Source organism: Sorex fumeus, unplaced genomic scaffold, assembly GCF_029834395.1.
Source record: "Sorex fumeus unplaced genomic scaffold, SorFum_2.1 ptg000050l, whole genome shotgun sequence".
Taxonomy (NCBI): Eukaryota; Metazoa; Chordata; class Mammalia; order Eulipotyphla; family Soricidae; genus Sorex; species Sorex fumeus.
Window position 1 is genome coordinate 6265014 of NW_026606107.1, and position 72089 is coordinate 6337102.

The window sequence follows — 72089 nt, forward strand, 5'->3', positions numbered from 1 at the left end:
TCCAGGGTTCATGGGATATTCAACAATATTTATCACATGTTGGGTCACAAAACATATCTCCATAAAATAAAGATAATAGAAATTGTATCAACTATATTTTCAGGTTGGGACTCCGCGCCAGGCTGTGGGGTGAGTGAGAGCCCTCCCTACCCCAAGGGACCCAGCCCCGGCAGCCAACATCCACTGCCCAACCACCACCACACTCCAGGCCACTTACCACATGCTCAGGCCGAGCCTCACGCAAGAATGAAGTCCCACGGAACCCAGGTAGTGTGGAACTTTGTGACCTTGTACTCTGGACTCAATGGGACCTGGAACAGAGATCCTCTGCTGCTTTCCCCAGTCTACAGTGACTCAGAGATCACACCCAGAAGGCACAACCTGCCGGCACCAGATAATCTCATCATTGGCCACCCTCCATAACTCACAGATGCTCCTCTCAGGCGGGAGTATAAAAGGAGGCTCCCAGAACCATGCCACCAGACTTAGCGCCATGCTGTGGGGCTGGTGAGAGCCTTCCCCAGCCCAAGGGACCCAGCTTGGCAGCCAACCTCCACTGCCCAACCACCGCCATGCTTGACGCCGCTTTCCAGACACATTATAAGACACATCCTACCCATTTATGCCTCTCGGAGAGCCCGATAAGCTACAAGACTCTCCCGCCCACACGGGCAGAGCCTGGCAACCTCCCCGTGCTGTGGTGTATTCGATATGCCAAATACAGTAACAACAATAGGTCTCATTCCCCTGACCCTGAAAAAGACTCCAATCTTTGGAAAAGACGAGTAAGAAGAGGCTGCTAAAATCTCAGGGCTGGGAGGAATAGAGACATTACTGGCACCCACTCGAGTAATTCAACAATCAATGGGATGGCAGTGGTACAGTGACACAGTGATATTTTCAGATTATGTTGTTTAAAATAGAATAATATTCTAGTGTATGTATTTACTACAGTTTATTGCAAAAGCAGCAAAATAATCACAGATAGAAATAAGGAAAACTCACAAACACTTGGAAATTAAATGGTATTATTATGTAACACCAGTGGGTCAAAGAAAATAATCAGATGAGAAATTAAAAGATTCCTGGAAACAAAAGAGAATGATGATGCTAATTACCTTAATATATTATACACAAAAGTAGTTAACAAGAAAATTTGGCCTCACCATCATAAAACCTCCACAGCCACACAACAGGAAGTCCAGGTACCCTATCCTGCTATTCTGCATTTTAGACTCCACTCCTATGCCAGATATTGGACTGAGCTCACATAACTATAACCTCTAACTCATATACCTGCACTATGTGGTTAGTCTTGGCCTCTTTCCACCCAAAAACCCCCACAGCCACATGCTCGGAAGCCTAGGGAACCAACTCTGCCACACTGAAATATAGGACTAAGCCCTAGTCCAGGAACTAGCTCAAGTTCACTAACCTAAACCCCAAATCATGCTTACACTCACTTTTATATTGGGAGCAGGTAGAAAATGTCATTCCTATTTAAGAGACCACATAACACTGCACTGTAGCACTGTCCTCCTATTGTTCATTGATTTGCTCAAGCGGGCCCCAGTAACGTCTCCATTGTGAGACTTGTTGTTACTATTTTTGGCATATCGAATATGCCACGGGTAGCTTGCCAGATTCATACAAACTAAATACTGCCTTAAATTTAAGTCACTAACTAGCTAACATTTTTTAGGATACATATTCAAATAAAACAGCATGGTAAGAAAAATAACCAGAAGAGAAGATATAATATTGATGCCCATCTTGTATAAACAGCTGAACAGATCAGTTCTCAAGTAATGGAGAATACAAACCTCAACCATTAACACCCAAAAAATTTGAAGAACAACAGGGAACCTAAGGGACACAGTTTTAGTCACAGATATAGATAAAAACATAGGCAAGTCCCCAAGTCCATAAAAATTCTTTAGCCTCGTTGATGGAGACCTAAAATCATCACTCATTGCACTGGCAACAGAAAATAAGTAACACTGTAGCACTGCCATCCCATTGTTCATCGATTTCCTCAAGAGGGCACCAGTAACGTCTCCATTGTGAGACTTGTTACTGTTTTTGGCATTTTGAATACATCATGCATAGCTTACCAGGATTTTCCATGTGGGCGGAATATTCTCGGTAGCTTGCCAGGCTTTCCGAGAGTGGTGGAGGAATCGAATACGGGTGGGCCACATGCAAGGCAAACACCCTACCTGCTATGCTATCCTTCTGGCCCAATTAAGTAACTGCTGGTTAACAAAATTAAGGAAACACTAGATGTGAAATTTCAACAACTCGAAGAAGAAATTTTTCAGAGGATTATAGACTCCATAAAATTGGAAATGAAGGAGCTAAAAAACACACTAGATATCCATAGCAACAAAACAGTATAGATGAACTTGAAAGAAAAATACAGGTCATCAGATAAGGAAGTTGAAAAGTAAAAGAGAAACAACAGAATGGAAGTGATTAGAAAATTGGGAAACAAAAGATAAACAAAAGAATGGAAGAAGATGGAGGATATTTAATGAACAACTACAGGAATAATAATCTCCATAGTATAGGCATGAGAGAAGGTGAGGAAAAAGGGAAAGGGGAAGAATTAGTGGTGGGAGAGATAGTAGCTGAGAACTTCCCCACTCTCTGCAGAAAAGCAGCAGCAACAATGCAAGCGGTCAAAATAGCATCAAATAAAACAGTGTCCAAAGAACAACAACAACAACAACAACAACAACAAAAAAAAAAACCCAACCACACACATTGTAATCAAAATGAAAAAAAAAATAGAGACGAACTTTTTAAAGATGCAAGAAAGAAAAACCTTCAATATATGGGGGAAATGTAAAAATCAAAAAATATCTCCTAAATGAAATGGTATAGGTGAAAAATAAGTTTAATGACATATTGAAATTACTGAATGAAACTTTATTTATTTTTTATTTTTTATTTTTATGTCACACCCGGCAATGCACAGGGGTTATTCCTGGCTCGTGCACTCAGGAATTACTCCTGGTGGTGCTCAGGGAACCATATAGGATTCTGGGAATCGAACCCGGGTCAGCCGCATGCAAGGCAAACACCCTACCCACTGTGCTATCACTCCAGCCCCCTGAGTTAACCTTTAAACCTAGAGTCCACTACCCAAGATAGCTCTTCATTTATATGGGAGGGAGTTATAAAGATATTCTCAGACAAACAATATCTGATATTTGTGATAACCAAAATAGGCGTTAATGAATTAGTGAAAGGGCACTCAAATAAACCAAATAACCAACTGTAGAAGCAACACCCCTACACAGTAAAATGGCAACACAGCCCTTTATATCAATAATATCCCTGAATGTCAATGGAATAATCTCTCCCATAGCACAGCGGTAGGGCGTTTGCTTTGCAAGCAGCCAACACGGCCGACCCGAGTTCGATTCCTCCGCCCCTCTCGGAGAGCCCGGCAAGCTACCAAGAGTATCTTGCCCGCACGGCAGAGCCTGGCAAGCTCCCCCTGATGTATTCGATTTGCCAAACACAGTAACAACAAAGTCTCCAATGGAGACGTTACTGGGCCCGCTCGAGCAAATCGACGAACAATGGGAGGGCCTTTACCTTTACCTTTTAGAAGGTACACAAGGGAGGATTGGATCAGGAAACAAAATCCAGCCATTTTCAGCTTATGCGAAACACATCTAAAATCACAGGATAGACAAACTCTCAGAGTAAAAGGATATGACAAAATTATACAAGTAAATGGAAAACAAAAAGAAGATCTAGTACAGTTATATTTATATCAGACCAAATTTCATTCAAGCTAAGGAAAGTAGAGAGAGGTATGGACATTATTTACTGATCAAGGTAGGAATAGATCAAGAACTACTAACTAATCAACACAAACACAGTAAATATCAGGATAGTAAAGTTTATAAGGCTTTTGTGCACAAATCTAGAGAAACACATGAATGGAAACATAGTAATATAGGGAGACTTCATCATTCCACTATCACGACTGGATAGATCCACTAGACAGGATATAAATAAAGACACAAGAGCCATAAATGAGGAACCAAAAGAGCTGAGACTAAAGAATTTATTCAGGATCTTCCATCCTCAAAAAAAAAAATGAATACAGATACTACTCTAGTGCACATGGAACATTCTCCAGGATAAATCACACATTTTAGGACATAAGTCTAACTTATATAAATTCATAAATATAATAATCACACCAAGTATCTATCAGACCACAATGCCACAGGGTTAGAAATTAACCATTGAAAGAAGATGGGGAGAAACTAACAATGGGAGACTGAATGACATACTACTAAGTAACAGCTAAATCATGCTAAAAACAATAAACCAAACAGGAAAATGGTAAGCAAAAATTCAATACATAAAATTCCGTTGCATTCCTATATCCAATAATGAATCAGATAAGAAAGAGATTAACTAACCTATCCCATTTAAAATAGTCCAATACATCAATTTCCTAGGAACCAACTTAGCCAAAAAGCTGAGAGACCTATACAACAAAAACTTCAAAACACCGAAGAAATCAATTGAACATGTTAGGCAAAGGAAAAATACTCCATGGTCATGAATTGGAATAATCAATACTTTCAAAGTTACCGTTATACCTATGCTACTCCATAGACTAACTCCAATCCCAACCCAAATTCAGACATTCTTTAAGGCCTTAGAACAGTCAGTTATAAAGTTTGTGTGGAAACACAAGAGATCCAGAATATCCAAAACCACACTGAAAAGCAGGAAACTGGAGTTATCTCACTATCTATCATAAATCTCTACTATAAAATATAGTACATAAAAGCAATAGAATGGCATGGTATTGGAACAAAGAACGATTCTCTTATCAATGGGTCAGAATAGAATCTCCAAAAATAAATCCTTATATCTATGGTCAGCTAATTTTTGACAAAGGATTTGATATCATGAAATGAATAAATACAACTTCTTAAACTGATGGTGTTGGGCTAATTGTATAACCACATGCAAGAAATTAAATCTGGGTCTATACATCACACCTTACACAAAAATCAACACAAAGTTTATAAAAACCTTGAGATCAGATGTGAATCTAAAAATTTCATTGAAACCCAAGCACAAAAATTTGTAAGTCTACAACTGTAATTCATGATGTCTCACTAATAAAAATAAAAATAAATAAATAAATTAAATAAAAAAAAATAAAGTGCCCTCTAGATGGTTAAAAAAAGAGTTCATTGAGGAAAATATAGGCAGAAAGCTCCAAAAGTTTTCAATGATACTATGCCATTGGCAAAGGCTACAGAATAAAAGCTAATCAAATTAACCATATCAAACTAAAAAGTTTCTGTATGGCATAAAGAAACAGGGGCTAAACCTAAATGACAGCTGACTAACTTAACTAAAATATTTGTATTCAGAATCAGATAGAGTACATATCCAAGATATATAAAGTACTCAGAAAGATCAACCAAAAAATCTAAATAAACCATTAAAAATGGGGAGAACCACTGGCCAAGCAAGTGAAAACAGAGACAAACAATTGGGACTATCTTAAACTAAGAAGGTTCCGCACCTCAAAAGAAACAGTGACCAAAATAAAAAGATAGTCTACAGAAAGGGAAAGGATATTCACCCAATACCCATCTGATAAGGGGTTGATATCAAGAATATACAAGGCACTGCTTGAACTCCACCAGAAAAAAAATCGAACCTCATAAAAAATGGGGTGATGAAAATGAACAGAAACTTTCTTAAAGAAGAAAGACTCAGAAAGAAAGGGATAGACATAGAAAGATTGCATTCATCTGGGGAACATAAAGTAACAAAATAGGAAACTAACACCCAAGTATGGCAGAGATTAGTACGAGGAATTTCATTCAATGACCCGGAGGACAACCACACATGTTAGGGGAAGGGGGAGCTCAGAAAGAGAAGGGAACACCAAATAAAGGGTGTTGGGAGGATCCGCCCATGATGGGAGAGCATGCTGAGGGTAGACTGTCGACCAAGCATGATTGCCACTCAATGCCTCTTTTGCTGACCATGGCACTCAAAAGGAGAGAGAGGGAAATGCCCTGCCACAGAGGCAGGGTGGGATAGGGGCTGGGGGGGGGAGGGGATGCTGGGATCCGAGGTGGTGGGAAATGCGCACTGGTGGAGGGATGGGTGTTTGATCATTGTATAATCGAAACCCAAGCACAAAAATGTGTAAGTCTACAACTGTACCTCATGGTGCCTCACTATTAAAAAATAAATTAATTAATTAATTAAAAAAAATAAATAAAGTGATTAAAAAAATTAGAAATTGTGCTCCCATTTGACCCAGCAATACCACTCCTGGGAATATATCCCAGAGAGGCAAAAATGTATAGTCGAAGTGACATCTGCACTTGTTTGTTCATTGCAGCACTCTTTACAATAGCCAGAAACTGGAAGAAACCTGAATGCCCAAGAACAGATGACTGGTTAAAGAAACTTTGGTACATCTAGACAATGGAATACTATGTAGCTGTTAGAAAAGATGAAGTCATGAAATTTACATACAAGTGGTACAACATGGAAAGTATCATGCTAAGCGAAATGAGTCAGAAAGAGAGGGATAGACATAGAAAGATTGCATTCATCTGGGGGACATAAAGTAACAAAATATGAGATTAATACCCAAGAATAGCTGAGATCACCACCAGGAGGATTACTCCATAGCTTAGTGGCCAGTCGGGCATTCTAGAGGAAAGGGCAGCTCAGATAGAGAAGGGAACACCAATTAAAGGGTGTTCGGAGGATCCTCCCAGGAGGGGAGATGCATGTCAAAAGTGGACTATGGACTGAACATGTTTGCCACTCAATGCCTCTTTTGCAGACCACAACACCCAAAAGGAGAGAGAGAACACAGGGGATTGCCCTGCGTCAGAGGCAGGGGGGGATGGGGGGATGGGGGTGGGCGGGATATTATCCATGGTGGTGGAAAATGGGCACTGGTGGAGGGATGGGTATCTGATCATTGTATAATCAAACCCAAGCACAAAAAATTGTAAATCTACAACTGTACCTCATGGTGTTTCACTAATAAAAAAAAATTTAAAAAAAAAAAAAGAAGAAATCCGAATGGCTAAAAGACACATGAGAAAATTATCTACATCACTAATCATCAGGGAGATGCAGATCAAAACAACAATGAGATATCTCACACCACAGAGACTGGCCCACATCCAAAAGAACAAGCAACCAGTGTTGGTGCGGATCTGGGGAGAAAGGGACTCTCCTTCACTGCTGGTGGGAATGCCAACTGGTTCAGCCCTTTAGGAAAACAGTATGGACGATTCTCAAAAAATTAGAAATTGAGCTCCCATTTGACCCAGCAATACCATTCCTGGGAATATATCATGGAGAGGCAAAAAAGTATGGTTGAAATAACATGCACCTGTATGTTCATTGCTGCACTGTTTACAATAGCCAAAATCTGGAAAAAAAACAACTGCCCAAAAATAGATGACTGGTTAAAGAAACTTTGGTACATCTATACTATGGAATACTATGCAGGTGTTAGAAAAGATGAAGTCATGAAATTTGCATGTAAGTGGATCAACATGGAAAATATGTTAAGTGAAATGAGTCAGAAAGAGAGGGACAAAATAAAAAAAAAAAAGAAAGAGAGGGACAGGCATAGAATGCACTCATCTGCGGAATATAAAGTTACAGAATGTAAGGGTAACATTCAAGAGTTGCAAAGATAAGGACCAGGAGGTCTGCTCCAGGGCTTGATTACCAGCCTCGTATGCTGGGGGAAAAGGCAGATCAGTTAGAAAAGGCAACACCAAGTAAAGGGTGTTTGGAAGATTCACTAGAGATGGGAGATACATGCTGAAAGTAGATTATAGACCGAACACAATGGCCACTCAATAACTCTATTGCAAACATTAACACCCAAAAGGAGAGAGAGAGAGAGAGAGAGAGAGAGAGAGAGAGAGAGAGAGAGAGCTCAAAGGGAATGCCCTGCCACATAGGCTGGTGTGGGGAGTGGGGGTGGTGGGAGGGATATTGGGATCATTCGTGGTGGAGAGTGGGCACTGGTGGAGGGATGGTTACCCTATCATTATATAACTGAAACACAAGCATGAAAGTTTGTAAGTCTACAACTGTACGTCATGGTGTATCATTAATAAAAATTTTTAAATAATTTTAAAAATGGGGAGAGGAAATGACAGACACTTCTCTGAGGAAGACCAAGTGATGGTCAATAGGCGCATGAAAAAATGCTCATCATCACTTATTTGGAAAATAAAAATCAATATGACAATTCGACTATCATCTTAGACTGTGAGAATGGCACACATCAAAAATACAGGGAACAGGGCCTGGAGCAATAGCACAGCGGGTAGGATGTTTGCCTTTCTCGTGGCAGACCCGCATTCAATTCCCAGCATCCCATATGGTCCCCTGAGCACCGCCAGGAGTAATTCCTGAGTGCATGAAACATGAGTAACCCCTGTGCATTGCCAGGTGTGACCCAAAAAGAAAAAAATAAAACAAAAATACAGTGAACAACCTGTATTAGTTTTGATGTGATGAAAAAGGAATTCTTAATCACTGATAGTGGGAATGTTGTCTTGTGAAACTCCTATGATGCATTCTCTGTAAACACAGAATTTAGCTCCAACGTGACTCAGTCATTCCAGTCTTAGGAATACTGAGGACAGAATAATTGTCACTCAAATATACATTATGCACCCCATTATTCATTGGAACACTCAGCACATAGCTAATATTTAAAATCAGCTTTGTTGTCCAAGAACAGATAAGTGGGTCATGAAGACATGTGTACATATACACAATGGAATACTACATAGTTGTAAAGAATGATGAAATCATAAAATTTGTGTAAAAATGTATGGAACTGGAAGATATCATGTTAAATAAAGTAAGCCAAAAGAAGAAGAATAAACAGGGTTATATCACTTTTTTGTGGCGTTTAGAATATCTGGGTGAAAAATTGCCATGTTTAAAATGGGGGGTAGGAGTCTGGCCAAATCAAATGTGGCTCTAGAATAGAGGGAGAAGAAAGAAAGAAAGAAAGAAAGAAAGAAAGAAAGAAAGAAAGAAAGAAAGAAAGAAAGAAAGGAAGGAAGGAAGGAAGGAAGAAAGAAAGAAAGAGAGAGTTGGGAAGGGGGAGAAGAAACAGATAACAAGCTAAAGAGGGCAAAGGTCAAGAGTAGTTACAGTAGTGGCAGTACGGATTGATAGAGCTAAATATCCAAACGACAGAATCAACAACACTGAAATCAAAATAGCCAAACTAAAACAACCAAGATTCAAAAGGTGCCTATCAAAAGGGCAGGTTAGAGGAGTGATATGGGAATAAACCTGGGAACATTGTTGGAGGGAAGTTGATGCTGGTGTCGAGATCTGTGCTTAAACGTTGTATGTCTAAAACTCAACTGAATAACTTTGCATATAACAGTGCTTTAATAAATTTTTTAAAAATTATCAAAAATATACTGATAATGTGGATGATATTTGAATCTTTAAAACTTTAAACAGCTAATAAAAGTGTGATGAAAAATGTAAGTATTTAAACAAATTCATACCCCAAAACATATCAATACTTGCATTCTTGTCATTTAAATACAAATTTTTAAATTACATTTCTAATGAAACCTTACTGAGGCATGTTTAACTTTAACCTAAATAAAAATATTAAATCAAAAAAACAAAACACAATTCTTTTACCTAATTAGAAGCTTATTTGCTGTTGAATGAAGCAGTAAGGGACTGCCGTAGACCTTAGTTGTTAGCAACTTAGAAAGACAGCTTCTGCAAATCAGTTTGCTATAAATCTTTATCAGAAGCAGAATAACTTAAGTGAATTTTCCCTTGAAAATATTGATCTGTAACTAGAATAATTATCTAATATTTGAAAAGCACACATACTTGACTGCAGCCACATTCTGCTGGAATTAAATATATAGTGACAAAATATTATTGTTAAAAATTTCTAAACAAAACACTGTAAAATCCTTTAGCTACAAATTTCACACTAGTACCCCATTGATTTAATAATTATTAAAGCCACTGACCAGTCATAAATGTGTGGCTTCCTTGTACTCAACAAATGAATTGACTTCCAAAGACAGCGTAGAAGAATCAGCAGAAACTATATAGATGTGGGAGAATAGAAAAGAGAGAAATCAAACACATACAAAAGAAAATTTCAAACCATTTTTTTCAGATTAAGATGTTATCAACAAATAAAAATCCATGTGCAATAATATTGATCAATTACTGTCACTGTCACTCTCACTGTCCTCCCATTGTTCTCCGATTTGCTCAAGCAGGCCAAGTAACATTGTGAAACTTGTTGTTACTGTGTTTGACATATCGAACATATTATGGGTAGCTTGCCAGGCTTTGCCGTTCAGGCTAGATACTCTGGTAACTTGCCAGGCTCTCTGAGAGGGGCAGAGGATTTGAACTCGGGTCGACCAGGTGGGCAGCATGAAATGCAAACACCCTACTCGCTGTGCTATCACTCCAGCCCATTAATCAATATTTTTTCTAATTTTGTAAATGTTAATATATATTTTCCTTTACAAGGACTATCCTACAGGCAAGCAACTATATGTAGAGCACAGTAGACTTGTATTAAATACCCTCTTTTTCCAGGGCTTTATCCTGTTTTTCTTTCCAAAATAATACATTTAGGTTATCTCTAAACAATAGTATAACAAATCTCATTTAAAATTTTAATTACTGGGGGCTGGAGTGACATCACAGCAGATAGGGTGTTTGCCTTGAACGTGGCAGACCTGGGTTCGATCCCCGGCATCCTATATGGTCCCCCAAGCACCGCCAGGAGGAATTCCTGAGTGCAAAGCCAGGAGTAACCCCTGAGCATCGCTGGGTGTGACCCATAAAAAGCCAAAAAAATTTTATTAATTTATTGAGATAAAGGAATTTACAGGAGTGTGAATGCTTGTTTGTTTTAGAGGTACAATAACACCATATAACCAGAGTACCAATAACACTCAGTACAGTCTGTATTGGGCTGGAGTGATAGCACAGCAGGTAGGGTCCACTCGAGCAAATTGATGAACAATGGGAAGACAGTGACAGTGAGAGTGACAGTCTGTATTACCTTTTGTTTCTTCTCCCACACCTTGTTCCATTGTTAGAATCCATATATTTCTTATCCATTGCATATTATTTATTCCTTGATTTGTTTTTTATAAACATATCTATCATTTTCTTCACTATCTAATAATTTTTTTCTTTATGAACTATTTCACTTAAAATAAAGTCCTTTAGTCCTATCCATAGTATATGAAAAGCAAGATTTCCCTTTTTACTACAACTTAATATTCCATTGTTAAGTGTGCCACATCATTATCCACTCATCTGGCATTAAGCAATTGAATTATTTCCAGATTCTTCTACCATAAATAGTGCTGCAATTAAAATTAGATCAATATATGATTTTGAACTTGTGCTGTACATCATGTATTTGCTATATTATTTGATATGTCTGTTCATATCTTCTCTATTCTCTCCAGCTTTTGAAAGGTTTGTTTCTTATTTTTAAAACTTTTCCAGTTTATGTAAATGGGCTTAATACATGTTAAATATAGCTTTGTCAGATATATGTGAGTAAAAATAATTGACTTTTTTCTGTGGAATACTTCTTATTTGTTATAGTGATAGTTCCATTAGCATTGCGAAATGTTACTAGCTTGATATAATGCAATTATTTTAGCTTCTGCTTTTATTCTGGTAAATGGAGTTGAATAAATAAAACAGATATTAGAATGCTGGTAATCTTTTGTTCATGATATAACATAAAAATTCAATTTCAATTATTTGTATATAAGGAACTAGGTTTGCTAGTATCCTCTGCTGTTTTTTCGGGGGGTGCTATTGTCTCAGAATTTTTAAAGATTTTTATTTTATTAAAGAACTGTGGCTTGCAAAGCTGTTGATTGCTGGGATTTAGGCACACAATATTTCAACACCAATACCACCACCAGGGACCACTTCCCTCCCACAGGGCTCCCATGTGCCCTGCCACCTTCGACAAGCACATTTAAAAGTTCTGTGGTTGTAGTTGAGATCTCATGATCTCAGTGATACTGAATCTTTGCTTTGGATTTACAGCTATACCACCAAGGGAGCCACATTTTTCTACACTAGACGAATTTTCATAATTGTCAAAGAGATAGTTCATTAAAATGGTTAATGAGTTGTTTAAATGAGGAAATTAAACTAATACAATAGATAAAGTATGTTATATTGACTTTAAAAGTACCCATTATAGTAATGAGCCACCTTTTTTTTCTAAATAATATTTACATTTATTTATTTATTTATTTATTTTAATTTTTATTAGTGAAACACCATGAGGTACAGTTGTAGACTTACAAGTTTTTGTGCTTGGGTTTCAGTTATACAATGATCCAGTACCCATCCCTCCACCAGTGCCCATTCTCCACCACCAATGATCCCAGTATCCCTCCCCTCCCCTCCCCCTCAGCCCATCCCACCTCTGTGCAGGGCATTCCCTTTTGTTCTCTCTCTCATTTTGGGTGTAGTATCTTCTCTTTAAAGGATTTTGATTCTTCCATTTTATTTTATTGTAATCTAGATATAAACACATTATAAGAATATGTGAAGAATTATCTATGATCTACAAGTATATTCCATTGATCTATATCTACATTTTATTTTAACTCCACACTCTTTTGAAATCTATAGCCAGTTTTCTCCCGTGATCTGCGCGGGACGGGCACGGAGGCCCAGCTCTGGGCAATAAAGCTGAATGGCTCCTATTCCAACCAGCCCGCCCCCAAGTGCCTGGGACCCTCTCTGGGCATGCGCAGCTAGCTCCATCTCCTAGAAAGCCGGTTATCTCCCCTGATCTGCGCGGGACGGGCACGGAGGCCCAGCTCTGGGGAACAAAGCTGAACGTCTCCTCATTCCAACAAGGAGACGTTCCCAACTCCTCGCTCAGTGCCAGAGACTCTTTCCAGAGCCGCAGCCGCTAATGCGGCCGCAAAATATTTTCCCACTACATATGCCATAGGAACCATAAGCTACCTTCTTAGATGGAAAATTCTCTAGTTTAGCTCAGCCACTAGAAACACAGTAGCCAATAACTGATAAGACTGTCTTAACTCACACTGCATATCAAGCAGAATAGTAACAGTGAACATGAAGGACTAAACCACACTTGTCACAATAGTAAAGCAACGCAAAAGCCCACCAAACTTTATTATTGAAGAGTCTAGCAAAGATGACACTAACAGTACTGTAGTGTTAGACAACCTCTCTGACAAGGAATTCAGAAGGGAGCCACTTAGGATGCTTAGGGAACTAAAAGAAACAACGGAAAGCAATGCCAATAAAAGACAAGAATATTTGAAGGCAGAAATGAGAAAAATGCAATCGGAAATGTCAAACCTGAAAAACCTGGTAAGCGAATTGAAAAACTCAGTGCAAGGCCTCAACAGCAGAGTAACAGCTGCTGAGAACAGAATCAGTGAGCTTGAAGATGAAGTTCAGAGACTCTCCAGGAAAGAGTAGAAAATGGAAAAAGAGACTCACAATTCGGGAACAGATGGCAAGAGAAGATCGTGATGAAGCCAAGAGGGGTAACATAAGAATTATTGGAGTCCCAGAGGTACAGGAAGAAAACCTTGATGAAGAAGAAACTGTGAAAGACATCATTGCTACAACGTTTCCAGAGCTGAATAAAACTTGTGACCACATTCAGGAGGCCCGAAGGGTACCAGCTAGAAGAAATCTGAATAAAAATACCCCAAGACACATTCTGATCAAAATGACCAAAACCTTAGACAGAGACAAAATTCTGAAAGCAGCAAGATCGAAGAAAGAAATCTCTTACAAAGGAGCATCCTTAAAATTCACAGCTGATTTTTCTGATGAAACGCTCATGGCCTGAAAACAGTGGTGGGACATAGTGAAAAAACTCAATGAAATAAATGCCTCCACAAAAATTCTTTACCCAGCGAGACTCTCATTCATAATAGAAGGAACAACACACAGTTTCACAGACAAACAACAGCTCAGGAACTTCATAGACTCAAAACCATGGTTATAAGAACAACTAAATGGGCTACTTTAAGGCAAGAAAGGCCCCTCAAATACACCAAATTTCAACAGAATAATGGGACAAAATCCCATAACAATAATCTCTCTCAATGTCAATGGGCTAAACGCACCAATTAAAAGACATAGAGTGGCAGGATGGATTAGAAAATTGAACCCAACATTCTGCTGCCTGCAAGAAACACATCTCAATAGTCAAAGCAAACACAGACTCAGAGTCAAAGGCTGGAAAACAATCCTACAGGCAAACAGCTCCCATAAAAAGCTGGGGTAGCCATCCTAATATCAGACACATCGATTTCAGAGTGAGGAAGTTCATAAGAGACAGTGAAGGCCATTTCTTATGGATCAAAGGATCTGTACAAAAGGAAGAACTTACAATAATAAATGTATATGCACCTAATGAGAGACCAGCAAAGTACTTAAAACAACTACACATAGATTTGGAAAAAGACATCAATAGCAACACATACTAGTGGGAGACTTCAACACTGCTTTGTCACCTCTTGATAGATCAACCAGACTCAAGCTTAGCAAGGACATACTTCATCTGAGGGAAACAATGGAAGAAAGGGACTTAGTAGATATATACAGGACACTTCATCCACAAAAAGCTGAATACACATTCTTCTCAAGCGTACATGGAACATTCTCCAAGATAGACCACATGCTGAGCCACAAAACATGCCTCCATAAAATTAAGAAGATAGAGATTGTATCAACAATCTTCTCAGACCATAATGCGCTGAAATTAGAAGTAAATCACACACAAAAACAGAAAACTAAATCAAGCACCTGGAAATTAAACAGTGCGCTATTGAACTACGAGTGAATTAGACAGGAAATCAAAGAGGAAATCAAAAGATTCCTAAAAACGATTGAAAATGAGAACACGAGTTACCAAAACTTATGGGACACAGCAAAAGCTATGTTAAGAGGAAAGTTTATAGCTCTACAAGCATTCCTCAGGGAAGAAGAGCGAGCACACATAAGTAACCTAACCTCACAGCTTAAGAGCTTGGAGAAGGACTAAAAATAGGAGCACAACCCGAATAGGAGGAAGGAAATAATAAAACTCAGAGCAGAGATTAACGAGATGGAAACCCAAAAAACAATTCGAAAGATCAATGAAACCAAGAGCTGGTTCTTCGAGAAAATTAACAAGATCGATAAGCCTCTAGCAAAACTCACAAAGAAAAGGAGAGAGAAAACCCTAATAAACCGAATCAGAAATGAAAAGGGGGTCATTACAACAGAAACTACAGAAATTCAAAGGATCCTCAGGGAATATTTTGAGAAGCTTTATGCCACGGAACATCAAAACCTCGAGGAAATGGATAAATTCCTAGACTCCTACAGACTCCCAAGGCTGAACCAAGAAGACCTGGAATACCTGAACAGACCTATCACCATCAAGGAAATTGAAATGGTAATAAAAAAGTCTTCCCAAGCACAAAAGTCCTGGCCCGAATGGATTCACTAGTGAATTCTTCCAAATCTTTAAAGAGGACTTACTCCTAATCCTCTTTAAGCATTTCCACGAAATTGAAATATCAAAAACACTTCCAAATAGTTTCTACGAAGCGAATATCACACTGATACCAAAAGCAGACAGAGATACCACAAAGAAAGAGAGTTACAGACCGATATCCCTGATGAACACAGATGCAAAGATCCTCAACAAACTACTAGCAAATAGAATCCAACTACTCATCAAAAAGATCATACACCATGACCAAGTAGGATTCATCCCAGGGATGCAAGGATGGTTTAACATTCGGAAATCAATAAACATAATCCATCATATCAACAAAAGAAAAGATAAAAAGCATATGATTATATCAATAGATGCAGAGAAAGCATTTGACAAGATCCAGCACCACTTTATGATGAAAACCCTAGCCAAAATGGGTATAGAGGGGACCTTCCTCAACATAAATAAAGCCATCTACCACAAACCTACAGCAAGCATCATCCTCAATGTGGAAAAACTGAGAGCCTTCCCTCTAAGATCAGGGACGAGACAAGGATGCCCACTATCCACTGCTGTTCAATATAGTACTGGAAGTACTTGCAATAGCGATTAGTCAAAAAAAAAGATATTAAGGGCATTCAGGTAGGAAAGGAAGAAATCAAACTCTCACTATTCACAGACGATATGTTACTATACTTAGAGAACCCAATAACCTCCACCAAAAAACTTCTAGAAACAATAGACTCGTATAGTAAAGTTGCAGGCTATAAAATCAATACCCAAAAGTCCATGGCTTTCCTATATGAAAACAGTGAGAGAGAAGAAAGCAACATAAAAAAAAACAATCCCGTTCACAATTGTGCCCCAGAAAATCAAGTACCTAGGAATCAGCTGAACTAAGGAAGTAAAGGACCTGTACAAAGAAAACTACAAAACGCTACTTCAGGAAATGAGAGAGGACATGAGGAAATGGAAAGATAACCCTGCTCATGGGTCGGAAGACTTAACATTGTCAAAATGGCAATATTACCGAAAGCATTGTATACATTCAATGCAATCCCTATAAGGATACCCATGACATTCTTCAAAGAAATGGAGCAAACACTCCTGAAATTTATATGGAACAATAAGCCCCCACGAATAGCTAAAGCAGTTCTTGGGAAAAAGAAAATGGGAGGAATCAACCTCCCGAACTTCAAACTGTACTACAAAGCAGTAATAATTAAAACAGCATGGTACTGGAACAAAGGCAGAACTGCAGACCAATGGAACAGGGTTGAATGCACTGACATCTCCGCTCAATCATATGATCATCTAATCTTTGATAAAGGTGCAAGTAATGTGAAGTGGAGTACGGAAAGTCTCTTTAACAAATTGTGCTGGCATCACTGGACGGCTACATGCAAAAAAATGGGCTCAGAACTCTGCCTAACACCATGTACAAAAGTAAGATCAAAATGGATTAAAGACCTCAACATCAGACCAGAAACCATAAGGTACATTGAAGACAAAGTAGGGAAAACCCACCATGACATTGAAGCTAATGGTATCTTCAAAGATGCTATGCCACTGGCCGAGCAAGTGAAAACAGAGATAGATAAATGGGACTATCTTAAATTAAGAATCTTCTGCACCTCCAAAGAAACAGTGACCAAAATACAAAGACAGTCTACGGAATGGGAAAGGATATTCGCCGAATACACATCTGACAAGGGGTTGATATCCAGGATATACAAAATACTGGTTAAACTCCACAAGAAGAAAACATCCAACCCCATCCAAAAATGGGGCAATGAAATTAGCAGAAACTTTCTCAAAGAAGAAATCCGAATGGCAAAAAAGCACATGAGAAAATGCTCTACATCATTAATCATCAGGGAGATTCAGATCAAAACCACAATGCGATACCATCTCACCCCTCAGAGACTGGCCCACATTCAAAAGAACAAAAGCAACCGATGCTGGCACGGATGTGGCGAGAAAGGGACACTCCTTCACTGTTGGTGGGAATGTCGACTGGTTCAGCCCTTCTGGAAAACAGTATGGACGATTCTCAAAAAATTAGAAATTGAGCTCCCATTTGACCCAGCATAGCATTATCACTCCTGGGAATATATCCCAGAGAGGCAAAAATGTATAGTCGATGTGACATCTGCACTTGTTTGTTCATTGCAGCACTCTTTACAATAGCCAGAAACTGGAAGAAACCTGAATGCCCAAGAACAGATGACTGGTTAAAGAAACTTTGGTACATCTACACAATGGAGTACTGTGTAGCTGTTAGAAAAGATGAAGTCATGAAATTTACATACAAGTGGTACAACATGGAAAGTATCATGCTAATCGAAATGAGTCAGAAAGAGAGGGATAGACATAGAATGATTGCAATCATCTGGGGTCATAAAGTAACAAAATATGAGATTAATACCCAAGAATAGCTGAGATCACCACCAGGAGGATTACTCCATAGCTTAGTGGCCAGCCAGGCATTCTAGGGGAAAGGGCAGCTCAGATAGAGAAGGGAGCACCAAATAAAGGGTGTTTGGAGGATCCTCCCAGGAGGGGAGATGCATGTCGAAAGTAGACTATGGACTGAACATGTTTACCACTCAATGCCTCTTTTGCAGACCACAACACTCAAAAGGAGAGAGAGAACACAGGGGATTGCCCTGTGTCAGAGGCAGGGGGGATGGGGGGATGGGGGTGGGGGGGGATATTATCCATGGTGGTGGAAAATGGGCACTGGTGGATGGATGGGTATCTGATCATTGTATAATTGAAACCCAAGCACAAAAATTGTAAATCCACAACTGTATCTCATGGTGTTTCTCTAATAAATATAAAATAAAATTTAAAAAAATTTTAAAAATTTTAAAAAATTGCTTGTAAAGGCAGATGAAATCTTCTGCGTCAAATACAGTGGTGAGATAGATATAGTCAAAAAAAGTCAATTAAATGAAAGCATCACCAAGAATACTTTGCCCAAACAGACTCTCATCCAGATATTAAAAAACAATACAGAACTTCTCAGATAAACAGAAACTCAGGAATTTCTTAGACTCAAAAGCATTGTTACAAGAAAAACGAAATAGGCAACTTTAAGATAAGACAAGTCCCACAACTACCCCAAAGGCCTACATAATGATGGCACAAATCTCCATCACAATAATCTCTCTCAATGTTAATGGACTAAATGCACCAATCAAAAGGCATAGATAAGAAAACCGAATCCAGCACTCTGTTGTCTGCAGAAAACACATCTGAACAATCAAAGCAAGCAGAAGCTCAACTTCAAATATTGGAAAACAATTCACCAGAAAATAAACCTCCTCAAAAGCTAAAGTGGCCATACAAGTATGGCACCACCAAGATTTCAGGCTGAAGAAGAACGTTATAATAGCAAAAGTCATTTCATAATGATCAAGGGACCTATACATCATGAAGGACTCACACGCCTAAATGTATAGGAAGGACAAGCAAAATACTTAAAACAACTGCTAAGAGACAAATAATTGATAGCAACACAATTCTAGTTGGATATTTTAACACCTCCTATCAATTCTAGATGGTTAAACCAGATTAAAGCTCAGTAAAGAAACACTTTATTCAAGGGAATAAATGAAAGAAAAGGGTTTTAAAAGATATATATATATATATATATATATATATATATATTACTTTTCATCTTTCAAAAGATAAATGCTGGATATGAATTCTTCTCCAGTGCACATGGAACATTCTCTAAGGCAGACCACATGCTCGACCACAAAATATACCTTCATAAAATTAAGAGAATAGAAATAATATCAACTATCTTTTCAGATCACAATGTATTTACAAATACAAGATATCACACACAGAGCTGGAGAATCAAAGAAAACACCTGGAAATTAAACAGCTCGCTACTGAACAATTAGTGGCTTAGACGGGAAATCAAAGAATTCCTAAAAACAAATGAGAATGAGAGCATCAGCTACCAGAACTTATGGGACACAGAAAAAGCAGTATTAAGAGGAAAGTCTATAGCTTTGCAAGAATGTATCAAAATGGTAGAAAGGGCTCACATAAATACCTTAATCTCACAGTTTAAGAACTTGGAATATAACCAACAACAGGAACATGACCAGGAAGGAGGAAGTAAATAATAATACTTGGAGCAGAAATTAAAGAGCTAAAATCCCCCCCCAAAAAATCCAAAAGATCAACAAAACCAAGAGCTTGTTCTTTGAGAAATCAACAATATCAATAAACCACTAGGAATATTCAAAAGTAAACAGAGGGAGAATCCTAATAAACTGAATCAGAAATGCAAAATAGAAAAGCACAACCTAACCCACAAAAATCCATAGGATAACCAGAGATTACTTTGAGAATCTTTATGTCACAAAACAAGAGAACCTTGACAGGTAAACTCATGAATTGCTATATACTACCAAGGCTGAACCAAGAAGATTTGGACTATATGAACAGACCTATCACCTTGGGGAAATTGCAATGGTAAAGGGACATATTCTAAAAAACAAAAGCCCAGGCACAGATGAATTCACTAATGAATACTTTCAAATCTTTAAAGAGGACCTACTGCCAAACGTTTTCAAGCTTTTCCATGAAATTAAAGAAACTGAAACACTCCTATACAATTTCTAAGAGACAAATACCACCATGATACCCATAGCAGATGGAGACACTACAAAAGAGGAAAAGTACAGACTGATAACCCTGATGAACACTGATGTAAAGATCCTAAAGAAATACTAGAAAATACAATCCAAAAAGTTATCAAAGAAGATAATATGCATTGACAAAGTGTAATTTATTCCAGGGATGCAAAGTGGTTTAACATTCACAAGTCAATCGACATAATGCGCCACATCAATAAAACAAAAGATAAGAACCACTTGATCAGTTCAATAGATATATAAAGAGAATTTGACAAATTTGACAAAACGTAGAGAGGGAATTTGACCCATTCATGATAAAAACTCAAAAAAAAGGAGTTGAAAGTACTTTCCTCAAAATAGTCAAAGCCATCTACCACAAAAAGATCTTGTTCACAATCATGCTTCAGAAAATCAAGTACCTCAGAATGTGGGGTCGGGGATGATTAGAGGGAAACTGGGGCTACTGGTGCTGGGAAATGTACACTGGTGGATAGATGGATGTTGAAACACTGTATGGTTGAAACCTAATAATGAACAGCTTTGTCAGGGTTTATCTCACAGTGATTCATTAAAAAATAATAAAGATAAAAATTTAAAAATAAGAACAAATAAGATACAGTACTTTCGAATTACCAGTACTGGATCTTATTTAAAGAATCTATACAAAAATGAACTACAAAACCCTGCTTCAAGAAATAAAGATGGAAGGGATATGGTACAACCAGCAGGTCAATCTTTACCTGTGAGGCGAGTGCATCAGTACCCTGATGGTGCCTTCAGACTTCTAGATACCCCAAAATTCCTGCTGTGCCTTTGACCAGACCCCAACAACTTGAGGCCAAGTTTACCAAGAAAGTAAACGGACAAAAGTTAGGTATGTGGGAGACACACCCACAAACCATCTCTGGCTCAGCTATATAATTGGAGGCAAGACCTCTCTGGTTCCTGATAAAGCTGCTTGACGCCCATGATTCCAGAGACTCAGAAACAAATCTTAGAACACAGCAGCTTTGGGAAGAAATGCGTCCAGTCCCCGTAGTAGGTTACCGGCGCTGGGCCACCACAGGAGGAAAAGGGTGCTGTCCCTCCACCTAGTCCCTCTTGGCAGCTTGGTGGTTGCCATCCTCCAGAGGCCATTGGGCAGTGAGATTTCCACCTGCAGTGATGAGACACACCGGACCACAGGAGATGGGAGTGGAGTCAGTTCTTTCCTCCCCGCCCCAACGAGACCATGAGTTGCCGCCCATGAACGACCTCTCTGGCTCCTGATCAAGCTACTTAACGGCCATTATCCCAGAGACTCAGAAACAAATCTTGGAACCCAGCGGCTTTTTGCAGAAATGCGTCCAGTCCCCTTAGTAGGTTACTGGTGCTGAGCCACCCCTGGTGTGAATAGGTTTCGTGCTTCCACCTGTTCCCCCTGGCGGCTCAGTGGCCGCCATCCTCCAGAGGCCATTGGACAGTCAGGTTTGGGCCCACCAGTGATGAGACATGCTGGGCCTTATGGGATGGGGGTCGAGCCAACCTTTCCTCCCCGCCCCAACAAGACCCCAAGTTGCCGCCCACAAACGGCCTGTCTGGCTCCTGATCAAGTTGCTTAACAGCCATGTTCCCAGAGACTCAAGAACAAATCTCAGAACCCAGCAGGTTTTAGCAGAAATCCCTCCAGATTTAATTGTTGAAATTTCAGAATTCCAAAATGTTGTGGCCACTACTGCAGCCATGTGACATCATGTGTTGTTCGTGATCCACAATGGAAAACAGATTGTCTATGGTTGCCTTTTCAGCAGATCTGAGTCTTGGGGGTTGGGTTAAAGTCCCAAATAATAGTGGTGGTCTGGTGTCAAAATATTGAAAGTATTCAAAGTTGGGAGAGAGTAATATGGAGATCTTCTATCCCACAGGTAGGGAAGGGTTTGATATCAGGGGTATATGGGGGTTTTGGTGGTGGAAAATGGGCACTGATGAAGGGACAGATGTTTCATCATTGTATGACCAAGACTTAAACCTGAAAGCTTTGTAACTGCTCTCACGGTGATTCAATAAATAAATGTATAAAATGGGGGAAAAAAAGCAAGGTGGAGTTCATGCTCAATTCAATCAGCCTAATCAATGATAAAAAAGAAATAAAGATGGACATGAAGGAAATGAAGAACATCCCCTGCTCATTAATCAGGAGTAGTAATATTGTGAAAATGGTAATGCTCCTCAATTTTATTACAGATTTAATGAGGTTCCTATAAGAATACCCATGATATTGTACAAAAAATAGATCAAAATCTCCTGAAATTCATATGGAACAAACATAACCTCGAATAGCTAAAGAATCTTTGGGGAAAGAAGATGCAAGTATTACTTTCCCCAACTTCAAACTCTACTACAAAGCAGTATTAATCAGAAAAATATGGTATTGGAATAAAAACAGACCCTCAGATAATTGAAATAAGAGTTGAATATAAGGACACTTACACTAAGATATATTATTTCCTTTGATAAAGGAGCAAGAATGTGAAGTGGAGCAAGGAAGTCTCTTCAACAAGTGATGCTGGGAAAATTGGTTAAGAAAAAAATGAGAAACCAGGCCTCACTCTAAAGCCAGGCACAAAAGTGAAATCAAAATGGATTAAAGACCCCAGTAACAGACCTAAAATCTTAGATACATGAGGAAAATGTGGGCAGAACTATCCATGACATTGAAGCTAAAGGAATCTTCAATGATGAAAATCTACTGACCAAGAAAGTGGAAGTAAACATAAACAAATGGAACTATATTAAACTGAGAACATTCTGTACCTCAAAAGAAATGATGATCAGTATACAAAGACATTCCACAGATTGGAAAAGCTATTTACTTGATAACCATCTAATAAATAATTAATATCCAAGATGTATAAGGCATTGTTAGAACTTAAAAAAATATTTTTTCCAATCTCATTAAAAGATGGAGAGATTCAATGAACAGAAACTTCCTCAAAGAAGAAATACAAATTATCCAAAAGGCAAATTTAAAAAAAATGTTTACATAGCTCATAATCAGGGAGATGAATATCAAAACAACAAAGAGATATCATCTCATACCACAGAGATTGGCACACATCAAAAAAAAAAAAAACAACCAATGCTGAAGTGAATATGGGGAGGTAAGGACTCTTCCCTATTGGTGGGAATGCTGAGTGGCTCAGTATTTCTGGAAAACAAGATGGGCATTTCTTAAAAAGCTTAAGACTGAGCTTCCATAAGACCCAGAAATGCCATTTCTGTGTATATAACCCAGGGGCTCAAAAGCACACAGCAGAATTGCTATCTTAACTTTTATGTTCATTGATACACTATTCTTAGTAGCTCGAATATGAAAACAACCTGAATGCCTGAGAACAGAAAACTGGTTAATGAAATTATGGTATATCTACAATGAAATGCTACTGATAGGAAAATAAAGTTATGAAATTCACTTATAAATGAATGGACATGGAGAGTATTATGTAGAGCGAAATGAGTCACAAGGAGAGGAATATACATAGAATGATTGGACTCATTTGTGGGATGTAATAAACACAATTTGAGACTAATACCCAAAGCAGTAAAAAAAAAAGGGCCAGGAGGACTGGTCTACGGTGGAAAGACTGGCTTAAGTGCTGGCGAGAAGGCAATTAGGATAGAGAAGTGACCACTATGACAAAGATAGTTGGAAATGATTACTCTAGATAAGAACTACGTGCTGAAAGTAGGTAAAGGAGAAAGCATGATAACCTCTCATATCTTTATTTCAAACTATAATGCCCAAAAGGAGAGAGAGAGAGAGAGAGAGAGAGAGAGAAGGAAAATGCCTGTCATAGACCAGGCTGAGGAGAGGGTGGCAGGAGGGAAACTGGGGACACTGGTGTTGGGAAATGTGTACTAGTGTAGGGATAGGCATTGGATCACTGTGTGACTGACACCCGACCATAAACGGCTTTGTAACACTGTATCTCACAGTGATTCAATTAAAAATAAAGAAAAATATAATTTAATAATAAAACTCGTTAGACATAAGGTTATTAAAAGAAGGAATTACTTTTTCTCTTCCAAATTGTTGCTTGCGTAAAGAAATACAGCAAATTTGGATGTCAAGTTTGTAGGCTTCCTTGCTATTGTTTTTGAATAGAATACGTAGTTATTTTACATGTCTTTAAATTAAAAATGGTGATATACAAGACTATTCACATAGTTGAGTTTTAGACATACAATATTGCAGCAAATATCCCACTAACAGTTTTAACTTCCCGTCAACAATGTTCCCAAATTCCCTTCCATATTCCCCAGCCCCTTCAGCCAGACCTCTTGGCAAGCTCCTTTCTAAGTCTAGTTATTTCTAAGTTTCTAAGTTTGGGTCTCTAAATTTCACTATTGTTGACCATGGTTTAGATATCTACTCAGGGGAATTCATTACAAATGTGGTCTTAAAAAACGATAGAGCTATGCTAATTTTTTAGTTAATATACTTATTTTATTTTGGGGAGAAAGGGTTTGTTTCACACCCAGCATTGCACCTGACTTGCACTCAGATATCAACCCTGGTAGGTTTGGGAGGAATATATTGAGTGTCAGAGATTGAACCTGGGGTGGTGGAATATTGTACTGTTTCTCCAGACCTTGTTTTGGTTTGTCTTTACGTGTTTTTTTTTTCCCCGATAGACTTTGGACGTTCTAAGCATATGTCCCGTTATCTGCAAACAGTGATCTTTCTACTTTTACAATTTTAATACTATGTCTTGGCAGAGAGGATCCATAACTAGTGTCTTGTCTTACGGGAAACATTCAAACTTTTTTTCAGCTGAGTATCATGATAACCTTTTGTTTTATGTGGCATTTACTATACTGAGGAGATTATTACCTAAATCATTTGTTGAGAGTTGTCAAAATAGATCACAAATCTTGTAAAAATCTTACTCTTCATCTCTAATATGGCCATATGAATTTACTAACACATTTATTAATAAGACATATCACATGAATTAAATATATTTCATATGTTGAACCATATTTGCAACCCTGTAACAAAGCCAAGTTACTAATGGATTAGGACCCTGCTAATTAATTGTTGAATATGGCTTATGTTCTGTTGAGTATTTTTGCTGTATATTTATCAAGGATATTCATCTAAAAATGTAATTTTTGCAACAGTTCTATTTGTTTTTAGCGTTAAGATAATGATGACTTCAAAATTACTTTGGGTAATTAATTATTCTGTAATATTCTGTGTAGGTTTAATATGAGAGATAAAAGTCTTTTAATGTCTGGTAGAGCTTGCTAAAGTTTACAAAAATTCAACTGGGCCTGGGTATTTTTTGGGGGGAAATGTTTTATAAAAAATATTCTTCCTCTTCCTGTTCGCCCCCCCAACGATGTACCCGATCTTCTTCCTCCCCCAGGTCAGTCAGTACTCAAACCAAGGACTTGGTTTTCTCTGCATACACGCCCCAGGGGTCCTCTAGATCACAGGGTCCCTCTAGGACCCTGGGACACTCAACATCACTGAGGCTCTTCCCGTTCACCCCCAACGCTGTGCCTGGTCTTCCTCCTCCCACAGGAGAATCAGTACTCGAACCTGGGATTTGCTTTTCTGCGTGTATGCTCCCCAGACTTCCTCTAGGACACTTGGATGCTCACCATCCCTGAACCTCTTCCTGTTCGCTCCAACGCTGTGCCTAGTCTTCTACCTCAGGTCAGTCAGTATTTGAACTCGGGACTTGGCTTTCTCTGCAAACATGCCACAAAGCGTCCTCTAGGAATCCTGGGATGCTAAGAATCACTAAGCCTCTTCCTGTTCACCCCCAACGCTGTAATCAATCTACCTTCTCCCCCAGGTAAGTCAGTACTTGAACCTGCGACTTGGCTTTCTCCACGAACACACCACAAGCGTCCTCTAGGACCCTAGGAAGCTCACCATCCATGAGCCTCTTCTTGTTCGCACCCAACTCTGTGCTGGTCTTCTTCCTCCCCCACGTTGTACCCCTCTAAACACACCAGGGACTCTTAGGGGGCGTGGCCTCTTCAGAAGTTGGCGAGGCCTCAGAAGAAGTGGGCATGACCTAATTTTGGGCCACCACAGTAGTTTACCCATACCCAGCAATCTCGTATAACATATCAGTCTCCACCCATCCACAGAAAAATTAAGAAACAACGCAAATCCCCACTATGAAGGGAGGATGATAAAAAAGAGTCCAAAAGCATCAGTAGGTGCTAGTCACCTCTGAGAAAAAATTCAGTAATGAAGATGTTCAATGAACTCAATGAAACAGTCAGACAGATATCCAGTAACATGAGAGAAACAATCAAGAAATTACGGGAAGAAATGAGAGCAGAAATTGGAAAGATATGAACAGAAATGTCACGAATCAAAGATTCCGTTGATTAAATAAAAAATTCAGTCTGTGCCCTCAATAGTAGAATGGCCACAGCTGAAGACAGAATCAGTGAGCTGGAAGATCAGCTGCACCAAGCCAATGGATAACAACAAACAACGCCAAGACACCTCAAAATGGCTCTAGAGCAAATCAGAGTCCTAGAAGATGATTCCAAGAGGAAGGACATTAGAATCATCGGACTACAAGAAGGCCAGGGGAAAAAATCCCAAGGAAAAAGCCACGGTTAAACAAATCATTGCTGAAAAATTCCCAGAGCTGAACAATGCAGCCATTCAGATTCAAGGAGCCCTAAGAGGATCAGCTAAAAGAGACCCTAACAAAAACACTCTAAGACATACCATAGTTAGAATGATCAATGCCACCGATAGAGACACAATACTGCAGTAGCAAGGTCAAAAACTGAATCACATACAAAAACTAAATCACAAACAAATCACATACACATAAAATCCTTAGATTCACAGCAGACCTATCAGAGGAAACCCTAAGCCTGAAAGCAATGCTGGGATATAGTGAAAAAAACTCACTGAAATGAACACTTCACCAAGAATACTCTATTCAGCAAAACTCTCACTCAAACTCGAAGGAATGGTACACTATTTTGAGGATAAACAGCAGCTCAGGAACTTCATAGACTCAAAACCAAAACTAAAAGAAGGGCTAAGAGGATACTATAGGACAAGACAAACCCTACAAGCACAACAGACCGATACACAAAGATGACACAAAACCCAGTAACAGTAATCTCTCTCAATGTCAATGGTCTAAATTTACAATTAAGAGACACAAAGTGGCAAAATGGATTCACAAACAGAACTCAACATACTGCTGCCTACAAGAAACTCATCTGAACAGTCAGAGCAAACACAGACTCACATATATAGGATGAAAAAAAATCCTGCAAGCAAACAGCTCCCTCATAAAAGCTGGGGTGGCCATACTAGTATCCGACAACATATATTTCAGGTTAAAAAGATTAGAAGGGACAGTGAAGGCCATTTTCTATTCATCAAGGGATACATACAACAGGAAGAAATCACACTCTTAAATATATATGCTCCTAATGAGGGAACAGCTAAATATTTAAAACAACAGCTAACAGATTTTAAGAGGACATTGCTAGTAGCAAAATAGTAGCCGGAGACTTCAACACTGCCTTATCACCTCTGTAGAGATCAAGAGGAACAAAACTCAGGAAGGAAACATGGGCTCTGAAGGAAGAAATAGAAGAGAGAGGGGTTATAGACCTATACAGGGCTTTACACCCCCAAAAGAAAGAATACATTTTCTCCAGTGTACACGGATTATTTTCCAAAATAGACTATGTGCTAGGCCTAGAAACATACTTCAATAGAATCAGGAAGATAGGAATAGTATCAACAATATTTTCAGACCACGATGCACTGATGATAGAAGTGAATCACACATAGACACGGAGAACCAAATCAAACACCTGGACATTAAACCACTAAATGCTGAACAATGAGTGGGTTCAGAAGGAAGTCAAGGATGAAATCCAACGGTACCTCGAAATAAATGAGAATGAAGACACAAGCTTCCAGAACGTATGGGATTTAGCCAAAGCTGTGTTAAGGGGGAAATTTATAACTATGCAAGCATTTCTCATGTAGGAACAAAGAAACCACATAAACAACTTGACTTCATAGCTCAAGATCTTAGAAAAGGATCAAAAAAGGAGCCCAAATTAGGCCGAAGGAAAGGGATCATAAATCTAAGAGCAGAAACCAACAACACGGAAACCAAAAAACAATCCGAAAGATCAATGAAACCAAGAGCTGGTTCTTTGAGAAAATAAATAAGATAGATAAATCACTAGCAATACTCACAAAGAAAGAGAGAGAGAGAACCCCAATAAACCGAATCAGAAATAAGAAGGGGGATATCACAACGGAAACCAAAGAAATGCAAAAGATGATTAGAGACTACTTTAAAAGACTGTATTGCACAAAACAAGAGAACCTAGAAGAAATGGATAAATTCCTGGATTCCTATAATCTCCCAAGGCTGAATAAAAAAGATCTAGAGTACATGAATAGCCCTATTAACATCATGAAATTGAAAGTGTAATCAAAAATCTTCCCAAAAACAACAGCCCAGGTCCAGATGGATTAACTAGCAAACTTTTCTAAACATTGAAAGAGGAACATCTGACAGTTCTTCTCAAGCTTTTCCAGGAAATTAAGGAAAGAGAAACTCTACCAAACATTTTCTATGAAACCCATATCTCTCTAAGCCCCAAAGGAAACAAAGACACCAGAAGAAAAGAAAACTACAGGCTGATATTCCTGATGAACACGGATGCGAAGATACTCAACAAAATGGTAGCAATAGAATTCAACTACTCATAAAAATATCATACACCGTGAACAAGTGGGATTAATTTCAGGGATGCGAGGATGGTTTAGCATTTGGAAATCAATCAACAAAATCTATCATTTCAACAAAAGAAAGATAAAAAGCATGTGATCATATCATAGATGCAGAGAAAATATTTGACAAGATCCAGCACCCGTTTATGATGAAAACCCTCACCAAAATGGGTATAGAAGGGACTTTCCTCAATACAGTTAAAGCCACCTACCACAACCCTACAGCAAACAACACTCTCAATGTGGAAAATCTGATAGCCTTCCCTCTAAGATCAGGGACAAGAGAAGGATGGCCACTCTTCACTGCTGTTCAATACAGTACTAAAAGTATTTGCAATAGTGTTTGTCAAGAAAAAGATATCAAGGGCATTCATGTAGAAAAGGCAGAAGTCAAGCTCTATCTATTCACAGTTGATACTATACTATAGTTAGAGAAACCTAAAACTTCTACCAAGAAACTCTTAGAAACAATAGACTTGTATAGTAAATTTGCAGACTGTAAAATCAATACCCAAAAGTCCATGGCTTTTCTATACGCAAATAGTGAGAGAGAAGAAAGTGATATGAAAAAAACCATCCAGTTCACAATTTTGCCCCAGAATATCAAGTAGCTTGGAATTAGCTTAACTAAGAAAGTAAAAGACCTGTACAAAGAAAACTACAAAATGCTACTTCAGGGAAAAAAAAACAGGACACGAGGAAATGGAACGATATCCCTTGCTCATGGATCAGAAGAACAAATATTGTAAAAATGGCAATACTCCACAAAGAATTGTACAAATTCGATGTGATCCCTATAACAATACCCATGACATTATTCAAAGAAATGGAGAAAACACTCCTGAAATTTATATGTAACAATTAGCCCCCCAAATAGCTAAAGCAGTTTTTGGGGAAAAAAGAAAATGAGAGGAATCAACATCCCTAACATCACACCCTACTACAAAGCAGTAATAATTAAAACAGCATGGTAGTGGAACAAAGGAAGAGCAGCAGAATAATAGAACAGGGTTGAACACACAGATATCTCCACCGAAACATATGATAAACTAATCTTAGATAAGGGAGCAAGAAATGTGGAGTGGTTCAAGAAAAGCCTCTTTAACAAATTGTGCTGGCAAAAATGGATAGCTGCATGCAAAAATTGGGCTCAGATCTCTGCCTAAAACCATGGATCAATGTAAGATCAAAATAGATTAAAGACCGCAAAATCAGACCGGAATCTATAACGTACAATGAAGACAAGTTTGGCAAAACCCTCCATGACATTGAAGTGAATAGTACCCTCAAAGATGTCACGCCACGGGCTAAGAAAGTGAAAACAGAGATAGAAAAATAGGAATCTCTTAAACTAAGAAACTTCTGCACCTCAGAACAAACAGTGACCAAAAAACAAAGACAGTCTACAGAATGGGAAAGGATATTCACCAAATACTCATCCAACAAGGGGTTGATATCAAGGATAGTCAAAGTATTGTTTGAACTCCACAAGAAGAAAATACCCAACCTAATCAAAAAACGTGCCTATGAAATGAATAGAAACTTTTTCAAAGAAAAAAATCTGAATGGCAAAAAAGCAAATGAGAAAATGCTCTACATCATTAATCATCGGGAGATCAAATCAAAACGACAATGAGATATCATCTCCACCACAGAGACTGGTCCACATCAAAAAGAACAAAAGCAACCACTATTGTCACCGATGTGGTGAGAAAGGGACCCTCTTTCACTGCTGGTGGGAATGCCGACTGGTTTAGCCCATTTGGAAAACAGTATGGACAATTCTCAAAATGTTAGAAATTGAGCTCCCATTTAATCCAGCAATACCACTCCAAACAGGCAAAAAGTACAGTCGAAATGACATCTGCACTCCTATGTTCATTGCTGCAATGTTCAGAATAGCCAAAATCTGGTAAAAACCCAAGTGCCTGAGAACAGATGACTGGTTAAAGAAACTTTGGTACATCTACAAAATGGAGTTCTCTGCAGCTGTTAGAAAAGATGAAGTCATGAAATTTACATAAAAGTTGTAGTATCACTTCATCACTTGATACCCCGTTACTCATCGATTTGCTCCAGTGACGTCTCCATTCATCTCTGTCACGTGCTAGTGTAGCCCAATGGCATCTGCTTGTTCTAGGAACATGAAGAGCCTCAAACCGATCATTCAGGGTCTTGACGAAGAAGTCTGAGCATCTCGTAGGTGGGCATCCACGTGATCTTTTGATGCCCGTGGAATCCAGTTGGTAATGGCTCTAGTCCAGCGGTCATCTCTAAATCTCATTACGTGTCCAGCCCATCTGATTTTCGATGCCTTGGCAAAGGAGACAGCATCCCTGTTTCTTGAGTGTTGACTGAGGTCAGAACTCCGGTTCCTATCTCTCATTTGAGTGAAGCATGATACTCCAAGCATAGCTATTTCGATTCCTCTTTGAGAGACCCGAACAGCATTCTCATCCTGTTTTCGTTGGGTCCAGGTCTCTGAGGCATATGTTAATGCAGGAAGAACAGTGGAATCAAAGAGATGTGCTCGGAGCTGGAATTTCTTCATCCTCTTAGTTATTTCTTTGACGGTCTTGAAGGCATTCCAAGCTGCGCTCTTTCTCCTGCACAACTCAGGTTCCAGGTCATTCATCATGTTGACTTCTCGACCTAGGTATATATAACTGTTGCATTTGAAGATGGTGGTTTTGTTGAGAGTAAATGGAACGTCAGGAACAAGACTGTTTGTCATGAACATTGTCTTTGTGAGATTCAGTTGTAATCCGAACTTTCCACACTCACGGTCAAAGTCGGTCAGCATTTGTGCTGCTTGGCTGATGTTTGGTGTTATTAGAACAATGTCATCAGCAAAGTGGAGGTGGTGTAGTTGCCGACCATCTATCTTCACTCCCATTGCTTCCCATTCCAGTCATTGCATGATGTTCTCGAGGGTGGCACTGAAGAGTTTCGGTGAAATAGTATCATCCTGCTGAACCCCTCTCTTGACATGGATGATCACTTCTTTGTAGAATGGTGAGATCCTGGTAGTAAATTCGTAATAGAGCTCACGGAGGATCCTGATGCATTGAGTTTGAACACCCTGTTTGGCTAGGGCTTCGATGACCGCTTCCGTCTCAACAGAATGAAAGGCTTTCTTTAAATCAATGAACGTTAGACAGAGCGGCATCTTGAACTCCTGAGAAACCTCAATGAGCTTGGTTTTTGTGTGTATATGGTGGATGGTGCTGAATCCTTTTCGGAACCCGGCTTGCTCACCTGGTTGTCCTTCACCTAGTGTTCTGCCAATCCTATTCAGGATGACTCGAGTGAACCACTTGTTGATGACAGACAATAGGCAGATTGGGCGATAGTTGCCAATGTCATGGATGTCTCCCTTCTTGTATAATAGTACTGCTGGTTTTCCACTGGGATGGAAACTTGCATTCAAACAGTTAGCGTATGAAGAGCCGAGCCAGTCTAGTATATGGGAAAGTTGTAGTATATGGAAAGTATTATGCTAAGTGAATGAGTCTTAAAGAGAGGGACAGACGTAGAAAGACTGCATTAATCTGGGGAATATAAAGTAACAAAATATTAGACTAACACCCACAAATAGCCGAGATATGTACCAGGAGGTTCACTCCACTGCTTTAAGGACAGCCACACATGCTAGGGGAAAAGGTAGCTCAGATAGAGAAGGGAGCACCAAGTAAAGGGTGTTGAGAGGATAGTCCCAGGATGAGAGATGCATGCTGAAAGTGGACTATAGACCAAACATGATTGCCACTCAATGCCTCTTTTGCAAACCACAGAACTCAAAAGGAGAGAGAGAACAAAAGGGAATGCCCTTCCACAGAGGCAGGGTGGTTCGGGGGGGATGGGGGTGGGTGGGATGGATACTGGGATATGTGGTGGCAGAAAATGGGCGCTGGTGGAGGGATGGGTACGTGATCATTGTATAATTGAATCCCAAGCACAAAAGTTTGTAAGTCTACAACAGTACCTCATCGTGTTTCACTAATAAAATTTTTAAAAAATAAAATTAAATAAATAAAATAAAATTTATATAAATATTTTCCCCCATTTCTCTCCTTGTAATTGGCACTGTAGCACTGTAGCACTGTCCTCCCATTGCTCATTGATTTGCTCGAGCGGGCACTAGTATTGTCTCCATTGTGAGACTTGTTATTGTTTTTGGCATATAGAATACATCATGGGGAGCTTTCCAGTCTCTGTCGTTCAGGTGGGATACTCTGGGTAGCTTGCCGGGCTCTTCTAGACGGACAGAGGAATTGAACCCGGGTTGGCCTTGTGCAAGGCAAACGCCCTACCCGCTGTGCTATTGCTCCATTCAAATTTATACTGTTTACTTCTGTTCAATCTTGCTAGATTATAATGTTATAACAATGTGTACACTGATATATTATGTTTTCTGTTTTATTTAACTTAGATTGTTTTAGAAGTCTCATCATCATTTTATATTTTTGGGATCTAAATTGTTAATTCACTGCCATTTCTTATACTATCTTTTTCTTCTTTTATCTTTCTGAATCTGTTTTAAGGATTTTATCAGTGTTTGTTTCCTTTGTTTTTTTTTTGCTTTGTCCTTGTGCTTTTATTTTTTAAATATATATTACTTATATATATTTATTTATATTTAACAACGGCCAGGATCCAGAGATTATCACATTCAGCTCCCGGGAGAGAACAAGGCAGAGTCTCCTACCCTGTGCTTGACTGTCCTAACCAGGGCCCAACAGCTGAAGACCTCCGGGCCCCAGCCAAGGCCATGCTGGGACCACTCTCCACACACTTGGAGGAGCCTCACGCATAAAAGAACTGGCAGAGGAACCCAGGTGTGTGGGACCCGGGGCTGAGATCTCCAAGCCTGCATGGTTTGGGGCTGGACCTGCCAGTAGCTAGACAGTTACACCCACCAACTGCCGTCCAACCCCAACAACGGCAAGGATCCAGAGATTATCACACTCAGCTCCCGGAAGCACGCGGCCGCATTTGCAGCTGCGCGACATCTTATCATCTCATTCCTACTTTGGACAAACTGGCAGGCTACTGAATGTAACCTGCCCACACGGCAGAGTCTGGCAAACTCCCCATGGCGTACCCAATATGCCAAATACCAGTAACAATGAAGGGTCTCATTCTCCTAACTCTGAAAGAGTCTTGAACATGGCACTTTTTTAAAAAAAAAATCTCAGGGCTAGGACGAAGGAGACGTTACTGGGGCCTGCTCGAATAACAGGATGGTTGTGATTGTGATTGATTGATATTACTTAAACACCATAAGGTACAGTTGTAGACTTACAAATGTTAATGCTTGGATTTTAGTTATATAATGATCGATTACCCATCCCTCCAACAGTGCCCACTCTCCATCAGCCATGATCCAAGCATCCCTCCCAACCCCATCCCTCCCAATCCCACGCTGCTTCTGTGGCAGGGCATTCCCCTTTGTTTTCTCTCTCAGTTTGGGTGCTGTGGTTTATAAAAGAGGCATTGAGTGGCAATCATGTTCGGTCTATATCCACTTTCAGCATGTATCTCCCATCCTGGGAGGATTCTCCCAAGACCCTTGGTTTCCTTGATCTTTTGGATTGGTTTTGTGTTTCCATGTCATTGATTTTTGCTCTAAGTTTTATGATCTCTTTCCTTCTGCCTGGTTGGGCTCCTTTTGTTGATTCTTTTATAATATCTCGAATTGTGAAGTCAAGTTGTTTATGTGGGCCCTTTCTTCCTTCCTGAGAAATGCTTGCAGAGCTATAATTTTTCCCCTTAAAACGGCTTTAGCTGAATCCCATAGGTTCTGGTAACTTGTGTCTTAATTCTCATTTATTTCAAGGTATCTTTTGATTTCCTCCTTGACTTCCTTCCTGACCCACTCATTGTTCAACATTGAGTGGTTTAATGTCCAGGTGTTTGATTTGGTTCTCCATGTCTGTGTGTGATTCACTTCTATCTTCAGTGCATCGGGAACTGAAAAGATTGTTTACACTATTTCTATTATCCTGATTCTATTAAAGTATGTTTTGTGGCCTAGCACATTGTCTATTTTGGAAAATGTTCCATGTGCACTGGATCAGAATGTGTATTCTTTCTTTTTGGGGTATAAAGCCCTTTATAGGTCTATAAGCCCTCTCTCTTCTATTTCTTCTATAAAGCCAATGTTTCCTTACTGAGTTTTGTTCTTTTTGATCTATCTAGAGGTGATATGGTGATGTTGATGTCTCCATCTACTATTTTGTTGTTAGCAATGTCCTCCTTAAAATCTGCTAGCAGTTATTTTAAATAATTAGCTGTTCCCTCATTAGGTGCATATACATTTAAGAGTGTGATTTCTTCCTGTTGTACATATCCCTTGATAAATAGAAAATGGCTTGTGCTGCCCCTTCTAATCTTCTTCAACCTGAAATTTATGTTGTTGGATACTAGTATGGCCATCCCAGCTTTCTTGAAGGAGCTGTTCGCTTGCAGGAATATTTTCTATCCTTTAACTTTGAGTCTGTGTTTGCTTTTACTGTTCAGGTGAGTTTCTTCTGGCAGTAGAATGTTGGGTTCTGTCTCTGAAATCATTTTGCCCCCTGTGTTTCTTATATGATAAATTTAGACTATTGACATTGAGAGAAATTGTTCTTATGGGGTTTTGTGTCATATAAGGGTTGCTCCTTTGTATGTGATTTCTTTCTTTGACCTTGCTGCTTGCAGTATTGTGTATCTATCAGTGGCACTGATCATTCTATCTATGATATGTCTTGGAGTGTTTTTGTTAGGGTCTCTTTTAGCTGATACCGTTCAGGCTCCTTTAACTGAATGGCTGCATTTTCCAGCTCTGGGAATTTTTCAGCAATGATTTGTTTAACCGTGGCTTTTTCCTTGGGATTTTTTCCCCTGACCTTCTTGTAGTCCAATGATTCTAATGTTGTTCTTCTTGGAATCATCTCCTAGAACTCCGATTCACTCTAGAGCTATTTTGAGGTCCTTTGCCACTGTTTGCTGTTGCCTGTTGGCTTGGTGCAGCTGATCTTCCAGCTCACTGATTCTGTCTTCAGCTGTGGCCATTCTACTATTGAGGGTATAGACTGAGTTTTTTATTTCATCTACGGATTCCTTGATTTGTGACATTTCTAGGTGTAGTATTCCAACTTCTCTCATTTCTTCCCGTAATTTTGCAATTTTTTCTTTCATGTCCTCCTTCAATTTACTGGATATCTGTTTGTTTCATTGACTTCATTGAACATCTTTATTACTTCGTATCTGAATTCTTTCTCAGAGAGGTCCCTTAGGTGAGTAGCACTTACTGATGTTCTAGATTCTTTTCATTGTCCTCCCCATGTAGTGGAGATTTGTGTTGTTTCTTCATGTTGGTGTGGAGTTATGGAGACTGAGATGTTACTTAAGATTGCTGGGTATGAATATATTACTTTCAGCTTTGTGAGCATCCGCTTGCCAAAAATTAAGCCACGCCCACTTCTACAGAAGCCACGCCCACTTCTGAAGAGGCCATGCCCCCTACGGGTGCCTGATGTGTGTGGGGTGTAACAATCTGTGGAAGGAAGAGGACAAGCACAGTGTTGGGGACAAAAAGGAAAAGGCTCAGGGATGGTGTGCGTCTCAGGGTCCTAGAGGACGCCTGGGGCGCATACGTGGAGAAAGCCAAGTCCCGGGTTCGAATTCTGATGGATTATCTGACCTAGGGGAGGAAGAGGACCGACACAGTGTTGGGGACGAACAGAAGGAAGCTCAGGGATGGTGGGCATCCGAGGGTCCTAGTGGACGCCTGGGAAACGTATGTGGTGAAAGCCAAGTCCCAGGTTCAAATCCTGACTGACTAACTGACCTGTGGGAAGAAGAGGACTGGCACAACATTAGGGACAAATAGGAACAGGCTCAGGGATGGTGGACGTCCCAGGGTCCTAGAGGACGCCTGTGGTGCATACGTGGAGAAAGCTAAGTCCTGGGTTTGAATCCTGACAGATTAACTGACCTGTGGGAGAAAGAGGACCAGAGTTGGGGATGAACCTATCATCATTTCTTTATCCTTTCAAACTTCCAGTTTTTGTGTACATTGATTATAGCTATATAGCTATATTTTTTCTCATTCCTTTTCTTCACAGTGATGGGATTTAAGTTGTTTTATTTGTTGTTCTTGCTGTTGATCTTGTGTTGTTTTTGTTGTTCGTGGTGATGGTCCTTTGGGGGCCTCAGTGGCAATGCTCAGGTACTACTCCTGGATACAAACTCATGAATCACTCCATTGGTGCGTTGGGGACAATATGGAATAACAGGGCCTGAGCCCAAGTATGCCACGACCTAGACAAGCACCTTACCCCCTGTACTACTTCCCATATACTTAATTTTATCTATTGTTCATTCTTTTACTATTTGTATATTTTGTTTAAGCCATATATATATATATATATATATATATTCTTTTGTGCCCCCCATGATCTGATATCATCTATCTTTTTTCTTTTTTTTTTTTTTGCTTATTGGGTCACACCCAGCGATGCACAGGGGTTACACCTGGCTCTTAACTCGGAAATTCCTCCTGACAGTGCTCGGGGGACTATAAGGGATGCTGGGAATCAAACCCAGGTCGGCCGTGTGCAAGGCAAACACCCTACCAGCTGTGCTATCGCTCCAGCCCCTGATATCATCTATCTTAAATCTCCTTTGTTTCAATGAACTTTTTCTTTTCCTATTCGATTGCCTCTTTTAGAAAATTTCTATTTTGACTGTTAATTCTTCAAATATTTGAAGGTTTTCCTGCTTTTGTTCAATGGTTAATTTCTATATTTTAAAATTATTTAGGTGAATTTTATTTTCATGATTTATTGATGATCTATGTCCCACCAATATGGTATATCCAAGAGAATGGTCCATGTTACTGGAGGATAGACATCTATCCATCTTATAGTATACATATAAATTTGTAAATGCCTATTAAGCATTACTTTTGCAAGTCATCCTGTAAAGCATATGTTTATTGTTTTGTATCTGGCCAATCTATTCAATGGTGAGAGTTGAGCGTTATAGTCTTCTAATATCACTGTACTTCTATGAATCTCTCTCTGATCATGTCAGTATATATAGGTATATATAGTATATTATTGAACATATATGTATATGTATATATAGCATATATATACATATATATATATATATATATAAAACACTATCCTCCCATTGTTCATCGATTTGCTCGAGCGGGCGCCAGTAATGTCTCCATTGTGAGACTTGTTTCTGTTTTGGGCATATCAAATACGTCACGGGTAGTTTGCCATGCTTTGCCAAGCAGGCAGAATATTCTCAGTAGCTTGCTGGGTTATCAGAAAGGGGCGGAGGAATCGAACTTTGGCCAAGTTTAAGGCAACCACCTTGCCCACTATGCTATCACTCCTGTATATGTATATATATATATATATATATATATATATATATATATTCACACTCACATGCACATACATATATCTGTGCCTTTTTGGTGTACATATGTCAATGAGCATAAAGTCCTATTATTGTTGTACTTAATCTATACACAATATCCATGCTTATAAAATATTAACAATTTTTGTTTGAAAATTATTTTCTCTCAATATGTGAGTGTGTTTATTCATGTCATACTCATGTTATCATTTACTGTACACGTGTTTGGGGGCTGGAGTGATAATACAGAGGGTAGGGCGCTTGCCTTGCATGCAGCTGACCTGGGCCTACCCCAGTTCGATTCCTCTGCACCTCTCAGAGAGCCCGGCAAGCTACCAAGAGTATGGTGCCTGCACGGCAAAGCCTGGCGAGCTACCCGTGACGTATTCGATATGCCAAGAACAGTAACAAGTCTCTCAATGGAGACATTCCTGGTGCTCGCTCGAGCAAATTGATGAACAATGGGAGGACAGTGCTACAGTGCTACAGTACATGTGTTTTTAAATATTTTACTTTGAGCCTGTGTTTTCATTAATTTTAAACCGGTCCTCTCTATGCAACATATAGTGGATTTTGTTTCCTGATCCATCTCTTCATTCTGCTTTCATTTGTCTTTGAGTTCAAAACTTTGATATTTAATGAAATTAATATATAAGAATTAATTTCCATTATTCTATAAGGCTTTTTAAAATATTTTTCAAGTTTTCCATTGTTTGTTTTGCTTTTGTTTTTTATCCATGTTATTTAGTATTTTGATATTATATAGTGATCAAAATCCACTAGCTTCTTCCTGGGGCAAATAAAAAGGGAAGGGGAAACTATAACAATAGAGGAGAGAGGTTGTCAACTGAGAGTAAGATAGGGTCATGAAGGGTAGTTAAGTGTTATGCATGAAATCCTACTGGTAGCAGTGCTGTAAACCACTTGTCAAAAGTTGCATCAAAAAAGTGTCATGATCCACTTATCTATCATTGGGCTTCTAGTTTTATTTCATCTCTTATCTATTGTGCTTAGTGCTGAAATGAATAATGGTGTGCATATGTCTTTTTGAAGGAATGGTTTTGTTTCCTTGGTGAAGATACCATTATTCAGTAACTAAATTTTTAGTTTACTGAGATATATCTACAATGTTTCCCATAAAGTTTGAACCAGACAACAGTGAATGAGACTTTGTTTCAACTCACAGTGAAATAGCACACAGGTATAAAAGAAAATGAAATCATGAGTTTGATACAATATGGATGGAACTGGGGAGCTCCATTCATATTAGAAGTGAATGTAATGCATGAAAATGGAGATTGCTAGATCACCCTTAGCCCCAGAATATAGGGCAGAGAAGGGAAGGAAACAAAAAGACATCCAAAGGGGAAGAACAGAAGGACAGGAAGCATCAGAAAACAGGACTCAAGAAGAACCCATTACATTGGTGGTGTATAGTAAAGGTAAAAGGTAAAGGCCCTCCTGTTGTTCATCGATTTGCTCGAGCGGGCCCAGTAACGTCTCCATTGGAGATTTTGTTATTACTGTGTTTAGCATATCAAATACATCACGGGTGACTTGCCAGTCTCTGCCATGTGGACGAGATAATCTCGGTAGCTTGCCGGGTTCTCCAAGAGGGGCAGAAGAATCGAACTCGGGTCGGCCATGTTGGCTGTGTGCAAGGCAAACGCCCTACCGCTGTATAGTAGTATAACTAAATACACAAACCAAGGAGTTATCAACAGTGAAAAAAGAGATCTAAATTTTAACAACCAGACTTAAAAAGGTGTGTGGGGTTCAGAGTCGAACTGGGGAGGGAACCTGGGAACCTCTCCCAGGAAAGAAGATACTAGTGGTGGGATTGTTGCTGGAACACAGTATGTATAAAACCCAATTGTGAGTAACTTTCTACAGCATGAGAATTTGATAAAATTAAAAAATGAAAGTGCATGTCATAGAGCCAAGCAGTTGGGTAGGAAGGAAAAGGGGTGTAGGGAAGAATTATAGTTAAAACATATCATTTTTAAAACCCAATCATGAATAACTTTGTAATTGATGTTGAATTCAAAAATGAATTTTTTTTAAAGTTACATTTGCTTCCTCTTATCTGTTTCTGTGAAATTTGGTCTTGAGATTATGTACCATATTGCTTACATCTAGAGTTCTAAGACATAGCTCTTTTTTAAATTTTCTTATTTTATTTTTGTCACTATGATTTGCAAATTTCAATACTGTTATTGATAAGGTTTTGTAAGTATAACATTCCAACACCACACTCTCCAGCAGACTGTCCCTTTCCCTCCATCAATGTGTCTTAAATGTAAATCAAGCAAATGTCATTATAAGTACTCTATTGTTACTCTTCTCATATTCAACATTCTTGTAATTTATTTATTTATGGCTTTTGGACCGCAATAGGTAATAATCAGGGCTTACTCCTGGCTCTGTGTTCAGGTATTACTCCTGGTGGGGATAGAGGGACCATATGGAGTGTAAGCGATCAAATCTGGGTCTGCTGGAGGCAAAGAAAGTACCTGTTCACTGTACAATCTCTTTGGTCCTTGTGTTCTTGTTAAGTATTTTGTTATTTCTAAATACTATTTCTTTCTCTTTCATAGAAGAACACTTAATATTTTTTAATAGTTGGCTGATATGCATTCTCTTCTTTCTGAGTCTTTTTAAAATTATTTTCTGAGATTATCTTTATCATTGGCTTTGGTAATTTAAATAAAATATGTCTTTTTTATGTGGGGGTACTGCTATTTATTCAGCCACTGATTAGCTGATTGAATTGGGCATGAACTCCAGTAAATAAAATATGTCTTAATGTTCTTCTGTGTGTGTTTATTTTGTTTGGAATTTGTTGAACTTCTGGGATCTCTGTATGTCATGTTTCTCAGTTTGGGAAGTTCTCTTTTATGTCTATCACTATATCTTCCTCATTTTTTCCTTCCCCTGCTAAAAATCTTATGGTCAAATATTACCACTTTCTCATAGGTATATCCTATATTTAATTCACTTTAAAATTTAATAATTATTCTCTCTTTTTTATTCTCATTTTTTTGTGGTCCAAAAGCAAGTAATTTATTTCCCCCCATTAGGATAGCACGTAGAACATTCAGTTAGGCACTAGGAATGAGAAATTTAATGTCTTTAACTTTGGGTCTGGGGGAGGAATTTTTTACATTAAAAACACTGTTTAGAGAAGCAAAGTCAGTCATGAAAACATGGACTTTATTTCATTGACCAAGACCAGAAGTAATTTCTCTCCTGATTCCAAGTGTTGTTTTTACCCAGTACTAGTAGGGAAGTTTTAATTTCAAATAAATGGATTTATTACTATTTTTTACTGAATAGTAAAGGCAGCTAAAGATGGAAACAATCACTTCCCCTTTGGTTATGTGCACAAAGTGCATGCCATATCTGTAAATACACACTAGAAGCAAAAACCAAACCCAATTACACAACTTTAAAATGCTCCTTTGGTATTAAGTGGGGCTAGTCCAGTAACTGCCGGCCCTTTGGTACAAAAATTGAAAGGCACAAAAATAGATTGAATGTAACTCTGGCAAGTTAACTTTGCCTTGCACTTCGTTTTATGTGAAAAGAACTGGAGTACTTGATTCCAAATTTTTAACATCTAGGTCAGGTAAAGTGCCTCATGTTACTACAGTACCATTAATATTAAGTGATACTTTACTCTTAATCAAAACAAAAAGGTCTATTAAGGCCACAAGGAATATATGTTAAGTTGCTTTGTCTTGTATGACTGTACCTATAGGCCCCCTCCCCCCATCACCACCAGGAGTGACTTTAGTAACCCTAGAGCTCACTGCCAGACTATTTGCTCCTTTTGTTATTTTCCAAGCCAGACTCCTCAAAAGGTCAAAGTAACTCACAAAGGAGTTAAGTAATAAGATTTCAAAGTTTCTTATCCTAAAACAATTACTCGAGACACAATTGGCAGCAACCATCCTTCCTGAGCATAACTGCAGAGTTAAATATAACATTTTACTTAATTTTTTTCCAGTGAAGCTTTAGATGACTACCAGAAAATGACAATTTTCTGTTGCTCAATAAACCTTTTCACATTTTTCAGCAAGATTAAATTTAAATAGTAAAGACAGTACACCCCATTAATTAGGACGCAACTCAAAGTTTGCTTTAAATAATTTGGGGGATGGAAAGATGGAAAAGATATGACACTTGTACTGAAGAGAACCATTTTTTATAGTCCAGGAGTCTCTTTATTTTTATTTATTTATTTTTTATATTTTTTTGTATTGATTTTTATTATTATTATTAGTGAAACACCATGAGCTACAGTTGTGGATTTACAATTTTTTGTGCTTGGGTTTAGATTATACAATGATCAAATACCCATTCCTCCACCAGTGCCCATTTTCCACCACCATGTATAATATCCCTCCCACCCCCATCCCTCCCATCCCATCCTGTCTCTGTGGCAGGGCGATCCCTTGTGTTCTCTCTCTCCTTTTGGGTGTTGTGGTCTGCAAAAGAGGCTTTCAGTGGCAAACATGTTCAATCCATAGTCTACTTTCAACATGCATCTCCCCTCCTGAGAGGATCCTCCAAACATCCTTTATTTGGTGCTCCCTTCTCTATCTGAGCTGCCCTTTCCCCTAGAATGCCTGGCTGGCCTCTAAGCTACGGAGTAATCCTCTGGTTCTGATCTCAGCTATTCTTGGGTATTAATCTCATATTTTGTTACTTTATATTCCCCAGATGAATGCAATCATTCTATGTCTATCCCTCTCTTTCTGACTCATTTCGCTTAGCATGATACTTTCCATGTTGTACCACTTGTATGTAAATTTCATGACTTCATCTTTTCTAACAGCTACATAGTACTCCATTGTGTAGATGTACCAAAGTTTCTTTAACCAGTCATCTGTTCTTGGGCATTCAGGTTTCTTCCAGTTTCTGGCTATTGTAAAGAGTGCTGCAATGAACAAACAAGTGCAGATGTCACTTCGACTATACATTTTTGCCTCTCTGGGATATATTCCCAGGCAGGAGTGGTAATGCTATGCTGGGTCAAATGGGAGCTCGATTTCTAATTTTTTGAGAATTGTCCATACTGTTTTCCAGAAGGGCTGAACCAGTCGACATTCCCACCAACAGTGAAGGAGTGTCCCTTTCTCGCCACATCCGCGCCAGCATCGGTTGCTTTTGTTCTTTTGGATGTGGGCCAGTCTCTGAGGTGTGAGATGGTATCTCATTGTGGTTTTGATCTGCATCTCCCTGATGATTAATGATGTAGAGCATTTTCTCATGTGCTTTTTTGCCATTTGGATTTCTTCTTTGAGAAAGTTTCTGCTAATTTCATTGCCCCATTTTTGGATGGGGTTGGATGGTTTCTTATTGTGGAGTTCAACCAGTATTTTGTATATCCTTGATATCAACCCCTTGTCAGATATTTATTCGGCGAATATACTTTCCCATTCTGTAGACTGTCTTTGTATTTTGGTCACTGTTTCTTTTGAGGTGCAGAAACTTCTTAGTTTAAGATAGTCCCATTTATCTATCTCTGTTTTCACTTGCTCGGCCAGTGGTGTGGCATCTTTGAATATAACATTAGCTTCAATGTCATGGGAGTCTCTTTATTTTTAAACAAACACTTCTCATGCCATGAATTCATAGGGAATGGGCTCAAGCAGCTCAGGCTCCTTTCCATTTGTTCTTACAGAGTGCTTCTCTGGGTGGAGCAGGATGGCGCTTCAGTTGAACCCAAGTTCCTTTCTCTTTGTCTTCCTTCTTTTTTTTTGATCATTTTCCTTCACCCGTTTCAGGAAGCTGCCTCGACTTTTAGAGTGCTTAATATGCTCAGTGTGGATGTTAATTCTCTTGGCAAGAATCTTGCCCTTGACTTCTTTGTTAACAACAATGCCAACAGAATGCTAGATAACATTGTAGATTCTTCCAGTTTGGCCATGATTACATTTGTGGGGCATTCCTTTTTGGACAGTGCCCATTCCCTCTATGTCTACGGTATCACCTTTCTTGTATATACACATATATGTGGCTAAAGGTACAACTCCATGTTTTCTGAAAGGTCTGGAGAACAGATAGCAGGTGCCCCTCGGCTTTCCCTTTCTGTTGGTTATTTTTACGATTTACTGAACTCTGGCGGTTCCAGCCGAAAGGTTTTATTCTCTTTTTAATGGCTACCTCTACCTTATCCTCAAGCTCACAGATTGACCCTTTGTCTTCTTATATTTTCCTTTTTTGTTTCTTTTTGTAATGTCCTTGGTGGTTCTTGGAAGTACTCCGGGCTCTGTTCTCAGATATCACTCATAGAATTTCTTGGAGTACTGTATGGTGCTGGAATAGGACTGGGGTCCCTTACATGCAAGACAAGTTCCATAATCCTATATACCTCTTCGTCACTTTTATTCTACTGTTGAGTCCCTCAATTGTATTTCCATTTCAGTTGCTGTATTATTTTGCTTACTGATTACTGAACAATGGCTACTCATCTTTCGTATGTCCTTTTTAAAATTGTCACAAAATGATTTGATCAAATCAGTGATCCCTGAACGCAGAGCCAGGAGTAAGGCCTGAGCATAGTCACTGTGGTCTCAAGATGAATAAACAAAAGATAAATTAAAAAAGAAGAAAACCATGTTTCAATATCTTGATGTGGTAAATTAATATCAATGTTCTAAGAATTACCTCTGAATAGCCATGGTAATATAAATTTGTAATAACTGTTAAATATAATTTAAATATAGCTTTTTTTTCTATTTTGGGTCACACCTGGCAATGCACAGGAGTTACTCCTGGATCATACACTCAGGAATTACTCCTGTTGGTGCTTGGGGGAACATATGAGATGCTGGAAATAGAACCTGGGTCGGCCACGTGCGAGGCAAACGCCCTACCCACTGTGCTATCACTCCAGCCCCTTAAATATAGCTTTAACTGACTAGAAAATGTCACTTACGTTCTCAGGAAAACTTATTTAAAGCATAGTAAAAATTCATTCAATATTTGACATTATGATGCTTTATGTCCTATTAAAATAAGTATGTCAAAAACCTTTATTCGCTGATAATTCTAGTTCAACTTAAGGTCAAAACATAATAGTAATATACATAATCTTCCTTTTATTTTGTTGATCTCTGTGTCCTGCATCATTATTTCCTTTCTTAATAACAATTGGAATTACTGTTTCAGACTACTCTTTTCATAGTATTCATTAAGCTGCCCCAGTTGTTCTTACTATCACTTACTTTCCAACATCTGGAAGACTGCCATGCCCTCTAAATATATATGACATTTTGCCATTTATCTTATCCAAAGCAGGGGCTTCTGCAATCTTTTATTTTTAGCAAACTCTTAAATATGTGACCCTCAATTACACTGTGAACTCCATATCCATTTTTCCAAGTGCAGTATTAACATCTATAAAATATACCTGCCACCCTTTCGCCATGGTTTCTTTTCAAACTTCAAATTTCCTGACATTCACATTGATATTAATAGTATAATCTTTCTCCTAGTCACTCGGGCTTGAGCACTTCATTCACTCTGGCGTCCTTTATCGTCTAGACTTTTGAAAAAAAAAGATTTTATTAGTGAAACACCATGAGGTACAGTTGTAACTTACGCATTTTTGTGCTTAGGTTACAGTTATGCAATGATTGAGTACCCATCCCTCCACCACTGCCCATTCCCCACCTCTAATGTTCCCAACATCCCTCCCACCCCCCCACCCATCTCACCCCACCCCGGTGGCAGGGCATTCCCTTTTGTTCTCTCTCTCCTTTTGGGTGCTGTGGTTTGCAAAAGAGTCATTGAGTGGCAATCATGTTCAGTCTATAGACTTTTTGTATGTAATCAATTTTCAAGTTTTAAAGATTCTGCTTCCTAAATAGCTCTTATGTATTCCTTCTCAAAGAGTGCTGCCAACACTCAGACTTCCATTAATTCCCATCCTGTGTTATCTCTTACCTTTTATCCCCTTTTACCACCCATCCTGTGTTATCTCTTACCTTTTATCCCTTTTTACCACTGCATGTTTTGCACATTGTTAAAGAAGTCCTCCTTCAGTACATTCTGATAAATTAAGCATCATACTAAATTTTTATGACTCTCACTATCATCAAATACAAAGTGGCATTACGTCTGACTCCAACATCAAAGATTACTGTTTTGTAGTACTAAATTTCATATGCTATAATTTCTCCAATTTCAATATGTGAGCCAATGAGACTACACTGCCATTTTAAAAATTACCTGTACTACCCTATCATTTGTTTTTGAGCATGTTGTATCTTCTCTTTTTTCTACTCCTCTCCACTTCTCTCTCTAGGTGGATATAATCATCCAAAGTATATACCATTTTCAATACTCATTGAAGTATTTTGTGCCTGCCAACTACAAACATTGTAATTACTAAGTAATACTTTTGAGACAACATTGAAAAGATACATTAACAACACAGTAGCTATATAGATGATTTTGACATTATGTAGAACAATATTTAAGGGCAATATATAAAACTCCATTCATCTGAATTGTTTGACCTCATCCTATTCAATATTTTAAACTAAATCTTTAATATTAATATCATTTGCTTTAAAATTTATAGCAATAAATAAATGAATATCACTGTATCACTGTCATTCCGTTGTTCATCAATTTACTCGAGTGGGTGCCAGTAACATCTCCATTTGTCCGAGCCCTGAAATTTTAGTAGCCCCCTCCTTTCTCATCTTTCCCAATGATTGGAGGATCTTTTAGGGTCAGGGGAATGAGAACTGTTACAGTTACTGGTTTTGGCATATTGAATACGCCACGTGGAGCTTGCCAGGCTATGCCTGTGTGGGCGGGAGACTCTTGGTAGCTTGCTGGGCTCTCTGAGAGGCATATACATATATATGCACTTATATATATTATATATACATATATATATATATGATTTGTTTCTCACTGTCTGAACTCCACCAAACATGGTGTGGTAATTATGGAAAATGGATAGGAAGTTTCTTATGTCCAGAAAGCCGTCTGAAGCATGATGGCGATTGGGTAGAGGAGGTTGGCTGCTATGGTTGGGTCCCTTGGGTGGGCAGGGCTCTCGCCCACCCCCCTCTGGGGCGCCCTTAGTGAAAACAGCCTGGTGTGGAGTCCCAAACAATAATAATAATAAAATAAATGAATATGTACCAAGAAAATAAAGATATTATAAGACCAATCATGCTTATATTTCCATTTTGGTTTGTGTGACTAACTTAGACAGTCCTTGCGATTTCTACATGTGCATGAGATTGCTAAAAAGGTAATATACTTAGTAGAAAAATTGTTTTTTTGTGGAAAGAATTAACAAAAATCTTAATATCACATATATTACTATTTCCAGAGACCTACATTATAGTCTATGATTCTTTAAAATTTAGATAGGAATTGTTTTGCTATCATTGAATCAACTATGAAAATATATAAGTCTACAAGCCTAAGGATGTTTATCACAAAAAAAGATATAAGGACATATTTTTACTGTACTTTTGACATTTCATCTTTTATTCTAGATCAGCACTAGAAAAATGCTTCCAATTTAGTTATCTGAAATTTGGAGAGTTGAAAAATTGTGATGTTTCATAATAAAATAGTTTCAAATTATTTTTAGCAAAAATATATACATTATACCTGATTCTCAAGATTCATTTAAGTGGCTATTACTAGATAAAATGAAGAGTGCGTTTTCTGATGTGTGTATATGTATGCACATGTATGTGGACATACTACATACTTTATCCACTAATCTGCACTTGTGCTTTTTCCAGATTTTGACTAATATATATATTGTTGCAATGAACATAGAAATGCATATGCTTTAAAAAATTCCGTGCTTATATTAATTTTAATTTTCTACAAAAACTGTGATTTAAAAAGTTGTATTATATTTAGTTGTATTATATTTTAGGTGTATTATATTTTAGGTGTATTATATTTCAACACCAATCCCACCATCAGTTTCAACTTCTTTCTGCCAGTGTTGCCATACTCTCTCCAACACACACCCCAACCCACATCCCATCCCTGCCTATCAACTTTAAAGGCATATTACAAAGTCTCAGAGGTTGCAGCTTAGATCTCATGTTTCCAGTTTTGATGAGTCTGTTTTGGATATGTGGCTATATTATTTATATTTTTAGCTAGATACCTAGATATGAAACTGCTGAATCATATAGTAGATTGATTTTCAATTTTTCTGGCATTTTTTTCTTTTTTAAATAATGTTAATATGATTTAACCACTACATACAACCAACATTGACTAAGAAGCATGCTATTTTCTTAAACAAGGAAGTAAATTGATTCATATAGCGAAAATCCATCAACATCACAATCATCAAGGTAAATTTAATCCAGAAACTTTGGCTCTGCTATTTTTCCTCTGTTTTCATTTCCATGAAGTTTTTAACCATCTCACGTTGATACTAAAATAAACATGGAAGCTTCAATCTTTATTTCTATCCAAGATAAAATTTAGAAAACAAATATACCTAGTTTCATATTTTTCTTTTTATTGTTTATGGGGAAAAAGAAGTATTACCAGCTTAAACCCATAGAATGAGCCAGTGCCTTATAAATGTGATTCATACATGATACCATCAAATTGCAACCCTTTCTGTTCACTAATGTACACATCCTAGTAAACACAAATTTATCATATCCAGAGTGAAAATTAGTAGTAGATGTTTACAAAATGAAAGTCATTATAATTATTATCATTTTATATAAAATAACATGATGAAATTTTATATACTTAATATATTTTAAGTAAATATCTTTACTTATATTGAAAAATTGCCCTGGTGGCTTTCAAGACATTTTCTTCATTTGCCTATTTTTCTAGGAACCATAATTTGCATATTGTTCAATATAGTTTCATGCATAAAATTTTCCAACACCATACATTACACCAGAGTGTCTGCTTCCTTCCAACATTGTCCCAGGGTCCCATCACATCCATTTCCTTTGTTGTCCCTGGGTATTGGTATTCCCTTATCATATTTCTTTATACCCCACATATGAAAGTTATGCCTATTTAGTCTACATTTTAATCTATTATCATCCTTATAATTATCATAATAATATCAGTTTAATGACTAGGGCACTTGCCTTGCATCCACCCCAGTGGGTTTGATCCCAAGCACTACATATGGTTCTCTGAGCCTCCCAGCAGTGATCCCTGAGCAAAGATATAAGAGTAACCCCTGAACACCACCATCTGTGGACCAAGATCAAGACAAACAAACAAAATTCAGATGATTGGTAACATTTGTTTCTTTTCTTGGATGAAACATTGGAGTTTCTGCAGCTTTTTACAGTTTCTGCAGTTTTTTTATATCCTCCAGGCATTTAGACAACTAGGATAATTTTATGTTGACCAGATCGATATACAAGTTAGAATCTTTATGCTGCCACATGCATTCCCCTCTGTAGTTATTTTAAATGCCACTTATTAATAATATCATTCTGTAGTTTTCTTTCTTCTTCTGGCTTACTTCATTTAACATGATATCTCTAGCTCCATCCATGGTGCAGGAAAATGCATGATTTTATCATTTCTTGCTGCTGTGTAGTAGTGAATTGCAAAGATGTACCACATCTTTATTGACAACTGATCTGTTTTGGGGTATCTAGGTTGATTCCAACTCTTAGCTACTGTACTGAGGGCTAGAATGAATGATTATTTGCATATTTCCTTTTGAATAAATTATTTTCTATCTTGAGGATAGATGACCCAAAGTGGAATTGCTGGGTCTGAATGAAGCTCAATTTTATTTTTTCTGAGACCACTCCATACTATTTTCCATAGGGTTTCAAGCAGACAACATTCTCATCAGGAGTGTATGAGAGTTCCTTTTTCATCATATCTCTACCAACACAGATTGTTTCCATTATTTTTGTTATGCATCATTCTCACTAGTGTGAGATGGTATCTCATTTTTGTCTTGATTTGGATTTCCTTAATAATAAGTGATGGTAATTATTCTAAGAGAAGTCCTTGTTCATTTTCTCTCCCCATTTTATGGAGCTTAGGGGTTTTATAATTTATCACTATTGTTACTTCATACATCCTGGATAGCAACCCTTTGTATGATGTATTGACCCCAAATATTTTGTCCCATTCAGCTGTCTTTAATTTTAGCTTCAGCCTCTTTTGCTATGCAGAAACTCATTAAATTGATGCAGTTCCATTTATTTACTTTTTATTCTATTGCCTTTACAACAGCATTGTATACCTAAAGACATATTTGAGGTCCATCTTGGAGCACTCTGTCTATACTTTCCTCAATGTATTTTGTAGATTCAGACTTGATCTCAAGGTCTTTGATCCACTTGGAATTACTTGTGCAAGATGTGAGATACAAATCATTTTTGGAAGAGGTTATCTTTATTGCATTTCCTATTCTCAGTAACTGAGTCAAATATTAGCTGACCATATGTACAGGGTATCTGCTTGAATATTCTATTCTGACCCTTTGGTTAAGGAGTCTATCCTTATTCCAATACCTTGCTGTTTTGATCACTTTATTATGTACTGTCCTAAATCTTTGAAGAATATTATCTGAATTCAGATCGGGTTTGCATTGAATATATATATAGTATTTTACATAAGATGAACATGTTGACGATATTTATTCTTCTAACAAGGCAGTATGGATTATTTTTCATTTTCTAAGGTTTTCAGTTTATTTCTTAGGTGTTTTGTAAGTTTTCATGGTATAGATATCCCACATATTTTGTTAAGTTTATTTCCAGATTCTTGCTTTTGCTGGGCACTATTTTGAAAAAGACAGATTATTTGAGCTCTTTCTCCTCTGAATAATTATGTGCACATAAGAAGAATGTGACTGATTTTTATGTATTGACTGATTTTGTACCTGGTAACTTTCCTGTATTAGGTTATTGTTTCTAGAAGTTTTTGTGAACTATTTTGGGTCTTCTTTCTATACAAGGAGAGATAATTTGACTTCTCTTTTAAATGTTTATTCTTTTGATTTCCTTTACTTGCTTTTGGTAAGATTTCTAACACAATGTTGAATAAGAGTGAATACAGTATAAATACTTATTAACAGGTAGCTTATCTCAATGGAAATGTCTTCAGTTTTTCAGTATTAAAAGCAATATTTGCTGTGGGCTTGTTATAGATAGCCATTACTATATTGAGAAAGTTTCCTTCCACTCCGATTTTGTTGAAGGATTTTATCATAAATGGATGTTGGATCTTTCTATACACTTTCTCTGAATCTATTTATATGGTCACATTCTATTTTTTCCTTTTATTTATGTGGTGTATTATGTTAATTAATTTCTAAATATTGAACTCTCATTGCATCCCTAGAACAAATTCTACTTTATCATAGTGTATGATTTTTTGATATGCTGTTTGCCAATATTTTGTTGAGAATTTTCACATTGATGTTCATAAAGGAAAATGTTAGCTTCTTAGAAGGTTTTATCAAGGATTCCTGTTTCTTCAATATTTTGGATTATCTTAAGGATAAACAGCAGTGAATCTTCTCTGAAGGTTTGATAGAACACACCAGTAAATCCATCTGGACCAGAACTTCTGCTTTGGAGGAGATTCTTGTTTAATTTTTCAAATTCTTTGCTGTGATTAAATTGTTCAGGACTTCTATTTACTCTCATTTCAGTTTTGGGAAATGACATGTTTCTAAGAATCTGGCCATTTCTTCTAGGTTCTCCAATAACTGAGTTGTTCATAGTAAATTCTCATGAATTCTTGGATTTTTGAGTCTTTTGTATAACTCTGCATGTTCCTAGAACAAACAGATACCATTGGGCTACGCTAGCACGCAACCGGGATGAATGGAGACGTTACTGGCACCCGCTCGAGTAAATTGATGAATAACGAGGATTAAGTGATTAAATGAAGTGATTTTATGATCTTATTTATTTTAGTACATTCTCTCTTTTTCTTGTGAGTCTAGCCAAAGATTTGTTTATATTATTTAGTGTTTTTGGAGAACAAGCTTCTACTTTCTTTGAATTTTTGATATTCTTTTCTTGGTTTCTATATCATTAATTTTTGCTCTGCTTTTTCTTCTTTTTTTTCTTTCTGCTTGTCTTTAGATTCATTTGGTTTTGGTTCTTCAGCTGCTTCAAATGTGCTTTTAGGTTGTTTATTTTATCACTTTCTTCTTTCCTAATGTAGGCCAATATTGCTATAAGTTTACCTCTAGCTACAGCTTTTGCCATGTACCATAGGTTTTGATAACCTGTTTAGTATCATTAACTTCAAAGAGTTATTTTTATCTCGCTTTGATTTATTCTTTGATCCAGCTTTTATTTCGTATTGTGTTTTCAGTCTCCAGGTGTTAGAGTTTCACCATATTTTTAATGATAAATTTCTATCTCTGTTGCTTTGTGGTATGGTAGGATACTTACTGTGATCACTGTATCACTGTATCACTGTCATCCCCTTGTTCTTCAATTTACTTGAGCGGGCTCTAGTAACGTTTCCATCTGCCCCAGACCTAAGATTTTAGCAGCCCCTATTTACTTGTCTTTCCCAACAAATGGAGGCTCTTTCAGCGTCAGGAAATGAGACCTGTTATAGGTACTGGTTTTGGCATATCAAGTACACCACGGGGGGTTTGCCAGGTTCTGCTCGTGTGGGCGGGATACTCTTGGTAGCTCGTCAGACTCTCTGATATATATATATATATATATATATATATATATATATATATATATTGTTGCCCACTGTCTGAACTCTACCAAACATGGTCTGGTAATTATGGAAAATTGGTAGGAAGTGTCCTATGATGTGTTGGAAAGCAGTCTGGAAAGTGGCCTGGAGCGTGGTGGTGGTTGGATAGTGGAGGTCAGCTGCTGGGCTGGGTCCCTTCAGCCAAGGAGGGTTCTAACCTGCGCCCCTCTGGGGCACCCCGAGTGAAAACAGCCTGGCATAGAGTACCATATATATTTGAATATGTCCATCTACTCTTTTCTTTCCTGGACCATTTCATATGAGATATTTATTGTTATTCTTTTGTTTTTTTCCCCCTTATACTTAAGGTTCCTCTTCTCTTTAAAAGCTTTAAGGATTCTGTTTCTTTAGATTTTGCTGTTTTGAATGCTATATGTCATGGTGTTGTTCTTTTTGAATTTATTTTGCCTAGTTTTTTTTGGTTCTCTTGAATTTGTACATGAGCAGTTGTATTCCTTAGTTTCCACATTTTTATTAAGTTTTATGTGGTTTAATGTTGGAAGTTTAGATACCCAGTTACTTATGAACTGAAATGTTCAGCTGCTTTTACAAAAGGACTCCTGATAATAGCTCTGATGCTCATATTATTTCCTTTATCATTTAGTGTTATTGAACTATGACAAGTAGGTTTTAAACTGGACACCCCATTTAGTTGACTAAGATATAACTGTCTAAGGTCAGTGAGATTTGTTTGCTGCATCAAGTAACTTCAATATGAAGTATGTTTAGTAATAATCTCACAGGTAAGCTTTAGTGAACACATATTTTGGGTTTGAAAAATTAGAGCCAACATCAGATGGTGTGATTCCCTTATCTAGAGGTTGCGGTTAACAAAAAGGAAGCCTTCAGGGTCTTGGATCCTGTGCTTTACTTTTGGGGCCTTGCTGTGGGGAGAGGGAGCAGGTTTGTGGAGTTTCTGTGCCCAGAACCAAACACCTGTCTGGAGATTTAGAGCTGACATATGACAAGATGACTCCCCTATCCAGGGGCTATGGTTAAAGAAAAAAGACCCCAAGACCCCACAGGGTCCATATGAAAGCTTCCCATTAGAAGTCAATCTATGAATCAGGCCTTTTAAATAGAAAATTGTTAGTTTTGGCTTTGTATTTGTTCTATATAATTGAAAAAATACACTATTCTTGCTGTTTGCTATTTGACTGATATAATAACTACAAATCTTTGTCAAGTTATGTTTCCCGGGAACTCTAAACAAAGCTTTGAAATTTTTGTACCTATCTTGCCTGTACGGCAAAGCTTGGCAAGCTCCCCGTGATGTATTCCATATGCGAAACACAGGAACAAGTCTCACAATGTTACTGGGCCTGTTCAAGCAAATCAATGAACAATGGGAGGACAGTGACAGTGACAGTGACTCCACAATATCACCAGTACTTCGCCACTCGTTTGCCTTTGAGGAAATAAAATGCAGCTATAATATCTAGGATTCATTTTTAAAGGGTCACGGTCACGGTCCTCCCGTTGTTCATCGATTTGCTCGAGCGGGCCCAGTAATGTCTCCATCATGAGACTTGTTGTTACTGTGTTTGGCATATCGAGTACGTCAGGGGTATCTTGCCAGGCTCTGCAGTGTGGGCGAGATGCTCTGGGTAGCTTGCCAGGCTCTCCGAGAGGGGCAGAGGAACCGAACTCGAGTCGGCCATGTTGGCTACGTGCAAGGCAAACGCCCTACCGCTGTGCTATCACTCCAGTGGAAGTAAAATATCCTATTGATAAACTGTGCTAATTGCTGTCATCTAGTTTCATGCAAAAATAAATAAACTAGACAACCATATTATGTAATTATATGAGAGAATATGCCCCTTCATTTTCAATTTACTAAACATAAACTATGCGAAATTTATTATCAAATGTTAAAGAAAGTTGAAAGCTTACTAGAATTATTGCTCTAAAAGTAAAAGTGATATCAAGAACTCCACTTTTGAATGATTAAAAATATTAGATTGTATTCCTTTGAATCATGCTTTTCTGTACTGGAGATAGATACCCAAAACTAAAATTTCTAGTTCTTATGGGAGCACAATTCTCAGTTTACTGAGTATGCTCCACACTGTTTTCCATAAGGGTTAGTCCATACAGCAATCCCACTAGCAGCTGATGAGAGTTACTTTTTAATCACATCTCCATCAACAGAGCACATGCATACAAATATTCATTGCAGCATTTAGTAAAATAGCAAAGATTTACAATCAAACTAGATGTTCAATGACAGATAAGTGGATCATGAAGATATGGTATACTTACACAATGCAACACTGGAAAACTGTAAGGAATAATGAGATCATGCAATTTCCAGCAACATATATGGAACTGGAAGACATTGTGTTAAGTGAAATAAGCCAGAAGAAGGGTAATCATGGGATTATATAATTTATAAATCATATTTAGGATAACTGGGCAGGGAATGTAATATTTTAAAAGGGGAAATACCCACATCAACCTGCACCAGAGAGTATAGGGAGAAGGAAAGAAAGAGTAGAGGGAGAGAAGAAACAGATATGAAGTAATAGGGACCAGGTCAGGGGATTCAGGTACAATGCTGCTGTTAAGAAATGATGAAACCAAATATCCAAACACAGAGTCAACAAAATTGAAATCAAGAGACCCAAACTTTAACAACCGTTCTTCAAAATTGCCTGTCATGAAGGCAGGTTGGTGGTGGGAGTATGGGAGGGAACCTGAGAACAATGGTGGAGGGAGTTTGACAGTGATTGTGGGATTATTCTTACAATATTGTGTCTAAAACTCAACTATGAATAACTTTGTAAATTACGGGGCTTTAATATTTTTAAAGCAGTGAATTACAGACTATTTTAGGAATCCTATAATACACTCTTACTATATAAAAGTTTTATTTGCATAACAGTTTCACAAGATTAATAACTTACTGCATCATCTCTGAGGTTTCATATGACTCATGAAATTTTTATGAAAAATTGTTATCAAAATTATATGCTGTGAGAAACACATATTGTTTTGCCAACAAGATAAATACATTTTAATATAAAATACATTTTATAATGCAATATGTATTGCATTATAACAGAGCTACAAGCACGTTTACACTTGACATAATGAGTAATGTAACATTTTTTCTTGATACAATAGGTAATGAAATCTTTGAAACAATACCAATTATCCACTATCATTAAAATAAACTGAAATTTTAAAACACAGTCATTAAAATCACCACAGATTCCCGTTCTGTGTATACAAGAGTTAGTTTAAATTATTTTCTGTTTTCTAGCAAAGCAAGTGAGAGAAGTTCCTTATACAAGTTACTCAATAGAATCATAAACATAGTTGAATATGTATAATTTATTTTCCCTGTAGTTGTCCAATATTGTGATATAAAATTGTGTACATAATGAAACTAATTTATTGTAATTTGCATCTTAATGGTCAAGTGCTAATTTTAACTACATTTTTAGTATCATTTATGTTTCATTATCTTGGTAAATTTTCTCTGAATCTTTAAGACTGTTTACAATAAAATGTAAAAATGAAGTACTAAATCAAGAAAGAAAATGAGTAATATAACCTTAATATCCAGTAACTGTATAATTTTCATTTTAAAAGTAGGGTCAACTAATGAAAACTTTAACTGCTCTATCACATTTTTATGACGAGAGTTTTCTATTTTTGGAAATTATTTCTAAATTTTTCCTATTTTTATGTAGGTTTTTCTCCATAGAACACACATGTTTTATCAAATTTAGTGTTGTGAATGGTCGTGTTTTTGTTGATAATTTATGATGCATATATAGACACCAAATTATTCATATATATGAAATATATATCAACTACCTGCAGGTTTGATGAAAAATATAGACAGCAACAGAATAGATTATCACATAGATAAGAAAGCATTCATCTTAAATGAGAAAATAAAGAAGATGGACAATATCTATGGAGCACTCTATACACATATTTTCTACACAATTTTCTATAGAACTCATGAAATATTCTCAAGGATATGCATGTACTGGGACAAAAAATAAGCCTCTATAGAATCAATAACACAGAAATCCTATCAAGTACCTTTTCTAGTAATAACGCTATAAATTTTAAAATAAACCAAAAATGGAAATCTGGGAAAGTATTGAGGACCTGAAAGCTGAAAATTTCACTACAGAACAACCACTGGGTTGATGATTAGCTGAAAGTTCGAGCACTGTTCCTCAACATTGTTATCTTGTCTCTCAGGTTAGGAAACTCTGGGAAGTGCATACCCCCATAATGGTCTCCATTTCTTCAACCCTTCACATTTCACAGTGAGCCAACAAAGACATCTAACTCTCACCATCCAGCCACACAACAAAAAAATCAATATCCTTGATGAACTTTGATGCAAAGTTCCTCAATAAAATCCTAGTAGATAAAGTATTTGCATTGACACTTCAAATGTATCATACATAACAGTCAAGGGTGATTTGTGACATCATTAAAAGTTTGTTAAATATATAAAAATCAATTAGTGCGGTGTACAACTTTAATAAAAGGAGGGATAAAAGCCATATTTTCATCTCCATTGATGAAGGGAAAGCTTTTGGTAAGAACCAACACTTATCCTGTTGGGATCTGGAGTTCCCTAGCCCTGGGAGGCGCGGAGAGACCAGATAGACACAATTCCTGCAGGAGTAAAAACGGGGTTTATTTAGACCAGCATGCTGGGGCTCCGCAGCATACCCCAGAAATGGGCAGTGGCTGAGAGCCCCGAACTTCTTCAAAGGGGATCTTATATAGGCCTTCACTGGCCGTTACAGCAAAGCACGCACATTTCATAGCCAATAGATTTGTAACAACATATACTTTCTTAACCAATCCATTTAAAATTACCTCACTCCTTAGCCTATAGATTCAAAGATCAGCGCTTATGTACATGGATTGTCAGCACAAGCAAGGTTATAGCTGGAATCATTAAGCCTTAGGTAATCTCCCTTGACCATCCTCGTTTTGAGTTACCCAAGTCTGCACGGTGCTTTAGCGAGACAATACACTCCAAGAAAGGGCAATTTCCCCCAAACACCGCATCCTGAGTTATCCTTTACCCAAGTCTGCAGGGTGCTTTACTGAGACAATACATTTCAGGAACAGTAAATACACCTGAATCCTGTCACATTTGGTTTAGAAAGAAGTTATGCCCTGTTCACTTTCCAAGTCCCCTCTCCCCCAGGTGCAAAGCAGCCAAGCAGTTTTACAGAAAGCAATGTTGCAAGTTAGCTGAAGCACGCAAAAATTTGATGCCCTAATATGGATTCTTTCAATCCATGGTGAAAAATCTCCATAAAATGTGAATCAAAGAAATTAATTTCAGTATAGTAAAAGGTCATATATGACGGTGGGTATATGACCTTTATTATATGACTGTGACCGACCCGAGTTTGATTCCCAGCATATCTCTAGAATATCCATTCATGTTGGAGCTTCCCTTTGTCTTTTTCTCTACCCCCAGGCATGGAGACCAAACCCTGATGGTTAAAGCCTCTGATAACTTTTAAAAAGTGTTTTTTTTTCTCAAAAATAAGCTAGGTTGCACATCTATGACTGCCAATGAACCTGACCAGAGAATGGCTGCATTCCTCTGCTGAAGTACTCCTGCCAGAAGTTGTGATGCTCCTGTTCCAGTGCTCCCCGACTGATCAATTGCTTCCTGAAATTTATCGGACTCCTAATAGATGCTCTCTTGGGACTCATGGTTACAACTACTACTGATGCTGTTACAGGAACAACTCTTCCTTTTTAATCCAGACATTTCATTTCTTCAGAATGGGACTAATGACTCTCATCATTGGTGACTCTCACCACCCCTGGACAGTGCAGGACAATTGGACGCTTTACTCCAAGCACTGCTCTAGGTCCAGGATTGGACTGAAATCTTAGTACAACTAATGAGACTGTTTTGTGTTTGGAATTTTTCCTCTCTTTCATATTTTGTGTTTTTGTAAAAAGAAAAATGGGGAGATGTAAGATAACACTGTTTTGTCCTTCCTGCATAGCCTCAGGAACTTTAGGTTTATTGTGTTGTTCTCATCACAGTGCTCCCATTCCTCTGCGTTTATTTGTAAATTCTTTCTTTGTGCTCCATTGACTTGTAAATATTGTTTTTCTCTTCTCCCTAAGTCTTTTGCATAGTTTGAGTAGAGCAATGTCCTTTCTGTATGGACACAAGAAGACATTCCTTTATAGTGTGACTCTCAGTAATATTTCCCTCCTGGGCATCTGTTCTCTCACCTCACCTCAGCTGCCTTTACTTCCTAGCGCCCCCCAAAAGCAGGGTCCCGATGAGGGACTGGGTTGAACCAGGGCAAGTGGTAAGCTATGTGCTACCCTGGTATCAAGATGGGCCTGGCCAAAGCTCCATAATGCTCAACTATAAGTTAATAGCTTGGTCATGGACAAATGCTGTCATGATCCAAAAAGTAATAACTAGATTTCGGCCCTGCTAGGGTTAGGAAAGTTTAATCTGACCTGAGCTCTGTAGTGTGAATCTGTGGCAAGATGTTCCCAGGGAGCTGCCCTACAAGTCTCAATGTTATCTCTTACTGTTTCCATACAAAAATAGCTAGTATTGATATGTTGATAGTTATTGGACTGAGGAAGAGAGAAAAAACACCTTAGGAGGTATTTTGCCTGGGGCAGTCAGGAAGGGCATTAGAATACCCATTAGGTGGGCCTTCAGGAAGGGCTTTCTTATGTTGATTTGGCTACCTGACTGAGTGTAGTGTCAGCCCATCTGCAGGGAAGTTGAAGGCAAGAGAGCTAGAGAGAGGAGCAGGGAGGCAAGATGGACCTTAGAGAGACTAGAAAGGGGAATATGTGCTTGAGAGAACCTGGGACCTCCATAACATAAATTTTCTCCATGGGATAAACTTCCTTTGTAATAAACTACTACTAAGATCAACCAGCCTGGCCCTCGTCTCTTCCTTTGTCTGCCCTTGCCCAACAGCTGTCTCGATCCAGGCCACACATAGGCTCTTTCCAAGAGCACCGAACAGAGGCGGTGAGACAGAGCCATCCAGAGAGCCCATGAACACACAACCTTCTGCGTTCATAGTTTTTTACAATATCCCACACCATTTACAAATGTCGATTCAAAATGGAATAGTGATCTGACTACCAAACATATATCTATATGATAAATTGAAGTAAAAGTAGGCATTATGCTTCAGTATTTTTCACCTCAGCAGAGAATTCAGTGACTCAATCCCACTTGAAAATAATAAGCAGGATTACAAGCAATAATAAGCAAGACTACATCAAATTGAGCTGGAGCAATAGCACAGCGGATAGACCCAGGTTCGATTCCTCTGTCCCTCTTGGAGAGCCTGGCAAGTTACCAAGAGTATCCAACCCGCACAGCAAAGCCTGACAAGCTACCCGTGACATATCCGATATGCCAAAAACAGTAACAACAAGTCTCACAATAAAGACATTACTGGTGCCTGTTCAAGCAAATCACTGAACAACGGGAGGACAGTGCTACAGTGCTACATCAAATTAAAGACTTCATTGACCAAGAAATAGGCTTTTTTTCACTCTGGAGAAGTTCATGATCTCTCTTTAACATTTACAACATTTGAACGTCTCTCTCTCTTTCTCTCTCTCTTTCCTACTTAATCTTTCTCTCTCACTGTTTCTCTCTCCTTATATACCTCAAGTAAATTCCTTTCAACAAAGCAATGAAATATTTCACTTCACAAAAAATAAAAGTCATAGAAGAAATGAGTCTTCACACTGGTGCAGGGTGTGGTGTTAAAATGAATAAATAAAACCCTATCACTGCATTATTGTAAATTGTGGCACTTTGTATAGATGTATATGCATGCATATATACATATATGTGCACATATATGTATATATACATGTATGCATGTATATATACATATATGTGCACATATATGTATATATACATGTATATAAGTTAGAACTAAGTTATAAAATGAAAAGTCACTGACACCAATTAGTTGAAAATAAACACACCAGATACAATGCTCATATTTAAAGGTATATAAAACACTTTCAAATCTCAACAAATAAAACACAATAAGTTACAGCAACTAAAAATAAGGAGAGATAAACAAAAATTCCTCAATATTACGTAAAGATGTCCAACAGGCATATGAACAATTTTCATCATAACTGATTATGAAAGAAATGAAAATCAAGAAAATGACAAATCAATACAGCAAAACAGCAAGGGTGGACTATATAAGTGTTCATCATAACTGATTATGAGAGAAATGAAAATCAAAACAATAACAAATCAAAACAACAACTGCAAGAATTGACTATATTTTTAAAAATGTTAAAATGTGAGTACTTGTTTTTTGTGGTAGTAAAATGAACTCTTGTTTGGGAAGAATATTGCTTGTTTCAGCCTCCTTGGAAAATGATTTGGAGACTTCTCAAAAACATAAGAATTGTTTACACTAAATAGACACTACAATCCCATTCCTAGGTGTCTATTCCTAATAACAGATGAGTGAATTTAGAAACTATGGAATCTGAATAGATGGTACATCCTGGGGGTGCTTGTCTTGAACTATATATAATTCCAAGCCCCACCACGAGTGATCTCTGTGAACTAAGCCAGTAGTCATCACTAAGAAAATCTATGCATGGCCCACAAAACAAAAAGAAAAAATATAATAATATTGCATTTTCTATACATGGTGAAATCCTACACAAATTTGAGGAAAGATGGAATCATGCCGTTTGCTGCAATAGGAATGAAGTTGGAATGGGCCATCTGATGTAAAAGATGACAATAGATGATTGCACTTTTGTTTCCTTTCTCTCTTTTTTAAAATTTTTGGGTGCACTTGCCAATGCTTAAGCAATAATCCTCATTCTGCACTCAGGAATCACTCCTGGTTGTGTTTTGGCCACAATATGGGATGCCAGGGATCATTCTTAGCAGGCAAGGCAAGTGTCTTATCATTTGTAGAATTTCTCCAGACTCTTATCTTGCTATTGTTAGTCATATAAAGAATCCAAGAAAGATATTGGACAATTCATAATGTAAACACCCCTGAGTTTAGTCAATAGAACTCTGTTCAAAGGATTCTCAAAGGAGAGGACCTTGGAATAAAAGTGGAGGGAACCAGAGACTCTAGTGAGGAAAGATCTGGTTGAGAGCAAAATCTGTTGGTGAGAGTGTGTACAAGCACTATATTTATAAAACAACACAATTAGTTTTATTGTTAAAATATACCATTTAAATTATTTTAAAGTAAAATAATATTTGTCAATCTCTAATCTAACAGAAAGTTAATATCCAAGATATATAAAGCAATGGTAGAGGTTTAGAAGAAGCAAAAGACAACCCTACCATAAAAAAGGGGTTTATTGGATGAACAGAAACTTTCTCAGAGAAGACATGATGATGGCCAAAGAGTATTTGACAAAAATTCTCTTTATCACTTGCCATCATGGAAATGCAAATCCAATTAATGAAATATCACCCCCCCCCCCCCCAACAGTAGACTGGCTGCTGACTCTCACCACCTCTATTTTGTAGAGCAGTGGTAGTCCTACCCATAGCAATTAAGTAAGAAATAGATACTGAGACCACCTGGATTAAAAAAGGACTCACAGGTTGGAGCTATAGCACAGTGGGTAGGGCATTTTCCTTGCATGCAGTTGACCCAGGTTCGATTCCCAGCATCCCATTTGGTCCCCTGAACACTGCCAGAAGTAGTTCCTGAGTGCATGAGCCAGGAGTAACCCCTGTACATCACCAGGTGTGTCCCAAAAAGCAAAAAAAAAAAAAAAAAAAAAAAAAGCAAAAAAAAAAGAGAGAGAGAAAATAAAATAAATAAATAAATAAATAAATAAATAAGAACTCAAACTCACACTTTTTGCAGATGACATGACTCTCTACCCAGAAAATCCTAATACTCTACACAAAAAATTTCCTAAAAACAGAAGACATATACAGTAGAGTGGCAAGCTACAAAGTCAATGCACAAAAGTCCATGCATCATTTTCTACTTGTAAATAATGAGAAAGAAGTGAGAGGAATAAAAAACAATACCATTCACTATTGTGCTTCAGAAAATCAAGTACCTAGAAATCAACCTAACAAACAAGTTAGACTTTATACATACATACGTTGTTCCTTATTCTTTGCAGTGTAAAGATTTACATTATCTGTTTTTATTAAAATAATATTTTCTTGATCCAAGACCACCAAATGACCAATACTCCATACCTATATGGAAATAATATCCGTGATAATCTTCTTTATGGTGTAATGAAAATAACAACAATTTTCAATTAAAAAGTACCATTTATAAGTTTTAAGTTTTCACCAAAGCATATAGTCATCAGTCTTTCAACTTTAGTGAAGATAAACGTTAAATGATCACCTAATGCCTCCACAATACTTGTAATATCTTAGTATATTCTGTTATAGGTGAAAACTAGTATATTAAAATGAAGTTTTAGAAGAAATATTACAAGGAATGTTCTAAGTAGTTTTTTGGAAGGAAAATGCATTAAATAATATTTACCACAGATATTAATCATGACCATTATATAATAAAACCAAAATTCAATGATCCAAAAAGATTTAATTTGAATAAAGTCAGATGAAGGAAAATATTTTGTGTAAATATTCACATCATTTTGTAATAACCTCAACATTGCTTGATTAGAGTTAGACACTGGCAAGTATATTTTAAGCATAGATTTCATTTAAAAAAAGAGAATCTATATGTGTTCCATGCATTTTCTTTTGCTTTACTTTTAAAAAAAATTAATCACCACAAAATATAAGCATGCAAAGAAGTTGTTCATGGTAGAGACTCAGTAGTACAATGTTTCAACACCTATCCCTTCACCAGTGCCATCAATACTCTCCCCAGTTTCCCTCCTGCCCAACATCCCCTGCCCCATCCCTGCAGCCTGATATGATCATATAAATAGATGCAGAGAAAGCATTTGACAAGACCCAACACTCATTCATAATAAAAGTCTCAAACAAAATGGGAATTGATGGAGCTTTCCTCAATATAGTCAAAGTCATTTACAGCAAACAATTATTCTCAATGAGGAAAAACAAAATCTTTCTCTGTAAGATTAGGTACAAGACAAGATTACCCAATGCATTCATGCTTTTTTTTGCAAGACGTAGGTTACACTGAACCAGGGAAATAGGTAGTACAGTGGGTGTGGTGTTTGCCTTACATGCAGCTGGCCAGGGTTCTATCTCTGCATCCCATATGATACCCCAAGTTGTACCAATTGTTAATTCTGAATGCAGAAACAAGAGTAACGACTAAGCATCACGGGGAGTGTCCCAACCTCAATAAAAGAAAAGGTTACGTTTAGGAAAATATGAAGAACCATGTCTTCTCAATCTGCTGTTGCAGTTTAAGATGAACAAAAAAATGTTATACAGAGATGATAAATATCCTTTAGTAAAACATCCAAAACACCTTTAAGATTTGTAGGTTTCTGAACATTCCATGAAAGTAATGGTTTACTTTTTAATAAGGCATATATTGTTTAAACTGATGCTGAATCACAATTATTGGCCTTCTTAGTTATAAATGTGGATAACTAAAGTCACCCAAAGTACGGAATCTCATGCCCTAAATAATTAATTCAGCACTTTTATTATTATTATATCATAAACACCCCCTAGCTTTTCTGTAAGGAACTCTCTCTTGACTAAAGTAATTGGTAGTTTTTCATGTATGTTTTAATAGTCCTCTGAAAAAAGGTTTCTGAACAAATGTCATGTACTATAGAATTCTATTTGAAGTGAATTTATTTCTATAATAGATATCCCTAGGTGATCAATTAATTTCAAATTTTAAACATCTTTTTAAAGCCACTTGGGAAGAAAGGACAATAGATATGGTTCATTGCTCCTATCTTGACCTAATAATTCAAGTAGTTTGTTCCATAAACACCTTGTCAACATTGCTTCCACAAATATAAAAGTATATAAAGTTGTCAAACATTTTCAAAATTGTCACTAAATGTACAATGTGGACTTGTAATTTTATCCTTACCAATTTTGTATTTAGACATTTTTTTTGCTTAAGAGGATATTTAAGCCTATAAAGTATTAAAATCAATGTGACATTACTGACATTTAGATTGGGATAGTTAAGAAAAATATTGCAATGCTGCAGATATCAAAGTACTTTCAATTTTTGTGTTTCTAGTCTCAGTTTCAGAGATGAAAATTTTATAAAAAATCTTTGAACCCTAACTTTTTCAGACTAAAAATTATTTTCCAAATGTAAATTAGAAGTGATTTAGTGACACATGTCAAGTATTTTATCCTCTTTTGTGCAAGTGAGGTGATTTTATATATTAATTCCATAAAATTAATACTATTGTAGCAACTTAAACTAATAAACAATCAAATTATATCCAATGTCCTTGCTATTTAACTTCTTCTAAATTGATCACAAAAATCATAGTTCTATTAAAATAAATATTTTCAAACATTATATTTTCATGACAGCATCTAACATACCTGGGAAAAGGAAATTTCAGATACATATTGATCTGATTATCTGTATCTAGAGATAAACTAGAATGTATCTATAATGAATCTGTGAAATTATACTTGAATACTGAATTTGGAGAGGATATTTTGGATCAGCAATACAGAGATAAAAATATTTCCCTTTGAAATGGCCAAAAGCCCTGTAATAACAGAACCAAGCTGCTTCTGCAACTGCCTAAAGAGACAAACTGATCACACAACTGTAAGGAAGCCAAAAGTGCACCAAAACAAAAATTCTTACTTTGTTTGTTATTTTGTACTTCATCACAACTGATTTCTGCCTAGAATAACCATCATAGAATTCAAACTGTGCAGGTTTCTTCAGTCAGAATGCTAGAAATTGCCAAAAGATTTGTTACTTTAAAAATGTTAATATGATGTAAATTTACTTCTATTGAGAATGTCAATATGGTATGCAAACAGAAGTTTGCATTAAAGAAGGGATCAAAACAATCTTAAAGTTTCATCCCTTGGCTTACTCCTCCAGGCAAACTGAAATTTGAACTATGAAAAATTGTTTTTTTTCATTTCCTATAGGCATTAGTGATATTTTATTTTAGGCAAAAATACTGACACATCTCCACAGTCATGTTACAAAAAAAGTGGCAGAAATCTCCTGCAGAGGTAAGATAATTTTCTGGAATGATTCCCATTCATGTTATATTCCTAATATCAAAGAGTTACAGTAGAGAGCTTGACTTATAGTAGGCACTTCAGAAATGTATCTTTAATGAATTGGGAAAGTAAGCTTATGACAACTTTGAGCTAGGACTCCAACACCCTTCCTCACCACAAGTAATGTTGGACATTTTAACAAGTCCCCTCAACAAGAGCTAAATATGATATTTGCCTTGACCTGGAAGATTGGGCCCTTTGCCTTTAGAACTCACTGTGGCAATACTAACAGTATCACTTCTTTAGCTGTGATATGGGCAATATTTCCCCAGTGCTTGTGAGTAATAAAATTATAGAGATTCTTCCGAAGAGTAGGAAACTCTTATCCTTAAAAAATGAATTTCTGTACTCCTGTACTCTCGTCACTTTGGAAAAAGTATATTAATCATGGATACATGTTGTGAAGAAATTCAGAGATACATTTTTAAAACATTTTCTGGGCTGCAGCAGTAGAAAAATGGATTGGGCATTTGCCTTGCACACAGTCAACCTGGGCTAGATCCCCAGCATCCCACATGGTCCTCCCAGCACCACTAGGAGTAATTCCTGAGTGCAGAGCCAAGAGTAAACCACTGAGCATCTCTGCATATTACCAAAAGCCAGTGTATAGGGCAGGTGCCATTGTGCAAGTCACCCCATATGTTTTATGAGCCCACCAGAAATCTTCCTTTAGAACAGAGCCAAAATAAATCTGAACACTTCTGGGTGTTGCCCCAAAACTTGAAAAATGCACTGAATAAGTAGTTGCAGGACCTGGGAAATCGCTGAAAGGGTAGAACACAACCTCTGCATGAAGGGTGGCCTTGTTTGATATCACCCTCTCCTTCCTATAACACATGGTCAAGACAGCATCTCCCAAAATGAAAATTTAGAACAGAGCTGAGAATAGCACTTAGTACCACAGAATATGCCCTGTGTCTCCTCAAAACAGAATTTGTAAGGAAACAGTGGGTAATGAAGAAAGATAATATATTTGGAAAATAATACCCTTGATATGACAAATAATAAGGCCGTGTCAATTTAATTTATTAATAAATCCCAATATTGCTACTAATAACTGCTATCTGACATGATTTGTGTACCGAATCCTAGTTCTGAGTGGTTTGTATATTTCAATATTCATAGTAATGCACTAAATTTCTGAAATCATCAATGTCTGTTTTAGGTAAATAAAGAAATGGAGGCAAAGAAACAATATGAAATTAGCCCACAGTCAAACAACTTATAAGAAACAGAACACATTTTTTTGCCTAAGTGGTAGAGAAGCCCAAAAGTATACTCAGTGTAGTTCCAAATTCAATATTTTCTATTTGTGTGTTCCTAGCACAGCGGGTAGGGGGTTTGCCTTGCACATGGCCGACCCAGGTTCAATTCCTCCGCCCCTCTCGGAGAGCCCAGCACGCTACCAAGAGTATCTCTCCTGCACGACAAAGCCTGGCATGCTATCCATGATGTATTCAATGTGCCAAAAACAGTAACATGTCTCATAATTTATTCTGACACGTTACTGGTGCCCGCTTGAGCAAATTGATGAACAACTGGAGGACAATGCTACAGTGCTACAGTGTGTTCCTAAGCAAATGACATAAGCTCTCTAATACTCACTTTCATTTTTAATTAAGGTAGGTTATTGAGATCTACCATAAAATCAATTTAGGTGTTAATAATTCTACAGAGTAAAAAATTACAACGACAAATATTTAAGTATTTTGTTAGTATTCTAATTTTATGATCTTTACCAGTAGAAAAGTAGTTAATATGGCTTAGAACACTGTTCACAATGTGTTTTATATCTCTAGGGCTCAGTTTCCTCATCTGTGAAATAAAAATAATACACATGGATGTGTGAAAAAGGGACCCTTATTCTCTCCTGGTGGGAATGTCTACTAGTCTGCCATTTTGGAAAGCAATATGAACACTTGTGAAAAAAGTCAAAAAGCTAGGAAATGAGTTTCCATGTGACCTAGCAACTACACTTTTGGGCATCTACACCAAATGCACCAAAGCTACTCAGAAACAACATTTGCATTCCTATGTTTGTTGCTACACTATTCATAACAGACAAAATCTGGAAAAACCAAAGTGCCCCAGAACAGATAGCTGGATAAAGAATCTATAGTACATACACAATAGAATACTACTTGGATTTTTGAGAATACAAAATAATGTAATTTTCTGCTAGGTGGATAGATCTGGAGAGGATTATAAAATTAATCAGAAGGAGAGGGGGAGACACAGAATGATCTCTTTCATATGTGGGACATAAACAATCACTGTAAGTGAAGAATAAATGCCCAGGGGCAATTGAAAGGGAAAACTTATCTTCAGTAGGAAGTTTACCACAGGGAGCTTGTGGAGAAAGAACACTGGGTTAATGATGACTAGAAGCAGTACTTGGATGGAGTGTGGTGCTGGAATATTTCATGCATGAAGCCCTACTAATAACAGTGTAAGCCATGGTTCTTTGTGCTAAATAGTCAAAAACAAATAATTTCCAAATTTTTGAAGTAAAGATTTCAATAGCTTTGTAATAAATATTTCATAAAAAACAAACTAGATGTTATAGAAGATTGTCTAATACTTGTCATATAATGAACTCTGGGCAAATAATAGTAATAACAACATAGAGTGTATGAAACTTTTAATCAGCTAGCAATTTATGAGAGGACATTGGCGAAAACATATAAACTGATTATATAGATTATATAATCAGTTTGTGTTTATAATATGTTATGTATTATATATATAATCAGTTTATATTGTTATCTCATGAGATTCTCCCTTCACTGCACATAACTACAATAAGTGTTAATGATATAATAAAGAAGGAACGAAAAAGAAAGAAAATAGCAGGCACATATTGCATGTTGTGGTTAGAAGAGTTTTGGTTAGATTCTTAAGAAGTTTGGTACAGCGGTAGGACGTTTGCTTTGCACGCAGCCAGCCCGGCTGAGCCGGGTTCAGTTCTCTGCCCCTCTCGGAGAGCCTGGCAAGCTACCGAGAGTATCTCGCCTGCACAGCAAAGCCTGGCAAGCTACCCGTGATGTATTTGATATGCCAAAGACAGTAACAAGTCTCAAAATGGAGACGTTACTGAGCCCTCTCAAGCAAATTGATGGGGCTAGAGGAATAGCAAAGCGGATAGGGCATTCGCCTTGCACGCAGATGCTCTGGGTTTGATTCCCAGCATCCCACTAGTCCCCCGAGCACCACCAGGAGGGATTCCTTAGTACAAAGCCAGGAGTAACCCCTGAGCATCACCATGTGTGACCCAAAAAGCAAAAAAATAAAAAGACTTTGGTATTACTACTTAGATTCTCTGTTGTCCAGATGCTCAGCTTAAAATATACTTGGACATTGTACTAACAAATGATTCAATCAGATAGAGAAGGGACCACCAAGTATGGGGTGCTTGCTTCGAGAACCCGCTGGGGATGGTAGATGCATGCTGAAGTAGACTATAGAGGGAGCATGATGGCCATCCAATACATCGATGGCAAACCACAACACCCATAAGGAGAGAGAAAGCAAAAGGGAATGCCCTGTCACAGAGGCAGAGTGGGGTGGGGTTGGTCAGAGGGATACTGGCATCATTGGTGGTGGAGAATGGGCACTGGTGCAGGGATGAGTGCTCGATCATTGTATGACTGAAATGTAAGCAGGAAAGTTTGTAAGTCTGTAACTGTATCTAATGGTGATTCATTAAAAAAATAATTAATAGTATACTTTCAGCATGCTTCTCCCATCCTGGAAAGATCATCCCAACACGCTTTATTTGGTGATCCCTTCTCTATCTGAGCTCCCTTTTCCCCTAGCATGTGTAGCTGGCCTCCAAGCCATGGGGCAAAATTCCTGGTACTAATCTCGGCCAATCTTGGGTGTTAGTCTCCTATTTTGTTACAGTATGTTCCCCAGATGAATGCAATCTTTCTATGTCTATCCCTCTCTTTCTGACTCATTTCGCTTAACATGATACTTTCCATGTAGTACCACTTGTATGTAAATTTCATGACTTCATCTTTTCTAACAACTACATAGTACTCCACTGTGTAAATGTAACCCAAACACAAAATTTTGTAAGTCTACAACTGTACCTTATGGTGTCTCAGTAATAAAAATAAAAAAATAATAAAAAATAACTGCATTCAAACAATAAAATCTCAACCAATTTAAAACTTTTTAAAAATTTCTAGAAGGTGGGAGGATATCTAGGGACATTGGTGGAGGGACGATGATAATAGTGGGGCAGGTGTTGGAACACTGTGTCCATGAAACTCTGTTATGAACAACTTTGTAAGTCAGTGTCTTAATAAAAAATAAAATTTTAATAATATAAATAAATAAATCAAACAAAGGTGTCAAGCAATATTTCAGGGACCAGTTAGGAGAGTGGCAATATAAACTGGCATTATAAAGAATATCTGCATAAAATATTGTATTCTGTGGAATAAAATTTTTATAAAACAAATTTATGTTGATGATTAAAACATTGTGGAAAGTAGTTGAAATATTTGAATTTTATGCTTTCACTTTGAGAAATAACTTAAAATTCATCAATGAATTTGTTTAGAGGCATATTTAAAGTAATTTTAAAAAAATTTTTATTAGTGAGACACCATGATGTACAGTTGTAGACTTAAAAGATTTTGTGCTTGGGTTTCAATGATCAAATACCTATCCCTCCACCAGTGCCCATTTCCCACCACCACGGATCCCAGTATCCCTCCCACACCCCCATACCCCCCCATCACACCCTGCTTCTGTGGCAGGGAATTCCCTTTTGTTCTCTCTCTCCTTTTGGGTGTTGTGGTTAGCCAAAGAGGCATTGAATGGCAATCATGTTTGGTCTATAGTCTACTTTCAGCATGCTTCTCCCATCCTGGGAGGATCCTCCCATCTGCACTTGTTTGTTCAATGCAGCACTCTTTATAATAGCCAGAATCTGGAAAAAACCTGCGTGCCCGAGAACAGATGACTGGTTAAAGAAACTTCGGTACATTTACACAATGGAGTACTATGTAGCTGTTAGAAAAGATGAAGTCATGAAATTTACATACAAGTGGTACTACATGGAAAGTATCATGTTAAGCGAAATGAGTCAGAAAGAGAGGGATAGACATAGAAAGATTGCATTCATCTGGGGAACATAATGTAACAAAATAGGAGACTAACACCCAAGATTGGCCGAGATTAGTACCAGCAATTTTGCTCCTTGGCTTGGAGGCCAGCCACACATGCTATGGGAAAATGGCAGCTCATATAGAGAATGGAGGAGCACCAAATAAAGGCTATTTAAAGTAATTGTTAAAAGTAACTTTAAAATCAGTTCCCTCTTAATAAATTGATCAATAGAAAGAAAACAGAGAGCTGATTTATTGAGTACATACTATGTCCCATTTTATGCTCACAATACCTTACATAGTTAGCATCATTAACTCCATTTTACAAAAGGGGAAAAGGAAGTATGATGAAGTTCAGTTATATTATTAAGTTCATTTATGTGTAAGAGATAACAAATCCAAGTGCTTTGAAACAGTATGATATTATAGGAAGATTAATTCTAGAATATTTCAAACTTTGTCTAATAAATAATTATTTTAAAATAGTAATGAAACTTTTATGTTAAGTGATACTTTAACA